Source organism: Trichomycterus rosablanca, chromosome 8 (genome assembly GCF_030014385.1).
Source record: "Trichomycterus rosablanca isolate fTriRos1 chromosome 8, fTriRos1.hap1, whole genome shotgun sequence".
Classification (NCBI taxonomy): Eukaryota; Metazoa; Chordata; class Actinopteri; order Siluriformes; family Trichomycteridae; genus Trichomycterus; species Trichomycterus rosablanca.
Window position 1 is genome coordinate 14,536,128 of NC_085995.1, and position 60,948 is coordinate 14,597,075.

The window sequence follows — 60,948 nt, forward strand, 5'->3', positions numbered from 1 at the left end:
AAGAGAGATAACAATTGAGAGCACACGTGACAGAGAAAGGAGGTAAAATAATAAACTTTTTTTCTGCAAGATAATCTATATGACTAGTGATAAGAGAATTGACAAACAGTTCTTTAGTTCATCAATTTCCAGCTGCACTAGCTTGCACTGTTTTTTGGAAGATGATTTACTGCCATCTAGTGTACAACTCTGAAAATGTACACTAGACTTTAATTACTCCTTTATTCAAATATGGCCGTGCCATCGGGGATTACATGCAATAACACATTAAATCTCAATAACAGCAAATTAGGAAAAGTTGGAACAGTGCAAATAAAATGCAAATAAAAAAGCAGACAGTTTGAACCCAAGATATTTCATGTTTTGTCATCTTCAAATTATTTGTTAATATACAACCCCAAATCAGAAAAAGTTGGGACAGCATGGAAAATGCAAATAATAATAATAAAAAAAACCACAGTTTTTTTTAACATTTATTCTGACTTTGATTTGATGGCAGACAGGATGAACCTGAGATATTTCATTTATTAATAAACATCCATTCCTGCATTTCAGGCCTGCAACACATCCCAAAAAAAAGTTGGGACAGTAAAGCATCTACCACTTTGTAATGTTGCCATTCCTTTTCACCACACTTAAAAGACGTTTTGGCACTGAGGATACCAAGTGATTTAGTGTTTCAAGTTTTATTTTGTCCCATTCTTCCTGCAAACACGTCTTAAGATGTGCAACAGTACGGGGTCGTCATTGTCACATTTTTCATTTCAAAATTCTCCACACATTCTCTATTGGGGACAGGTCAGGACTGCAGGCAGGCCAGTCCAGTACCCGTACCCTCTTCTTCCGCAGCCATGCCTTTGTAATGTGTGCAGCATGTGGTTTTGCATTGTCTTGTCAAAAAAAGCATGGACGTCCCTAGAAAAGATGACGTCTTGAAGGCAGCATATGTTGCTCTAAGATCTCAATGTACTGTACTTTTCTGCATTAATGCTGCCATCACAGAAGTGTAAATGACCTTTGCCAAGGGCACTGACACAGCCAAATACCATGACAGACCCTGGCTTTTGGACTTGTTGCTGATAACAGTCTGGATGGTCCTTTTCGTCTTCGGTCCGAAGCACACGGCGTCCATTTTTTTCCAAAAAAAAAAAGACTAAAAAAGGTGTATTAACAAATGAAATTAAGTTGAGCAGACAAAACAAGAGATATCTCAGGTTCATACAGTCTACAATCACTTTTTCTGATTTGGGGTATATATATATATATATATATATATACCGATCAGCCATAACATTAAAACCACCTCCTTGTTTCTACTCACTATCCATTTTATCAGCTCCACTTACCATATAAAAGCACTTTGTAGTTCTACAATTACTAACTGTAGTCCATCTGTTTCTCTGCATGCTTTGTTATCCCCCTTTCATGCTGTTCTTCAATGGTCAGGACTCTCCCAGGACCACTACAGAGCAGGTATTATTTAGGTGGTGGATCATTCTCAGCACTGCAGTGATACTTGCATGGTGGTGGTGTGTTAGTGTGTGTTGTGTTGGTATGAGTGGATAAGACACAGCAGCGCTGCTGGAGTTTTTAAACACCTCACTGTCACTGCTGGACTGAGAATAGTCCACCACACAAAATATATAGCCAACGGCACCCCGTGAGCAGCGTCCTGTGACCACTGATGAAGGTCTAGAAGATGACCAACTCAAACAGCAGCAATAGATGAGCGATCGTCTCTTTACATCTACAGGGTGGACCAATTAGGTAGAAGTGTCTAATAGAGTGGACAGTGAGTGGACATGGTATTTAAACTTCAGCAGTATGTAAATATATATAGAAACAGGAGGCGGAGACAAGTGGGGTGTGACATGAAAAAAAAAATACAAAGGATTCATGTGCAGAGCCACAAAAGAAAATTATGTTTAAAAACTGTTCCAGAAAGATAGACTGGAAATGATTTGCATATTTTAGCCGTCAGCTGAGACATGACCAGTACCTTTTCATTTTCTGATGGCTGAGATACTGAAGGAAGAGTTTGTTCTGGCAGAAGAAGCCACAAACCCAAAGGTCACTGCCATCAAACAGAGCTGGCCGACTGAGGACAGATTTGAATGAATCTCATGGAACTGAGCTGCTGCAGGGAGACAGTTCGTGGAGTCCTACCAGCATCGTTCATTGACTAGTGCACACCCTTGTTGCAAAATGCTGTGCCAAACATGTTTATGCAGGTAATTTTATTTATCTATCTAATCTAATGCTACGCTAAATGCTATTACAAATGCTAAATACTTGAAGTAAAGGCTAAACTCTTCCCCTTCAACATGACTTAAGCCACAGTTCCAGCCAAAGAAAAACAGACCCAAAGAATAATGCTGCCACCACCATGCTGCACTGTGGGTATGGTGTTCTTTTGTTGATGCACTGTGTTGTTTTGCACCAAGCATACCTTTTGGAATTAAGGCCTAATAGTTCAAGTTTGGTCTCATCAGACCATAACACATATTTCTTTATGCTGTTGGCAGACTTGATGTAGGTTTTGTCTTGTAGCTGGGCTTGGATGTTTTTCTTGCCACTCTTCTCCAGACATATGAAGAAGGATGTAGGTCTCTTGGCAGCTTTCCTCTCCTCCTCCTTGGCTTGTAATTTTCTCCTGACTGATACTTTTCAACATTTTTAAATGCAACTAAGAAAATGTCAGGTAAATCCTACTAGAAGACACTACTATTTAAAATGAGCTTGAACTTGATTGATTAATTCTGAAGACAACCACATCCTCAAATATAAGGGTGTGCACACTAATGCAACCACTTTAGTTTAGTTTTCCCCCATTTAAATGTTAAAAACAGTCTGGTTTTTAATTTAATTGCAAAGGTTATAGGTCACATACAAGGTGAGGTGGAAATAAATCTGAAATGATCTACCCTGTTCTAACTGACCTCATGGTGCAATGGTAGCGCGTCTGACTCCAGATCAGATGGTTGCGTGTTCAAATCACGGCCGGGTCAACCTTTGACTTGTCATAAAGTAAATGCTGTTCTCTAAAGGGCAAGCCATAGCCTAGTGGTTAAGGTACTGGACTAGTGACCAGAAGGTCACTGGTTCAAGCCACACCACTTCCAGGTTGCTGCTGCTGGGCCCTTGAGCAAGGCCCTTAACCCTCAATTGCTCAGACTGTATGCTGTAAATATAATGTAAGTCGCTTTGGATAAAGCCATCTGCTAAATGCAGAAAATGTATATGTAATTGGGGGTTCTTGTACCCTGTTCTTGTGGGGTGTTCCTGGTCTGCAGTGTCTTAGTATCTATCAAAAGTGGTCCAAGGAAGGAACAGTGGTAAACCGGCGACAGGGTCATGGGCGGCCAAGGCTCATCGATGCACGTGGGGAGCAAAAGCTGGCCCGTGTGGTCCAACAGACGAGCCACTGTAGCTCAAATTGCTGAAGAAGTTAATGCTGGTTCTGATAGAAAAGTGTCAGAATTCACAGTGCATAGCCGCAGACAGGTCAGGGTGCCCATGCTGACCCCTGTCCACCGTCGAAAGTGGCAACAATGGACATGTGAGCATCAGAACTGGACCACGGAGCAATGGAAGAAGGTGGCCTGGTCTGATGAATCATGTTTTCTTTTACATCACGTGGATGGCCGGGTGCATGTGCGTCGCTTACCTGGGGAACATATGGCACCAGGATGCACTATGGGAAGAAGGCAAGCCAGCGGAGGCAGTGTGATGCTTTGGGCAGTGAGCTGCTGGGAAACCTTGGGTCCTGCCATCCATGTGGATGTTACTTTGACACGTACCACCTACCTAAGCATTGTTGCAGACCATGTACACCCTTTCATGGAAAACAGTCTTTCAGCAGAATAATGCGCCCTGCCACAAAGCAAAAATGGTTCAGGAATGGTTTGAGGAGCACAATATCGAGTTTGAGGTGTTGACTTGGCCTCCAAATTCCCCAGATCTCAATCCAATCAAGCATCTGTGAAATGTGCTGGACAAACAAGTCCGATCCATGAAGGCCCCACCTCACAACTTACAGGAGTTAAAGGATCTGCTGCTAACATCTTGGTGCCAGATACCACAGCACACCTTCAGGGGTCTAGTGGAGTGACCATGACCTGACCATGCCTCGACGGGTCAGGACTGTTTTGGCAGCAAAAGGGGGACCAACACAATATCAGGAAAGTGGTCGTAATGTTAGGCCTGATTGGTGTATATACGGTATATACGTATATATATATATATATATATATACATATACAGTGTATCACAAAAGTGAGTACACCCCTCACATTTCTGCAGATATTTAAGTATATCTTTTCATGGGACAACACTGACAAAATGACACTTTGACACAATGAAAAGTAGTCTGTGTGCAGCTTATATAACAGTGTAAATTTATTCTTCCCTCAAAATAACTCAATATACAGCCATTAATGTCTAAACCACCGGCAACAAAAGTGAGTACACCCCTTAGTGAAAGTTCCTGAAGTGTCAATATTTTGTGTGGCCACCATTATTTCCCAGAACTGCCTTAACTCTCCTGGGCATGGAGTTTACCAGAGCTTCACAGGTTGCCACTGGAATGCTTTTCCACTCCTCCATGACGACATCACGGAGCTGGCGGATATTCGAGACTTTGCGCTCCTCCGCCTTCCGCTTGAGGATGCCCCAAAAATGTTCTATTGGGTTTAGGTCTGGAGACATGCTTGGCCAGTCCATCACCTTTACCCTCAGCCTCTTCAATAAAGCAGTGGTTGTCTTAGAGGTGTGTTTGGGGTCATTATCATTTTGGAACACTGCCCTGCGACCCAGTTTCCGGAGGGAGGGGATCATGCTCTGCTTCAGTATTTCACAGTACATATTGGAGTTCATGTGTCCCTCAATGAAATGTAACTCCCCAACACCTGCTGCACTCATGCAGCCCCAGACCATGGCATTCCCACCACCATGCTTGACTGTAGGCATGACACACTTATCTTTGTACTCCTCACCTGATTGCCGCCACACATGCTTGAGACCATCTGAACCAAACAAATTAATCTTGGTCTCATCAGACCATAGGACATGGTTCCAGTAATCCATGTCCTTTGTTGACATGTCTTCAGCAATCTGTTTGCGGGCTTTCTTGTGTAGAGACTTCAGAAGAGGCTTCCTTCTGGGGTGACAGCCATGCAGACCAATTTGATGTAGTGTACGGCGTATGGTCTGAGCACTGACAGGCTGACCCCCCACCTTTTCAATCTCTGCAGCAATGCTGACAGCACTCCTGCGCCTATCTTTCAAAGACAGCAGTTGGATGTGACGCTGAGCACGTGCACTCAGCTTCTTTGGACGACCAATGCGAGGTCTGTTCTGAGTGGACCCTGCTCTTTTAAAACGCTGGATGAGCTTGGCCACTGTGCTGCAGCTCAGTTTCAGGGTGTTGGCAATCTTCTTGTAGCCTTGGCCATCTTCATGTAGCGCAACAATTCGTCTTTTAAGATCTTCAGAGAGTTCTTTGCCATGAGGTGCCATGTTGGAACTTCAGTGACCAGTATGAGAGAGTGTGAGAGCTGTACTACTAAATTGAACACACCTGCTCCCTATGCACACCTGAGACCTAGTAACACTAACAAATCACATGACATTTTGGAGGGAAAATGACAAGCAGTGCTCAATTTGGACATTTAGGGGTGTAGTCTCTTAGGGGTGTACTCACTTTTGTTGCCGGTGGTTTAGACATTAATGGCTGTATATTGAGTTATTTTGAGGGAAGAATAAATTTACACTGTTATATAAGCTGCACACAGACTACTTTTCATTGTGTCAAAGTGTCATTTTGTCAGTGTTGTCCCATGAAAAGATATACTTAAATATCTGCAGAAATGTGAGGGGTGTACTCACTTTTGTGATACACTGTATATACAGTATATATATATATATATATACAGGTCCTTCTCAAAAAATTAGCATATTGTGATGAAGTTCATTATTTTCCATAATGTAATGATAAAAATTAAACTTTCATATATTTTAGATTCATTGCACACCAACTGAAATATTTCAGGTCTTTTATTGTTTTAATACTGATGATTTTGGCATACAGCTCATGAAAACCCAAAATTCCTATCTCAAAAAATTAGCATATCATGAAAAGGTTCTCTAAACGAGCTATTAACCTAATCATCTGAATCAACGAATTAACTCTAAACACCTGCAAAAGATTCCTGAGGCTTTTAAAAACTCCCAGCCTGGTTCATTACTCAAAACTGCAATCATGGGTAAGACTGCCGACCTGACTGCTGTCCAGAAGGCCATCATTGACACCCTCAAGCAAGAGGGTAAGACACAGAAAGAAATTTCTGAACGAATAGGCTGTTCCCAGAGTGCTGTATCAAGGCACCTCAGTGGGAAGTCTGTGGGAAGGAAAAAGTGTGGCAGAAAACGCTGCACAACGAGAAGAGGTGACCGGACCCTGAGGAAGATTGTGGAGAAGGGCCGATTCCAGACCTTGGGGGACCTGCGGAAGCAGTGGACTGAGTCTGGAGTAGAAACATCCAGAGCCACCGTGCACAGGCGTGTGCAGGAAATGGGCTACAGGTGCCACATTCCCCAGGTCAAGCCACTTTTGAACCAGAAACAGCGGCAGAAGCGCCTGACCTGGGCTACAGAGAAGCAGCACTGGACTGTTGCTCAGTGGTCCAAAGTACTGTTTTCGGATGAAAGCAAATTTTGCATGTCATTCGGAAATCAAGGTGCCAGAGTCTGGAGGAAGACTAAGTACCCACAGTCAGTGATGGTCTGGGGTGCCATGTCAGCTGCTGGTGTTGGTCCACTGTGTTTTATCAAGGGCAGGGTCAATGCAGCTAGCTATCAGGAGATTTTGGAGCACTTCATGCTTCCATCTGCTGAAAAGCTTTATGGAGATGAAGATTTCATTTTTCAGCACGACCTGGCACCTGCTCACAGTGCCAAAACCACTGGTGAATGGTTTACTGACCATGGTATTACTGTGCTCAATTGGCCTGCCAACTCTCCTGACCTGAACCCCATAGAGAATCTGTGGGATATTGTGAAGAGAAAGTTGAGAGACACAAGACCCAACACTCTGGATGAGCTTAAGGCCGCTATCGAAGCATCCTGGGCCTCCATAACACCTCAGCAGTGCCACAGGCTGATTGCCTCCATGCCACGCCGCATTGAAGCAGTCATTTCTGCAAAAGGATTCCCGACCAAGTATTGAGTGCATAACTGAACATAATTATTTGAAGGTTGACTTTTTTTGTATTAAAAACACTTTTCTTTTATTGGTCGGATGAAATATGCTAATTTTTTGAGATAGGAATTTTGGGTTTTCATGAGCTGTATGCCAAAACCATCAGTATTAAAACAATAAAAGACCTGAAATATTTCAGTTGGTGTGCAATGAATCTAAAATATATGAAAGTTTAATTTTTATCATTACATTATGGAAAATAATGAACTTTATCACAATATGCTAATTTTTTGAGAAGGACCTGTATATATATATATATATATATATATATTAGATATGAGGGTTCTTCAAAAAGTTTCCACACTTTTTTTAACATCTATTTATTAAGAATTTCAAAAACAAATGACTTTTTTACATAATCACCTTTTGATGCATTTTTCCCAGCATCGTACCAACTTTTTAATGCCAAAAATGTTTTTGTTTGAGCGCGTAGCCACTGATGCACTGCTGCTTTCACATCATCATCACATGAAAATCTTTCCCTTAAAACTTCTTTGAGTGAAAATCAGATGCTGCTAAATCTGGACTATAAGCTCTCTTAGTCTCTCAGACACGACCGATTACTCCTCCTTACCGTTTCCAACAAAAATATAAAAGTGCAGAAACTTTTTGACAAGCCCTTTTTTATACATATTTATTTATATATATATTTTTTTTATCATCTGGTCCACAAGGACAGGGCACCAATCCATCGCAGGGCTTCGGCTATGACCCAGACTTAGCCACTCATTTTGTTTAGACGTCCAGCCGGCATCACCGATAAGATTTGTACCCTTCTAACAGCAGCAGTAAATTAATGTAATAAAATGCTGCGCTACCTCAGCGCCAAAAACAAATGATAATACATATATCCCAGTAAAACTGGAAGTCATGAATTATTGCTTAAAGGTTTCAATTGGCTGTGTATCTGTAAGGGAGGGACATTGGTTAAAACAGCAATAATGGTTAAATACAACCTCTGCTGAACCGTCGAGGCGCCTGCGTACTTCACTATCATTGTAACTGAAATGTAAACAGTACTAGTAATGGTTTTCTGTTAGTTGTAAATTGGTATTTCAAAGAAGATTACACATTTTTTTTATCAAAATACTTTTAATACAAAAGCAAAAAATGGTTTAGCAGATAAAGTAAGCAAACATGTAAGCAAACTTACTAACTGCAATCATTTCCTATTTAAGGGGTCCACAGGACCCCACACTCCTCGAGTTGTTTCTCCTTCTTAACACACTTCACTAAACACAGGATGGCCTTGATAATTACCTGCGCTTGAATTTGCTGTTACTGCAGAGCAAACACTTATATAGCAAAAGTGTGAAGCCTCCATATCACCAAAGGAGAACTGTAGTCTATTAAAACTACAGCTGATAAGAGAAAATGTGTAATTATCCACAGCTAAAGTTAAAACATACTGTACATACTAATATACACTGATCAACCAGAACATTAAAACCACCTCCTTTTTTCTACACTCACTGTCCATTTTATCAGCTCCACTTACCATATAGGAGCACTTTGTAGTTCTACAATTACTGATTGTAGTTCATCTGTTTCTCTGCATGCTTTGTTAGCCCCCTTTCAGGCTGTTCTTCAATGGTCAGGACTCTACCAGGACCACTATAGAGTAGGTATTATTTAGGCTGCAGTGACACTGACAAGAGCAGGGTGAAAGTAGGCTAAAAAAAGGTATGTAGAGAAATAGATGGACTACAGTCAGTAATTGTAGAACTTCAAAGTGCTTCTATATGGTAAGTGGAGCTAATAAAATGGACAGTGAGTGTAGAAACCAGGAAGTGGTTTTAATGTTATGGCTGATCGGTGTAGAAATAAACTGGAATACAAATCTGAACAGCAATGATAAAATCAACATTCTAAAACATTTACATTTACAGGGTGTATATAAAAATACAAAACAATAACAAATACAGTAAAAAAAGCTTTTGAACCTAAGCTACAGTAAAGAACAACATGTACAGTCTTATGCAAAATTTGGGACAGCCCTGCTCGAATATGCTTTAATGATCTTTTAGTAGTAAATTAAATACATAAAAACGAGTCAACTACATGTGGCAATTGCAAACGGTATGGCAAAATGAATATTTAAATTGTTATTTAGCCTGGGTGGTGCAGTGGTCTATTACAGTAGTCCACCACCAGGGAAAGCCAGGTTTAAGTCTAGTCAGATGCTCTACAGGCAAAATTGACAACGTCTTATAGAGAAAAGGCCGGGTGGCGTATCAAATCAACAAAGACTACTGCTGTATGATCAAGGAGCCATCACAGGCATCCAGGTGGTGCAGCGCGATATTCCGCTAGCACACCAGCGCCAAGATTCTGAACTCCTCGGTTCGAAACTCTGCGTTGCCCCAGGTTGGCTGGGCTCCATCTGGTGGGCATAATTGGCAGTGCCTGCAGCAAATACTAATTGGCCACTGTATCTGAAGGGTGGGGACCAGCAGCGGAAGACAAATTGAGTGCGCTAAATCGGGAGGAAAATGGGGAGAAAAATGCATAAAAAAAAGGATCATCATGAGTGGTGGAAGAATAATTCACGTTCGTCTGTGTGCTTCTCCAAGAGGGTTGTGGTTCTATGTATGAATCAGCCACTGGCTGGTCAGAAGCAGAGCCTGATGGCTAATTTTTCCTCAAAAATTTATCACAAGGATTTTGACCAGAAAGTCAAAAGTTTTGCCAATGACTGTATTAATAGAAAAGAAACCAGTAGCAAAAGTGTGTGTTCTCATATTAATACTAATGTGCTGGGCTGCATCTATCCAGAGATTTGGGCTGACTTGCTGTGTCAGGCTATAAAGTGCACCAAGCAACTCACAGACACTCAAGGGAGTACAACATTTCCTGAAAGACCTACAGGAACAAAGAAACACAAGTAAAAATTTAGCAAAGTCCAATACATACTTATATCATATATTATACAATGCATTTATACAACATCTAATCAGAAAAAGTTGGGACAGTGTGGAAAATGCAAATTTTGTCTGGTCTTCATTTCATTTGTTACAACAGTCTTTGAGAAGCAAAGACAGACAGAGAATCTCCTGTGAATGTTCCTCAAGGAATGATTGGAAGGGATGAACATATTTCTTCCCTTGCAGTAAACAATTTAAGGAATCTGGAAAGTTTTAGTGTGTACAGGGTAGGGACGCAAGCCTAAGCTGAACACCTGTGATCTCCGATCCCTATGATGGCACTGCATCAAGAACTGTCATTCATCAAGCACTACAATACAGATTCATAGATGTCACTTAAAACTATTTTAATCATGTCCACAAATGGAGTCAAGTTATCTGGGCTCAGAGGCATCTGGGATGAACCACCACAGTGTAGATGTGTATTGTGCAGGGGTGGGTACAGGTAGTGGACTGACCTGCCTCCAGTCCTGACCTGTCCCCAACAGAGAATGTGTGGAGAAGTTTAGTTAAAAATTGAAAATTAAACAAGTAAAAAATGCTACAACAACAATCCTGTACTAATGCACACCTAAGACACAGGAAAAATGGGACAAAATAACACCAGAAACACTTCATTGCTTGGTAACCTCAGTGCCAAAACATATTTTAAGTGTGGTGAAAAGTGGTAAGCGGTAAATGCTTTACCGTCCCAACTTTTTTTTTGGAATGTGTTGCAGGCCTGAAATGTAGAATTAGATGTATATTAACAAATGAAATTAGGTTGACCAGACAAAACATATCTTGTGTTCATACCGTTTGCACTTAAATAAAGGTCAATGTATTATTATTATTTTCATTTGCATTTTCTTTACTCCTCAACTTATTCTAATTGGAGTTGTACAATATATGGTTGAACAACTGATTTCAATTGATTTTAGTTTTTTATTCATACCCTTTGCTAAAAATAAAATTATACACTTCTAAACATTTTGCAAATAGCTTGGAAAGACCCTTTCCAAGTCTCCTGTGCAAAGCCTGGTCTTAACACCTTTGTGACCTTTGAAATCATTTTAATGTTGACATCAGTGGATCTTGTAAAAGTCCACAAAGTGAAGACTGCAAATATGGGACAAGTCCATTTTAATGCTCAGTGCCCATGATGTTAAGGTTGTCCTCATTTCCAGTGAACAAAGCACACATAATCACAGAAGATTGCAACCAGTGCCACCCATCAAGCCTCACATTACCCATAGTGCAGTTGTTTTGGAGAAACAAGTTCTGTTGTCAGTTAACCAAAACACTTGGGTGTACAGTGAGAATTTTTTAATGCACAATATGCGTTTATCTTTCTGTAGTCTTTTATTACTCATCACAGAATGCTGTAGGATTTGAATTTTTGGTTGAAGTATTAGTCTCCTCCCAAGGTGTTTAGAAATCCCAACAGTGCTGCATTACAGTAATACTAGAACACACCAACTAAAATATATAAAACATTTTAAATATATTAATATTTTTATAAATATTAATTTTAGTATATAAATGAATACAATACAGAAAATAATATTTTACTGTTGTATACATTTTGTGTTGCACCAAACACAAAAAGACCAAATTTTTATTTGCTACTACTGTAGCTGTTTAATAAATCATATACTACTCTAGTAAAACTTATGTATGAGCAGTAAAATACAAATGATGTCATTTCAATTATGTCATACTACAGTATTAAGAAAGTAGTGTGCTGCATTTAGTAGACTCAGTGTCTGTTTGCTCTTAAATTTTTTTCTTGCATGTTTTGGCATGCAGAAGACAGCTTTTTAAGCCTCTGCATCTCATAACAAATATTATTCTACTTAAAATGATTTGTTCCCATTATGAAATATGTTTTCCTGGTCATGTCTTTGCCTGCTAATAAACAAAAATTATGATGTATTGAGTGATCATACCTGAGTCAGGGAAATGTATGAAGCGTTTAGTTACTTACTTAGTGGAACTTTAATGCCATAACTGCTTGTAGGCAGATCATCTTATCACTTTGCTAATGACAGGAATTTGAGTACTAACTCTGCTTTAGTGTGTCTGAATAATTCATTAATGGGTGATGTTGTGGTTAGTTGCTTCTTGTGGCTGTAGACAGTGCACTCAGTAGGTGTTTGACTGTGAGTGGGTTTTGGCATGATTCACACTTCTTGGCACCTTCCAACTTATCATAAATAAGGGCTTTACTCGTGTATGCCCAATGCAGCATTTAGTACATATGATCTGGCCCAATCAATTTTCAAGTGTTGGCTTTGTGCAGTTTGGTTGTGATGTGTGTATCACATTCCATTCCTTTTCATTACATAAGAAATCATTGCGGGCTTGCCATCTGTTGGTGGAGTCATAAGTTTATTATTTACAAACTGCAGAATGTATTTGGCAGAACTGTGTTGGTGACACTGCTGATCCTTAAAAGGTACTGAGAGGATACTCCCTTGTGAAACTCCAATCTCCTGAGTTTGCTTACTTGAAAAAGCTTTGTTAATCCTAACCTTAAAAAACCTAAAAAGGGTTTTTATACACCTTACCATGATGAAAGAAGACCACATCATGCTCTTTCTGGGGAAAATCGTTTAGAATAATTTCTATCAGGTGGTTGGTTGTGCTTCTTCCTTTGTGGAACCTGTTTTGTGTTTTATTAGCACTCTGTTGGTCTCTAATTGCACCATGAGGTGATTGTAATTATACTTTCATGGGCTTTACAAAGGCAGTTTGTTAGTGCAATGGGTCTGTAATTGTTAAAATTGCTGTGAAGTTTCCCTGGCTTAGGTAAAGGGATGATCGCTCCACAGAGGTGGAATCCACCCCATTTCCCAGATTAGATTACAAATTTTTGTAAGCAGGGACATGAAGTCCTGCGACAGATGCATTAGAAACTGGTAATGAATTTTATCTGACCCAGTTGCAGTGTCATATAACTTGTTTAGTGAAACTTAAGAGAATTAATTGTACAGTTCTGAGTTATCAAGAAGAAGTTGGACTCTTTTGGATAGCTTGAAATTCGGCTTGCAATGTCTGCTCCACTGGTGGCAAGCCTGCCCTGTTGTTTAATGTACTGGATTTGTGTAATGTCTTCTTTGCCCTTCTTCCAGACTTTTATAGCTAGTGTGTTAGGTGGTAGTCTGTTGAAAAGGCCCATCCATTTTTGCTGGTTGCACTAATCATCCTCTATGCCTGGGCTCGGGTGATCTTAAGAGTCTGGTTAAGTTTTCTGTTGTTGGGTGCTTGATGAAGACCCTCTCCTGTCACTTGCATGTACAGATCTATGTATACTTCTGCTAAGCTACACAGTATTTAAGTAAACTTACTGAGCACTACTACCCAGCATGTTTACTTCATTTCAAAGTGCAGGGTTACTTATAGTTCATAGAAGTTAAACAAATCACAGCAAGGAGAAGAGCATTCTCCTACATAGCCTCACTTTGGAATATTCTTTCTACCTCTGTTCATGATTCATACATGATTCATGCAAAGGATCAATAAAGTATCTTTCCATCCATCCATCCATCCATCCATCCATTTATTTATTTATTTCAGAAAACACACCAGGAATGTGTGGCTTCAATCCATGGGCTCTGGGGTCTGGTGCTCTTATGTTTTTTTTTCTATTTATTTATGTATTTTCTCCCATTTTCTCCCAATTTAGCGTAGCCAATTAGTCTTCCGGGGCTGGTGATCCCAATTGTATTCAAAGAGGGTATATTTGCCTGCTCCATGCCCCCTTGAACACGTGTGCAGTTCTTCAACCCCTTCTTTTTTCACCCAGTTGCACATATGGCTGCTCCACTTCTGCTAACCAGGATCCTTACACAGCGTTTGATGACCCCACCCACTAAGTCCAGTCTTTTCTCACACAGCAGACTCAGAGGTCAATTTTGTCTGCTGCAGGCACTGCCAATTATGCCCACTAGATGGCACCCAGCTGACCATCAGTGCTGGTGTGCTAGCGGAATATACCGGTGCGCCACCTGGGCACCTTGGTGCTCTTATGTTTTGTCACTATTCCATGTAGTGATTTGTTGGTTCATCTTCGAACTGGGACTGCCCATCCCGACTATATACAAAGGAGAGAGCTTGGGGGTTCTAGGTCATAGAGGTCTGTTGTGATAAGGAATGTTGGGTTGTTGTCATTTGGCTCTTGTGCAATAACTCAGGTTTGTTATTGGTGGTGTTGATGGTGGAGTCTCATGCTATTCACTGCACAATTGACATCTTACTAATAATATTTTTTAATATCACATTTTAACTACAGCTTCTGTTTTTTTACCCTGAGGTGGTACTGACTTGAACCTTTTTTACCCACCTGAGGCTGAAGCCGGCAAGTTTGAGCCTGCCATGCCAACTATGAGGTGGTACTGATTTGAACCTCTTGCTGCATATGATGAAAATCTGCCGTGTCGGCACTTACAATGTGTAGAACTCACCATTAGACCTTACCACAGACTGGTCTAAATAATGAAGAACTCAAATTCTTGATGCTTTCACTTCTTATAGCTTTTGTTAAAAACACTTTTATTTTATATGCATGGATTGTTTACTATTCTAATTCTAGGCCATTCAAAGAAGATGGGTCCCTGTTGAGTCTGATTCCTCTCAATGTTTCTTTCTTGTAATTTAAAGGTAGATTTTTCCTTGCCATTTTTACCCTTGGCTTGCTTTTTTGTCCTGAATTCTGTAAACTTGCTTTAAGACAATGTCTATTATAAAAAGCACTATACAAATAAATTTGACTTGACTGGGGGTAATATACTTAAACAACAGATGGAATTATTGCCTGACTGATCCTGAGCTAACGCCTTGTGGGAATCTCAATAGAGATACAACCCAGGGCAAGTCTTGGCCAGCCAACTGGTTGGAGCAGGCCTCACCAATCTGGAGCCAAAGCACTGTGTTGTAGAAATGGCACATTCATTAAAGCATAAGGATCTCTTTATACAGACAGAGGTCACACCTTACAATCAGTAAGGGAATGCTGGGGACCTATTTAATCCTGGGTTCCCACAAGCATGAAGCAATTGGAGTTGGATCAGTTGACGGATGTCAACTGTTTAAATAAATCTTTGTACATGTCTTTCACTAGCTCACTCATGTTTAAGGAGTCAAGAGTCTTATGTTTTTTTTCTTCAATCATATCCTACCACAGAGCAAAAGTCATGTTGCTTCACTGCACCTTGCATTTTCCCACTTTGGCTAGAATTTAGTGATTTGGCTTTTTTTTAGGTTCTTTCAATGTTCAAAGTAATCGCAATGTGACAACCTGTCACCATTTTTAAGAATATTACTCACAAATTCATACTTTAGAAGCAGTATGACTGCACAAGTTAACTGTAAAAACACTTTAGAGAGGCTTACAGTGATATTGTAAGTAGATAAGGTCTTATTTTTGTGAGAAACAAAATAAAAACCCAGCATAAACACAATTAACTTACTCTTTAAATAATCTACTTACTTCAAAGTTTGTGAAGAAGTAAGACAGTGCAATGAAAAGCTTCTTGTCCTGATTGCAGTACCTCCAGCAGTGCAGAGCATGCCCTGTGTGAACACAAACAAAACCCTTTAATAAAATTTAACCTTGCTAGTAGAGTGGATGCCGCACAGCAACACTAAACATTATTTCTAAAGGTCATGCAGTGGTTTTTTACCCCCAAATGTTAGAGGAGCTCTGATGTCCCAGCAGTCATCAGCAGTGGTTTCCATTTAAGCTCTGTCCTTTAAATTTTATTTTTGCTTCATCTCCTACCTATTGTGCAATCATGTTGACTGACCCTGGTTGAGGCTAGAAAAACATTTGCAGTTCTTTTCAAGGGGTGATTTATGAGCTAGCCAGTTGAGTGACCAAGGTGGCAATTACTTTTTCAAAGTAATTTTTTAAATAACATTTTACAGTCAGAAAAGGGCTATCTCTAATTTCCTTTGGGATCAATAAAGTATCTATCTATCTATCTATCTATCTATCTATCTATCTATCTATCTATCTATCTATCTATCTATCTATCACATTTTACACCACAGTATTTTTGATAAAAGTACTGATAAATGACTGATAAATATCTAACTTTTTACACCTAAGTGGATAAATACATACTGTATAATGGACATTTAACTATTTTTGTTACACAAATAGTATTCAAATATAATTTCATATTAAACAGAATTAATGATTAAAAACAACCAAAAAACTGATGATAAATGGGACTGAGGTCCGTTCCCCCCACACCAAACTTATATCTTTTCATCCCTACTTTTAACAAATGTGTTAAAAGTAAGGATGTTGACTGTTAACTGATTAACCAATAACCAACCAGTCATTGTTCAATTAATACTGTCCATTAAAATGTCATTTAAATTCATTTACAGCTGGTGCTCATCTTGAATTAAAAGTGGAACTACAAATCTCTCAGCATTTTAGGGTGCAGGAGTGCTTTGCTGTTCTAACATCACAGGGATACTTTATGCATTCGTATTTAAATGATGAACGATGGAACTTTTATGCAGTAAAATCACAAATGGACACTGCTTTTGACTCTGAGTCTGTCTGCATGTTAAACTCTGCACATTTATTAATAATAAATACAAGAACAGGGAGATTCACTTGAAAGAAGCCCCAAATATTCTGTAATAACTCTTGCTAAGACTAACTAATGTGCTACTCAGTATATGGAGCTTCAAACAAGCCAGGATGGCCCTGTGTCGGCGCGATGAGGTAGATGTAGTCCATCTGTTTCTCTACATGCTTTGTTAGTCCCCTTTCATGCTGTTCTTCAATGGTCAGGACTCTACCAGGACCACCACAGAGCAGGTATTATTTGGGTGGTGGATCATTCTCAGCACTGCAGTGACACTGACATGGTGGTGGTGTGTTAGTGTGTGTTGTGCTGGTATGAGTGGATCAGACACAGCAGCGCTGCTGGAGTTTTTAAATACCGTGTCCACTCACTGTCCACTTTATTAGACACTCCTACCTAGTTGGTTCACCTTGTAGATGTTAAAGTCAGAGACGATCGCTCATCTATTGCTGCTGCTCGAGTTGGTCATCTTCTAGACCTTCATCAGTGGTCACAGGACGCTGCCCACGGGGCGCTGTTGGCTGGATGTTTTTGGTTGGTGGACTTTTCTCAGTCCAGCAGTGACAGTGAGATGTTTAAAAACTCCATCAGCATTGCTGTGTCTTATCCACTCATACCAGCACAACACACTAACACACCACCACCATGTCAGTGTCACTGCAGTGCTGAGAATGACCCACCACCCAAATAATAGCTACTCTGTTGTGGTCATGGGGGAGTCCTGACTAGGGCTGCACGATATTGGAAAAAACTGACATTGCGATTTTTTCTTCCTGCGATATATATTGCGATTTAAAAAAATGCAGGAATTTTCACCACATTATTAATAATATTAATAATGCATGTATCTTACTCTAAATAAGGGGCTCATCTGTAAAAAAAGGGTGGTGCCTACAAGAGATACAAAAGATTATGACAAGCTACATCTTTGTACTCGGTTGAAACTGAGCATTAAACTAAGAAAGCTTCAATATCACATGAGGAAATTAACAAGATTGACAAAATGGGTCATTTAATATTTTATTTCACAATCAAAACCTCTTCAAGGAGTAAACATTATTTAAAAAAAACTATACAAACAAAAGAGCAGCTATAAACCTGTTCGAAATCCGAGATGCCTTACTAAACTCACTACTGAGGCATCTTAATATTTCAATGTTATTTTGACTCAAGAACGAGTGAGAATCGGAAGCGTCCTTAGTGATGAAGGCAATCCCAGAAGTTATTTTCAAATGTAAATAAATAATTATTGATTTTTAACGAGTGTTTTTATTTGCAAGTTTGGGCTTGTCAGCAAATGTAACAGTTTTCTGTACATGAATCGAGATGTTATATTGACATGTTAGCGCTGTCCCACCTCATTCTATTGGTTTTAATGGCAAGATGCTAAATGCTAAAGTAGCGCGTTCGAATAACCTGCCTTATAAGTCAATGACTTATTAGAATCCTCTCTACTGAGGCAGCTGCATATGTAGGTAGTAAGACAGCAAGGCAGGTCACTAGGTTTTCGAACACACTGGTAGATTATGTCATGGAAAAGGAGAACGGTGTGAATTCTCGTTTTGTGTCAAGCAGCAAAAAAGTTGTAGCATGACGTATTTGATTTAATTTGCATTAAGTGACATTGCACGTCCTGCGATGTGACTATTGCGCATGCACACATCGCGATGACGATGCTGAAACGATATATCGTGCAGCCCTAGTCCTGACCATTGAAGAACAGCATGAAAGGGGGCTAACAAAGCATGCAGAGAAACAGATGACTACAGTCAGTGATTGTAGAACTACCAAGTGCTCTTATATGTTAAGTGGAGCTGATAAAATCGAGAGTGTAGAAACAAGGAAATGGTTTTAATGTTATGGCTGATCAGTGTATGTCAAGGTATGCGGCATATATTGCTTCATTCTAACGGGAGTTACAACAGAATATTCGGTGCCTCTTTCAAGTGAATCTCCCTGAAAAACCATCTGAACCCAAAACACTGTCCCTTTTGAAAAGCATGGCTTTGTAATATTATGCCCATTGCAATAAACATATGGACTGCAGTGAGAAGTTTTTGTATTGCCAGATGCTGGTACTTTACCTTGAACTCTTTGCTGGAATCTGCCTGTTTCATCTCCTATGCAGAAGCAGCTTTGCTCAAAAGTGATTTGCTCATATTTTTGCAGGTTGGCCAGCACAGTGCCACACACAGGCATATACAGGGTGCTTCCATTGGGCTTCCAGCTCTCCGAGTAGTACACTCCTCTCTGGCCATCAATCTGTACAAAACTGCCTAGAATGAAATGAGACACAAACAGGTGCTTTGGTGGACGGAGTAAGGTTTGCAATAACTGAAAAACATGGTGGACAATATGGCTATGAACACTTGGCACAACCACATCTAGGGCTGCAACTATCGATTATTCCAGCGATTAATCGAGTAATCGGATAAGAAATACTTTTGCTTTAACAAAGAGCAAAAACAAATACATATTAGATTAAATAAGACATGTTTCTTAAACCAAACTCTACATTTGTATTCCTTGCATACAGGACAGTTTAACATTTTTTAAATGCAAAAATAAATAAATCAAAAATAAATCAATTTACTTTAAAAATGTAAACAGGCAACCTGAAACATCAGGTCATCAAGTCATAAATAATAATAAACAAAAATACATGAACATAAGCCTGTAATTTGTGCAACTTTCAAAACTCAAAGTTTCAGCTACAACTCACACAAAGCTTTAAATCATAAAGCTTTAATATTTTGTTGGGAGGTTTTGTGGTGTTTGTAGGGGGATAAAAATCTGTCAGGATTGTGTCTCTAGATGAGGTAGATCTGGTGTGTGTGTGTGTGTGTATGTATGTGTGTGTTTGCCTAAATCTTCATAAAAGCCTGTGGTGGTTGAAACGAAGTAAAGTCAGTAAACATGAGTAAAGTAAACACGACGCTCTGATGGTGTGGATGTTATACTTACATTTACATTTTCAGCATTTAGCAGACGCTTTTATCCAAAGCGACTTACACAATGAGCAGAACACGATGAGCAATTGAGGGTTAAGGGCCTTGCTCAGGGACCCAACAGTGGCAACTTGGTGGTGGCGGGGCTTGAACCGGCAACCTTCTGTTTACTAATCCAGTACCTTAACCACTGAGCTATCTTGAGAAACGTAAAGTTTTTAATCTGTAAGTTTTAATATAGCATGTAGGCTTTTGACAGTAGTTTCGCACTTCAAGTTTCCTCTTAAAGACAGTTGAACACAGATGACTTGGTCTCTAAGATGTCTTTGATTTCCAGTATGCTGAACCCTCATAATAAACACTTTTGCTTTCTTCTACCATCAAACAGGCATGCAAAGATCTTCAAAAGTTAAACTATGTGATACTGTGTGTGGTATGACAAGAGTAACTAAAAACTCAGCTGAGACTGAGTGCAAAATTTACACATAAGTGTCAGGAAGAAAAAAAATGCTGTTCTGATCTTGTGATGTGAAGTTAATAAATAAGAGACTGTTTTAGTGAATGACTAATAAATGACACAATTCGCAAATAGGTTTTTGCAGATGTTAGTGAATAATCATTAACCAATAACCTGCCAATTAAAAGGTCGTTCAAATTTTTATGCTTTATTTGAACAGAAAGCAAAGATATCTTTTTACACATACAAGAGACAAGAAAGCTGATTTGAGGCTCACCTTTGAATCTGCCTGAACTGAAAACTTCCCAAAAACGAAAACAAGGTGTAATTTCTGTTAGTTGGGTCCAAGAATATAATTAACAAAATGCCTAAATTTGCCACTGACATCGACAACGTCCTGAGAAAGCCTTCATCAACTGTTAGGAACCTTGGAGTACTGTTCGACTCCTCTCTCTCCTTTTAATCCCAGATCAGTTCACTAACTAAATCTACATTCTTTTATCTCTGCAACATCGCACGGCTACAACCTCTACTCTCCACTAGTGATGCCAAAACACTGGTTCATGCTTTCATTTTCTCTTGTATTGATTACTGTAACTCTCTATATTCGTGTCTTCCTCCTAAAAAACTGCAATACATTCAATACTGTAAAGCTAGAGTGCTCACTCAATAAAAAAATCGACCCACATCACCCTTATTGTTAATGAGCTTCATTGGCTTCCAGTAACGTCAAGTATCAAATACAAAATTCTGTTCTTTACATTTAAAGCACCCCCCCCTCCCCATGGTCTGGCCCCAGCCCATCTTGGAGATCCTAATTGCTCTCTAAGGTCCTGGCAGATCTTTTTAAGTGGAGTGAATTGCAGGCATCAAACTCTAAATATGTAACATACACCGATCAGCCATAACATTACAACCACCTCCTGGTTTCTACACACACTGTCCATTTTATCAGCTCCTCTTACCATATAGAAGCACTTTATAGTTCTACAATTATTGACTGTAGTTCATCTGTTTCTCTACATATCTTTTTTGCCTGCTTTCACCCTGTTCTTCAATGGTCAGGACCCCCACAGGACCACGACAGAGCAGGTATTATTTAGGTGGTGGATCATTCTCAGCACTGCAGTGACAATGACATGGTGGTTGTGTGTTAAGACACAGCATTTTTAAATACCGGGTACACTCACTGTCCACTCTATCAGACACTCCTACCTAGTTGATCCACCTTTTAGATGTAAAGTCAGAGACGATCGCTCATATATTGCTGCTGTTTCAGTTGGTCATCTTCTAGACCTTCATCGGTGGTCACAGGACGCTGCCCACGGGGTGCTGTTGGCAGGATGTTTTTGGTTGGTGGACTATTTTCAGTCCAGCAGTGACAGTGAGGTGTTTAAAAACTCCATCAACACTGCTGTGTCTTATCCACTCATACCAGCACCAGCATACTAACACACCACCACCATATGTCAGTGTCACTGCAGTGCTGAGAATGATCCACCACCCAAATAATACCTACTCTGTAGTGGTCCTGGGGGGGTCCTGACCATTGAAGAACAGCATAAAAGCAGGCTAAAAAGTATGTAGAGAAACAGATTGACTACAGTCAGTAATTGTAGAACTACAAAGTGCTTCTATATGGTAAGTGGAGCTGATAAAACGGACAGTGCGTGTAGAAACAAGCCTGATTGGTGTATTTACAAAATAGATTGAAGTTATTCATTAAGATTATTAAAATAGAAATAGAAAACACTGGAAATATGTACACAAAATAAAATAAAAAAACATCAGAATAAAAAGGCTTCTACAGGCAAAAGTGAGAATTTAGTGTGACCTCCCTTGGCCCTAAGCACATCTTTAACTCATTGGGGGAAACTGTCCTGTGGTTTTCTGAGGTAATTTTCTGGTATTTTATATCAGATTTCTTAGCACTTCTCAAGGGTCTTCTTTAGGTTTAAGTTATCTTTTATTTTTTTCCTCTGTTCAGGTGATCCCATACTCCCTCCATAATATTCAAGTCTTGGCTCTGTGGAGGCCAGTCCATGACTGTCAGTGTTTTATTAGCTGTTTTTCTCAAATATAATTTCACTGTATTAGAAGTGTGCTTAGAATCGTTATCATACTGAAAAATAAAACCATTCCCAATTGGGTGCTTTACAGAAAGAAATGGCATGATAAATTAAAACCTGTCTGTAATTTTCAGGATTCATGATCCCATCAATAGGTACATTATCGCCAACACCACTGGCAGAAATGCAGCGCCAAAGCAGGACAGACCCTTCACCATGTTTTACTGAGTGTCGCAAGCATTCATTCTTCTATCCCTCTTAAACTCTTTTCCTCACATACTGTCAACAACTTGAATAAGTCACTTCATAATATTTTTTTTTCACAACACACACTAACACACCACCACCATGTCAGTGTTACTGCCGTGCTGAGAATGTGCCACCACCCAAATACTACCTACTCTGTAGTGGTCCTGGGAGCACTGACCATTGAAGAACAGCATGAAAGGGGGCTAACAAAGCATGCAGAGAAACAGATGGACTACAGTCAGTAATTGTAGAACTACAAAGTGCTTCTATATGGTAAGTGGAGCTGATAAAATAAACAGTGTGTGTAGAAACAAGGAGGTGGTTTTAATGTTATGGCTGATTGATGTATATCTCCATTCTGGCTTTAAGTTGGACTGATGTGCTCCAAGGATCTAGTATGGTTTAAAACACTTGCAGCTGAATGTTTCAAAATGAGTTCAAAAGACAGAGTGGAGTCAAAAATGATTCCCAAATTCTAATCTGGGTTGAGGAAGAGACCACTTAACCAAGAATAGACACCTGACTAAACAATTAGCTAAACAGTTCATCTTTATTAAGGGAGGTAGACTGTGTGATGGTTAAGTATAGCCTATATATTGATATGCGTTGCCTGATGATGTCAGTGGGGGGGGGGGGGGGGGGGGGGTACAGTGTCCTGGGGACCACATCCATAAGGACAGAATTTTTTTTTTAATTTATTTCTAAAAGTGAACTGGCATGATCCTGAGTGGTGACATGACAAAAGAAGATAAAAGCAGCCCATTGATCAGATATGAATAGATCAATGACGTGTATATTAGTGAGACAGATGTCAGTGGACAAACAATGCCCAATATGTGACCCTTGTTATGTGTAGGTCAATCCACATTCTTAGTGATATCAAAACACTAAAGCCAATTTAAAAACAATTGGTGGCAAGTGACAATTACCAGAATTCAACTTGAATATTAAAATCACCCAGCAGCAGCGAGTCAGAGTATGTAAGACTGAGTGAGGTAGCACAGAAAGCTCAGAAATAAATGACAGGGGATATTTTAGGTGAACAATAAACAGGCACAATCAATAAAGGTCTGGCTGCAAAAATAAGCATAGCTATGCATTTGAATCATGTCATAATCTTGGGAACTGAAAAAGTTCTAACTCTAAACTTAGATTGATGCACCACAGCAAGTCCTCCACCTTGGCCAGTTAAGCGTGGTTTTCCACATATTGATAGTGGGCAGGCAGAGTTTGGCAACATTAGCTTGTTGGCAAGTTTCAAACACAGAAAGTCAATGTTATGTTCCAAAATAACATCTGCAATAAACGTTGCCTTGTTATTAATAGAATGAACATTAAACAGAGCACATTTAACATTGAAATCAGTGCTGAGTGGGGACAGAATCATTACTGGAATGTAGTCAAGATTCTGAATGTTGATTTGATTAAAAAAACAGGCATCACAGTGGAAACCTTAGGGTGATGCAGTGACCAAATGTAAGATAATATTGTTAGAATGCTATTGATACACGAGAGTCTGACCTAAACTTTGACAGGAATTTTTAAGTCGCAAAATACCAAGAGGGTGATGCATGCCAGACAATTTCAAAGTAATACACATAGACTTAAAGAAGAGGTAGTCTCAGTAGCAGTAGTTACACAGAACCAGCAGACAAAGAGAACATTTGATCCACTAATGCCAAGTTCACACTACACGACTTTCTGATTTGTCAGGTCGCTGTACAGTTCACACTACACGACTGAATCTTTTGCACTCGGGAGTCTTTCAGTCGGTGCGTATTTCACACTACACGACTGATCGGTGATAGGGGGTTTCACACTACACGATCTATCACCAACTGGAATCGCAGGCGAGATTCTCTGGTCTCCCAAATATCGTTTTGTTATAAAAACAAACGCAAGATGTGACGAAAGGTTTAATGATACCACGTCCTAAAAATACATAAGTAGCGAGCGATCAAAGTTTGTGCACGTAAAAACAAAGAGAAAAAATAAATGAATCTTAGTCGATTTGGCTTGGGTTGTTGTGTAGTGAGTTGGAGGTTAATAAATATTTTTGCAAAGTAACGTTGGTGTTTTGTAGAGAACGATAAGGTCAGAAATACTGTAAAACTTGTGTGTAACACCTGTGTATTATGATATAAACTATATTAAGCCCCTGTACAGCCTTTTACACTCCTCCCCTGCATTTCTTCTCACACTGTATCTTGCGTTCTCATTGGCTGTTCGACATAGCACTCATTGCCAGTCGGGAAACACCCATTCAGATATCTGACATGCTAGATATCTCGATCCGGTCGCTCGAGTTGTTGGGTAGTTCACACGTAGCGATTAAGAGCCGAGTTTTGATCGCTGAGTGAACGCCGAGTTGCTCCCGAGCCGGCAAATCTAGCGCTGACCAGTTGCCGAACGAAAATCAGGGCAAAAATCGTGTAGTGTGAACTAGGCATAACTTGCACTGCGGAAGACACTTCTCAAACATAGTAGCACAGAAAAACCTTCACAGCACAGGAATCGTGCAGTACAAGAGTGAGATGTGTGAGATGAATGGGTGAAAATTCCACAAAGAAGGTGTCAGAAGTGTGTGAACACTTACGCTTACTGAAATTGCTTATAAAAAGTTAACAAGGCAAAAGGATGTTTTACAAGTACTGAGGTTGGGGGTTGATTAGTAGTGCACATTGACATTTTTCAAGTAAACTAGATGTTTTTCAGGTAAACTTGTTAAAACAGCTTGAGGCGAATTGGAGATACAAAATTGTTTAAACTTGCGAACTGATGAATCTTGTGTAACGAGTAATTACCTGTTTCTGTCATGAATGTCACCAAAAGTGTGTAAAACATGACATTAAAATCCAAATAAATACAGTAAGTCATAGAACCTTGATTAAATATTTCTCATTGCAACTGTACACAGCAAAGCAAAACACGCCAACACACCAGAGCTGACATTTCAAACTCGCGGTTCGAAACTCAGCTCTGCCATCCGGAAGGCTGGGTACCTACACGAACAACGATTAGCTGTTGTTTAAAGGGGGTGCCGGACGGGACCTCATAACTGATGCAATTACGACCTCTGCTGGCTGATTGATGGTGCCTGCACAGAAACGAGGGATAATGCGTTGATCAGGGTGTGGCTCTCCGTACACAAAGCTGATTTGCATATGAACTTGCCTCGTGCAGGTGAAAAGATGCAGTCGGCTACTGCACATGTGTCATGCACAGGGGGTGTGTGTTATTCTTGGCTTATCTTAACCAGGGTGGAGTTCAACATCAGTAGAGAGGAAACATAATGCAATCGGGTAATTGGATACTACTAGATTGGAAGAAAAATTGGAAAAAATGCAAAAAAAATAAATAAATAAATAAAAAATCCATTAGCAATGAGTGTGTCCCCAGTACATGAGTTTGTACGATTTTTGTCACACATTTTCATCAAATATGAAATTACAGTGGTACCTTGAAACTCGACATTAATTGGTTCTGAACATTAATTGACTGAGAGACTGAGTTTTTACAACAGGGCCATAGCTCTTTTAAACACAAACATGTGACACATCATGTGTCATTTCAACGGGTCTAGTGCAATTTCATATTTCACTTTTAATGGGCCAATGGGACATGTGCAGTGGGACATGTGCAATAGCTACTGTTTCAGCTTCTGTTTTGTTTGAGTGTTGATTTATTTTTGTATATTTGTATATAGTGCTGTTGTTATTGTTTGCTGTTGTTGTTTGCACCGAGAAGGGGGGTGGGGGTGGGGGTTGTACTTCAATTTCATGTGCAAGTGTACAAGTACAATGTGCAATGACAATAAAGGATTCATTCATTCATTCTGGCAGTGGCATTGAGTTTAAAAGACGTTGAGTTTTAAGATTAATGTGTTCCATGGTACTGTGAAACACATAATTTTTATATTAAAATTCATATACAAATACAAGAAACCTGCACTTTTACAATAAGCATTTTAGACCCCGGAAAGGCTGATTATCATAATTTCTCAAAACCCCGAGCTATAACACAAGTTCAAAAGTGAAACAGTAAGGAAAGTTCAGCTAAACACAGAGTGGATTTGATGTTATTCGTCTCATATTCACACTTTGATGACATTTCACCGCACCGCTCAAGCCGAGCGTTGAACAAAGCGGCTGTTCATTGTAATTTGAAATGAAATAAAAAAATTTGTTTAGATGGCTCAACACATCGAATTTAAAGGAACGTTGAGTTTAAGGGAACAAATTTCTCCCCAAAGTGCGTCGAGTTTTAAATATTTCGAGTTTAGGGGACGTCGAGGTACAAGGTACAAAATATCAAAATAATGCAGCAATTAGAAAAAACATTTTCTTACTTGTATTTTACTAGTTATTTGTCCAAGTACTTTTGCTTTTTATTTATTCATTCTAGTCTCATGTGCAGTATTTAAGTGATTGTTCTTACTTTTTTTACTCTACCCACATTTGATTGTGTGCTGAGATGTGAGAAGTCTGTGCGTGTGTAAACTTTTAACCTCTACTTCTTAATCATAAAGAATGTTTTGTATTTAAATATCACCTACTGTGCTTTTTCTTGGTCTCTTTAGTAGAAAAACAAGCTGCACTGTCACTTATGTCTTCGTTCATGTTATTAAAGTCGAGTTTCAAATATTTCGAGTTCAGGGGACGTCGAGTTACAAGGTACCACTGTATATCGAAATAATGCAGCAGTTAGAAAGACATTTTCTTACTTGTATTTTAGTAGTTATTTGTCCAAGTACTTTTGCTTTTTATTTATTCATTCTAGTCTCGTGCAGTATTTAAGTGATTCCTCGACACAAACAGAGTATCGTAGTGTATGCTGTTAGGTGCCGGGAGGATTGCCGGGAACTGTACATCGGGGAAACTAAACAGCCACTGGCGAAACGGATGGCCCAACATAGAAGATCGACCTCTTCTGGCCAGGACTCTGCGGTTTACACTCACCTGCAAGCCAGCGGCCACTCATTTAATGATGAAGATGTGCAGATCCTTGACAAGGAGGAACGCTGGTTTGAACGTGGAGTCAAAGAGGCCATTTACGTGAAGAGGAAACGACCATCTCTGAACCGGGGAGGGGGCCTGAGAGTACATCTCTCACCATCATACAACGCCGTCATTGGAGCGTTACCCCAATCATGTGTGAAAGACACACATGGCCATTGTAATTAATGGTCATTGTAAATTTCATATAGACCTGATCACCAGTTCCATTGTTATGCAATGATCGGTCGTTATGTAATCAACTGCATATAAGGTTGGGGTATTCAACACCAGCTCAGACTGAAGAAGTCATTCGGATTGAGTGACGAAACGTATCTCTACAACAAACTTGTGTCCAGATGAACTGATTCAACTTTATGGATTTGTGTACCTGGATTATTGAGCATGCATCAACATATTTAAGTGATGGTTCTTACTTTTTTTTACTCTACCCACATTTGATTGTGTGCTGAGACGTGAGAAGTCTGTGTGTGTGTGTGTAGCAGCACTCTATACTCACACCTGCCACCAGGTGAGGGACAGTGGGTGACCATGTCTCATACACACACACACACACACACACAAACTGATTGTTTTACTACCTCATTATTGTAAATATTATAATTTTTATTGTTATTATTTTGCACTGTTTTTATTAATGTTTTATTCTAGTTTATATTTTTTTGCACATGTAACTGTTTTGTATATATTTGTTCTTTCTTATTTTTATTTTTAATATTTCTCTTTAACTTGCTTTGGCAATACGAATGTCCTTATTTGTCATGCCAATAAAGCTTCTTTTGAGTTTGAGTGTAAACTTTTAACCTCTACTTCTTAATCATAAAGAATGTTTTGTATATAAATATCACCTACTGTGCTTTTTCTTGGTCTCTTTAGTAGAAAAACAAGCTGCACTGTCACTTCTGTCTCCGTTCATGTTATTAAAGTCGGTTCGTTTGCGTTTTTGGGCTGATAAACACCCGGTTGTGGATGTAGTGTAATCCCCGTTACTGGAGCAATGTAACCCTCCAAAGTCCATGTTTATACCGATAGATGCAGATCTGATTATCATGTAGTTTTACACACTAACAGATTGGAGCGTGTTAATTATTGTTTATTAAACAATCAAAGTCTTTCAAAATGAAAACTAAACCGCGGTAGGAACACAGAACACTGCTGATGCCTGATTAACTCGTCGACATCTGTTAGTTAACACTAGACACCTTGCCGGTGTTAAAATGCAAAAAACAATAGTACTACTAATACTTAAAAAACATATAAGGTACTGTGCTTCCAGATCTGTATATTTCTGCAAATTGTTATTATTTTAGATCACGCATATAAGTGGAAGTCAATATCAATGGTCCTACTAAGACGCGAAACGAAACGTGTGTTTCGCAAGACTAAGTGCGCATGCGCAGTACAGGTTAAGTAGGTGCCTACGGATTATCCAGCAAAGACGAGGACATTTAGCTCTGATCAGACACATTAATCTGAAATCATGTTTAAACTAGAGGGACTCGGACCTAAACTGGATCCAGAGGAGATGAAGAGAAAGATGCGGGAGGATGTGATATCATCCGTGCGGAATTTTCTCATCTATGTTGCTCTCCTCAGAGTCAGTGAGTATCTAAAGGTTTCATTCAGGTGACTGTAAATGCACAGTAGATGATCAGATCTTGGATATAATACAATAACAACCACACATAAATCTGTTATTTAGTCAAAGCTACTCCAACACGTTTGTCTCAACATCGTCTACAGTCAATACAGTTTTACATCGCCATGCAGCCATTAAAGAATGAATCCACTTCTCCTGCTTTATGTCCATGTGATTAAACTTACATCTAGATCTAAGGTGGCGTGATTAGAGCAGGATTTCTTTCTTGATTGGCAAATTATGTTACAAGGTCATCAGATCTAATCAGACCTATTGGTTTATATAAGACTATTCAGACGATTATTCTTGACCTTGTAAAAAGATCACTGTTCCATGTTCTTCTGAGTAGATACAGTCAAACTAGGCCTGTTTATAAATATAGGTACAGAGGAGCCATCAGGCATATCACATCATAATCACTAACAAGAAAATAGCAGGCAACCAAGATATAACACTACCAATTTATGAATAATGCTGCTGTAATGTGACATTGCTAAAGGTATAAAGATAACAGTTGCCTCATTTAATTTTTTCCCCTTACTAATAATCTGTCACTGTTTTTTTCCCCTTTTCTTAGTATAATAAAAATCATATTAATGATAAGTGTTTTTTTATTCTATTTGCTATGTAGAGATCATAAAAATAGTAACAATAAGAACGTAGCAGGTTTGGTCAAACTGCACAGCCAAAGTGGATTTAGTTTTAGTCAAGCCTTCAGTACCATTAGCTCACAGCCTCAGTCGCGTGTCGTTGTATCAGCATGTTCTATAGCAGTGTTGCTCAAACATTTAGATGTCAATGAAATGCCAAAGACAATAGGCAGATGTGCAAATTTAAGGTTTTTCTTTACCTAAATGCTTTTTTGCTTGAATGATTTATTTATTTTGAAGCAAAGCACCGTATAAATCTGGTATACGACTCACTTTTGTAGCAGGTGAAAGTTTCACCACGAGAGGGAGATGTTAGCACAGTTTTAATTTATTATTATTATTATTATTATTATTATTTAACTTATATAAAAAATAAAAACCTTAACCTCAAGTTACCAGGTAAATAGAAATATTATTATAATAACTATGAGAGGAATGCACAGTGGACCACAATGTTTTGATATTTTTATTAGTTCATCAATTTCTTTGACGGAAATAAGCTGGTCTTTCAGTGCACAGTTATGACAAATAGAAAACACATTTGGTATTATGACTTGTGGCTTCCCAGTCAAGTTTCCCCCCCCCCCACTGACTGTTTAAAAGGTACACAGATGTCGAATTCATACACAGATTGTTGACTGAGAATGTAATCAGATCCAGAATATGCACTGTGACTACTATTTATCTATTTAACATTTTCTTTAAATAATTACCCACATTGTTTAATTAGAGCAATCTTTAATTCAGCGTTGGCTTAATCAGAGTACTCTATTTCAGTTAATGTGTATATGTTCAAGTTCCCTATTCTGATTAAACTATGACTATTCTAAGAATAAACAGATTATAAACCTGTATGGAGACGTAGCTATGTATCAAACTGTTTTCTTTTCACTGGATATGTCATTAAAATACATTTTTCCTCTTGCAGCTCCATATGTGTTGAAGAAGTTGGATAGCATATAAAACACTGACTGTGATTTGGATCAGCAGCTGAACACATGAAAACCTCATCCTACTTTACCTGTACATCCACCCATCCATCCATCAGAGGAGCTGTGGGAACATCAATCATCAATCCTTTTTATTTCTTGGATGTTCTTCTAATTTAAGTTTAAGTTTTGCACTTCTGTTATTGTTTAAGTATACGAGACTGTAGGTCTGTAGGAATATGATGGACTATTGTGACGATTACTTAACATGGACTAAGTAATAAACATCTGATGTTACACAATCAAAAATCTTATTTGTAATAAAATGTCATATTAAGATTTGCTTGCCTTTTTTTTTTAAACGATATTCTAAAATTTGACGATGCAGCTGTACGCATGAGTCAGCTAGGTATTTAGTAGAAGTACCAGATCATAGTCAGAGCTTTGATAGTGGTATTCAATATTAACAAAAAAATTGAATCAGTAGGTTTCACTATTTAACAGTTGTAGTACCCTAATTTCTCCAGTATAATATACAGTGGTATAATTGCAATATTTTAATGACATACATTTGTTTTGCTCATAGTGGCATCGGGACAGTAAGTACATTTATTTAACTAATTAGTCAGTGCCAAAAGAATGTATTTTTTAAATAGATTACTTTTCTGTTATATTTTCTGTTAAAAAGAGAAAACAAAGATGTAAATACAACTACAGTATATTAGTACAAATAACATGAAAAATAAAGAAGGGATAGAACAAGAGCACAAATACAATCATCTTAATATTACAACCCCAAATCAGACAGTATGAAAGATGCTAATGAAATAAATGCAGTGTTTCTTTTATTTACTTTGATCTTTAATCCATTGTGGACAGTATAAACACAAGATATTTCATGTTTTGTCTGGTCAGCTTTATTTCATTTGTTAATAAACATCTATTCCTGCATTTAAGGTCTGCAACACTTTACAAAAAAGTTGGGACATTAAAGCATTTAACATCTTGTGATGTTGCTGCTTTTTCTCAAAACACTTGGGATCGAAGATACCAAACGATTTAGTGTTTCAGATGTTAATTTGTCCCATTGCTCATGCAAACACATCTTGAGGTGCAACAGTAGTGGGTTGTGACATTTTACGCTTTAAATTATCTATTACAGACAGGTCAGGATTGCAGGCAGGCCAGTCCAGTACCTGTACCCTCCTCTACTGCAGCCATGCCTTTTTCAATGTGTGCAGCATGTGGTTTTGGACATAAACATGGGTGTAAACTACTTTTGCCAAGGGCACTGACCCAGCCCCATACTATGACAACCTGGCTTTTGTACTTGTTGCTCTCCGGAGCACACAGTGTTTCTTTCTTCCAAAAAGATCTGAAATGCTGATTTATCTTACCCCAATATACATTTTCACTGTGCGATGGTTCATCCCAGATGCCTTTAAACCCAGAGAACTCAACGCCACTTCTGGACATGGTTAACATAAGGCTTTTTGTACAGTAAAGTTTTAAGTGGCATTTGTGCATGTAACTCTGTATTGTAGTGCTTGACAAAGGTTTGCCAAAGTAATCCCTTGCCTATGTGGGTATATCAGCTGTTGATGAACGATGGTTCTTGGTGCAGTGCAGTGTGATGGATCGGAAATCACTTGTTCAGCTTAGGCTTGTGCCCTTTACCTTTACGCACTGAAATTCCTCCAGATTTCTTGAACTGTTTAATAATATTATTCACTGTAGAGGGAGAAATATGCAAATCCCTTCCAATATTTCTTTAAGCAACATTGTTTTTAAACATTTCAATAATTTTGAAATGTTTTCTAATAATTTAATTTTTTTTAAACATGAAATATCTTGGGTTAATAGTGTGTGCAATGAAATAAAAGTCAATGTAAGAAACTCTTTGTATATTGCATTTAATATTACATAGTTAAAATAGAAACAAATGGGTTTACAGCCACACATTACTGTTTCTGTTCATCCTAAGACATTTGGGGGGAAATGCATTAATATTTCATTTCTGGAAAAAAAAGTGTGATGTTAGAATATTTATTTATCTTTATTTGGTATTCTTGTTTAACCAAGGTCACACACACTTAAGCAGTGTATAGTTAAGTATCCTATTTGCATCTATAACAACCCTAACTCTTCTAGAAGGGCTTTACCCAAACTGGTCATTCATGCCAATTAAATTAAAAGAATATTTAAGAGGTCAGACACTGAAGCTAAATATGAAAGTCTGGCTCACAGTCATTCCATTCCCTCCAAGGGTGTCCATGGGGTTGAGGTTAGGGATCTATGCAGGTGTGCAGTACCTTCACACCGAGTTTAATGCTCTATTGAGTGTGCAGGGGCAGTCAAGCTGAAACAGAGAATAGCTTTCCCCAAACTGTTACCACAAAATTGGCAGCGTTTTATACAACAGCATTTTATAGGCAATGGAGCTGGATGCAACAAAGCTAAACTAAATTTGAAGGGGTGTCCACCACTGGATTTTAAATGTGAGGCTGTATTCCTAAAAATAAAATGTAGATTACAATAAGTAGTTTTACTGACCTAGAAGCTTAAAAACTGGCCATTCAACACAACTTGACATACACAAACTGCACAATTTACGTTATACTATGCAAGTAATATCTGTACTCACTGAGTTTCTCATCTGTGGAGGTGTAGAAATTAAACAAAACCTGATGACATCCTGACAGGTAACCAAACTGACTTGCATGATAAGTCTTTGATCAACATCACTTAAATCTATAGCATAGAAGGCAGTGCAGTAATAAGTAATTGTGCCTTTGTGCACCCCCACCTCCCATTTCCCCACCCATATAATTATTATTCCCCCCCCCCCCCCCCCCCCAAATAATATAATCAATTACCCGATTGCATTTGGCTTCCTCTACTGCTGACCTCCACCACTGACCAAGGACAGTAATGACAAACACGACTCCATCTGACAGGTGTGCAGTAACTGACTGTTTCTTTTTGCCTGCACCAGGCAAGTTTATATGGGCCTCAATATCATGTATGGGGAGGGGGCATGTTGGGTCAAGCTGTCTCCTCACAGCAAGAAGGTCCTGGGTTTAGTTCTAAAGTAGAGCAGGCTGGGTCCATTCCCATCTCGTATCTGTGTTGGTTCCCTTCAGGAGCTCCTGTTTCCTCCTACAACTCAGGTTAATTGGGGCTACTAAAAATGCCTTTAAGGTGTGAATGTGATTGTGTGTGTGTTTGCCCTGTGATTGGCAATGAGGTTGTTTCTTACCTTTTGCCCAGAGAATCGTACCCACTGCGACCCTGAATACTGATCTCCATGATCACCTTCGTCAGTGCAGGAACCATCTATCAGCCAGCAGAGGTCGTTATTGCATCAGTTATCCAATCCAACCCAGCTGACGAGCCAATCATTGACTGTGTAGGTACCCAACTTGCAGAGAGCAGCACTGGGATTCGAACACTGCAGTATTCCACAAATACATTTTAAGTAAAAATGTAATTTAAGGTTTAATTTATTTAAGGTAAACAGGTTATTTATTTACTAGGATTTTATCGTCATGTTTTACACACTTTGGTTACATTCATGGACAGGACAGGTAATCACTCGTTACACAATTCATTTATCAGTTCAGTTTTAATGTCAAACACAGTCATGGGCAATTTCTTGTCTCCAGTTCACCTCACTTGCATGTCTTTGGACTGTGGAAGGAAACCGGAGCTCCCAGAGGAAATGCACACAAACACAGGGAGAACATGCAAACTCCACACAGAAAGGACCCAGACCGCCCCACCTAGGGATCGAACCCAAGACCTTCTTGCTGTGAGGCGACAGTGCTACCCACGGAGCCACCGTGCCACCCTTAGCGAACAAGTTTCTTTTCAAAACTTCATTTTAAACCTTTAACCTTTTAACCTTACCATTAAAGTCAGGTGATCACATTTGAGTTTCTACAAGAACACTGTACAATAATCAAATTAAAATTCAAACTAACTAATAAATGTTTCATTGACTGTAATGAAAACTCTATGCTGAGGTGTTTCCGTGTCAGTTTTTATTCTTTAGCACCAGTTCACGTTTTAATACACATGCCACTTGTTATTATGGTAATTATGTATAATTAGCCATAAATGCACTTTACAAAGATGTGTGTGTACTCTGTATGTCTTACAGTACTCAGCAACATGCATGTACTCTGTAACAAGAGTCATGCTTCAGGGTATCTGAAAATGGGAAGTTAAATGATTTCTGCAATCTTTCTGTTTCTGTCAGTGAATGATTCAATCATAGACTAAAGTAAAATTATTAAAAGCATTTTAACAATATAATTAATTTATTAATATGTTTATTATTAATTTTCTTTAATATAATGGGTCAAAAAATAAATTGAATCTAGTGATGTACAATGTTTACGATATATTTAAGTGATTTCTTGTGTGTCATCATAATCGACTAAAACTGATGACTGCTTGAGGCCAATATTAAAAGGGCTATCTGCCTCATAAAAAAGCAAAACATTAGGGACAATTTTTGCACTGCAGTCTACAAAGCCCATGACAATATAAAGCTTACTTGACTGTGAACAAAGTCACCCAGTTTCAGCAGCTTCTAATTTCAGACAGACATGTTTTTTTTTATTATTATACCTGACCATCCAGTCAAATCAGTTAGGATGGTCATCTCAAAAATACTACTGCTGCATGAACTTTGCTGCTAAACTAGCTCTATTAATATGGGCACAGAGAAGTCACGAGCAATCAGAATCATTCACTGACTAGAAAATTAAATAAAAAGTTATTTGGTTACAAATGAAAACATGATATTCTCAGATTTTTTACAATATTACAACAACAGCTAGACAATTTTATTAATCGTTTATCTGATTTAGTCAGTTATCAAGTAGAGCTATGTTTAATCTACAGTACAGTTCATCACAATTCTTGAGATGCAGGAGTACTGAATGTCCTGTCAAACACCACTGGAAGGCACTAGAGCTTCAGTTCACTGGGCATTGCATCTCCCGTCAGACCAGCAAGCAAATTTCTAGCAGACAGCTCAGCCATAACACCACGCGTAGAGTAGGTGGCACTGCCAATGTGGGGAAGAACCACTAAAAAAAACACAAATGCAGCTAAAGCTTCTAAAAAGCAACAGTTTAATACTCCAAAGGTAAGTTAAAAGAACACAGAAAGGAATTGTAACATTTAAAACTAACACATTTTATATCTAGTAAATTATAATTAATATAGCATGGATTCTTACCACAATTGCTTAGGCGCAGGAGTGGATGGTCAGTGGGCAGGGGCTCTGGTGTCGTAACATCAAGTCCCGCTGCAGCAATCTGACCACTACTGAGGGCTTCAACCAGGTCCTCCTGATTTACCACAGCTCCTCTATTGTAAGGAATAATATTTTAAATAAAATCACAATGACAAAACACAACAAACTGCCCATGTACATATACACTGCCTGGCCAAAAAACAGGTCACCACCTGGATTTAACTAAGCAAATAGGTAAGAGCCTCCCAATGGATAATTACTGCATGGGTGATTATGTTTCAGCTGGCAACAAGTTATTTAACCCTAACTGATGCAGTGAGTAGCTTCTCATTTCTTAAACAACCATGTCGAAAGACACATCCTGTGGTCGTGGAAAAGATGTTATCTGTTTCAGAAGGGTCAAATTATTGGCATGCATCAAGCAGAGAAAACATCTAAGGAGATTGCTGAAACTACTAAAATCAGGTTAAGAACTGTCCAACGCATTATTAAAAAGTGGATGGACAGTGGGAAAACATCTTCGAGGAATGTGGTCGGAAAAAAATCTTGAATGATCGTGATCTGTGATCACATAAACGTTTGGTGAAATCAAATGGTAGAAAAACTACAGTAGAACTCAGGGAATATGTTTAATAGTGAAAGTAAGAGCATTTCCACACGCACAATGCGAAGGGAACTCAGGGGATTGGGACTAAACAGCTGTGTAGCCTTAAGAAAACCACTTGTCAGTGAGGCTAATCGGCAAAAACGGCTTCAATTTGCTAGGGAGCATAAAGATTGGACTCTGGAGCAATGGAAGAAGGTAATGTGGTCTGATGAGTCCAGATTTACCATATTCCAGAGTGATGGGCACATCAGGGTAAGAAGAGAGGTGGATGAAGTGATGCACCCATCATGCCTAGTGCCTACCGTACAAGCCTGTGGGGGCAGTGCTATGATCTGGGGTTGCTGCAGTTGGTCAGGTCTAGGTTCAGCAACGTTATGTGCCCAAAGAATGAGGTCAGCTGACTACCTGAATATACTGAACGAGCAGGTTATTCCATCAATGGATTTTTCTTCCCTGATGGCACGGGCATATTCCAAGATGACAATGCCAGGATTCATCGGGCTCAAATTGTGAAAGAGTGGTTCAGGGAGCATGAGACATCATTTTCACACATGGATTGGCCACCACAGAGTCCAGACCTGAACCCCATTGAGAATCTTTGGGATGTGCTGGAGAAGACTTTGCACAGTGGTCCAAATCTCCCATCATCAATACAAGATCTTGGGGAAAAATTAATGCAACTCTGGACAGAAATAAATGTTGTGACATTGTAGAAGCTTGTGGAAACGATGCCTCAGCGAATGCGTGCCGTAATCAAAGCTAAAGGCGGTCCAACGAAATATTAGAGTGTGTGACCTTTTTTTTGGCCAGGCAGTGTATAAACTAATAAACAGTGATGATTCAGGAAGAACATGCAAACTCCGCACAGAAAGGACCCAGACCGCTCCACCTGGGAATCAAACCCAGGACCTTCTTGCTGTGAGGCGACAGTGCTACCAACTGAGCCACTGTGCCGCCCAATACAAAAAGAGTAATGGGGTCTGTTCGAAAACCTAGTGAGAAAAACCTACCTTGCGGTCTACTGCCTACATAAGCAGCTGCTTAAGTAAATTTTAATAAATCATCTACTTATTAGTCAGGTTATTCGGACGCACTACTTAGACAGTGATTACATCAGTTTTCACTTACTAAGCTAACACAGTTAGCCTCATGCCATTCAAACCAATGGGATGAGGTGGCACAACGCGCTAGCATGTCTTCCTCCTTGTACCAAAAACGGTTAAATTGTCCCTGACGAGCCTAAATTTACAAATAAATTACACGTATACACGTTCATACAAATTAAAAATTAATGATTATTTATTTACATTTCAAAATAACACAGTTAATTGCTCCGCATTCGTCCGCCATTTATATATATATATATATTTTTAAATGCAATGTCTCCCCATTTTCCTCCCGATTTAGTGCACTCAATTTTTGTCTTCCGCTGCTACCAGAGATACCAGATTGCATCCGAGGAGAGCATGTTGCTGTGCACAGCCCTCTTCTTCTCGCCCCTGCATTCTGCACAGGCGTCTCTTCCGCCAATCAGGGTCCTTACACAGTGTATAAAGACCCACCCATACACCCTGCAGATACGGTGGCCAATTAGTATCTGCTGCAGGCACTGCCAATTATGCCCGCTAGATGGCGCCCAGCCGACCGGAGGCAACACTGAGTTTTGAACCGAGGAGTTCAGAAACTCGGTGCTGGTGTGCAAGCGGAATATCCCGCTGCGTCACCTGGGCACCTCGTCCGGCATATTTGTCATTTTTTATGTGAGAAAAATTGTGCCGCACTGAATGCTGGGATTGCCTTCACTGCTAAAAAAGTATCGGATGCTCCCTTGTTATTTAGTCAAAATACCATTCAGATTTAAGGTGCCTTACTAGGCAGCATTTAAGGCATCTAAGATTTCGAACAGCCTACTTCTTGGGAGCGTGCGTAAGATGGCGTAAAATGCTGTCTATGTAGAGAGCTCACTAGGTTTCCGAACACACCCATAGAGTCTGATAACATCATGTTATCTGCCTTACTATGGACTTTTACACCCAAAGATGTCCTGGAATAGAGTTAAACTGAAACTAAAAGCAAATTTTGTCACACCATTGTTGTGAGGATCTTTAAGTAGATGCAACAATGCACCAAACTATAAAATAGGTTGTGCCGTTTTCAAACGGCAATTTATTTTATTCAAGTCCAAACTCTAACCCAACCTAAGTAAGAAAAATACATTTCATTTACAAATACTGAATGAGAATATACTTGGGATGTAACGATACACTCTACCCACAATGCGATAAAATTCACAACACTGGGTTCACGATACGATTTTTTCCCGATTTTTTAAAACAAAATGAAATTGAGGACAAATTATGACGAAGTTTCCTTTTATTATTTCCCTTAAAAAAATAAAATAAAATACTGTATTTGTGCATATCTTTTATTTATCTAAATAATCAATGCCTTTTTATTTCCGAGGTAGGTACAAACTATGCCAAATAATGCTTATCGTGTAAAAAAAACTGAAATTTTAAAACAAATCCAACATTATATAAATAAATGAATAATACAAATAAAGAAAGTATCCTCACATAAATAAATCTGGCTGGAAAATCCCCTTCCTGGCAACTTTGTGAAGTGCCGTCAACCAGGCGAGGTGAATAACGCCAGTGCCCTCTGCTGTTTAAAGTGAATATCGATTCATCTTAAATAAATAACCGATTCGAATCGTGTCACATGTGCACCGATTTTTAACTGTCTTGTAGTGCATTGTTACATCCCTAGAATATACAGATGTTGTTTTTGCCACGACTTACCTGCTGGTGTTAATAAATACCGCTGTTTTTTTCATCTTTTTGAAAAATGCTTCATCACACAATCCTTGTGTGTCAGCGGTCAAAGAGCATGACACCACCACAAAGTCACTCTCACATAGCAGTGTGTCTAAGGGCACTGAGGGCAAGAAAGAGAAATACAGTAATAGCAGTTCTGCACTATATATTACAATCTAGGTTTCAAGCATCAGTTCCTGTTCAGTGAAACAATCACGAACTCAGCCAAATATAATTACTTGTAAATCAATCTCTTCCTCTTTCTCTTACCAAATTCTCCGTCCACCTCTTGAGCATCTGGTTTGGGATGCCGTCCTGAGTAAAGCAGTCGCTTAATCCCGAATGCCTTCAACCTCTGGGCAATGGCCAAACCTACAAAGATACACTGTTAATCTATGCATGTACTGATGCTGTAACGACAAAAAGGAGTTGTGTGAAAGCATGTTCTACTTCTATACTGCAGCATTAACATAACATTCTATTAAGAAATTACAGTGTGTACCTATACGACCTAAGCCGATCACCCCAACTGTACTTCCAGAGAGACCATATCCACAAAGCCATAGGGGCTTCCAGGAGCTCCAACCGCCACTGGCACGAAATTACATATATAATCACATTTATGTAAAAAAAATAAGATTATATTCATTTATTTAAGAAATTAAAATAAAATCAACACATTTTAATGACAAATCTACACCATTGAGCCAAGACATATTTGCTGTCACAGATCTGATTCTGCAACCATTAGGCTAAAATAGCTAATGAGTAAGTTTGTTAACTCCAACGTAGCTCTGTGTATGCCCAAATCACACTCGATGACAAGCATTTAATTAGACTAATTAGGTATGCATATGTAAAGCAAAAAGAAATATAAATGTGTCTTCGAGCCAGAAACCGTAGCACTCACATCTTGATATAGCTGCTAACAAAATTAAAGATAGAATTAATTAATCTGTTTCACATAAAAATATAGTCTGCTATCTTGAGACTTATTTACATAAAATTATATTACATACACTCACTGAGCACATTATTAGGTTTTAGTTTTTATGCTGTAAATGTAGTCCATCTGCTTTGTGGAATCCATGTCTCTGTCTATATTTAACCACTGAGCAGTTTATTATGTATTATGTACATACTAGACTTTAATCAAGGGACACTTTTAATCACAGAACACCACTGCTTTTTACGAGGGTTCATCAAAAAGTTTTTGCACTTTTTAACTATTTATTTAGAATTTCACAAACAAATGACATCACTTTTCTACATAATCACTTTTTTTATATTTAAAAAAAATATATGCCGATCCCCGCTCTAATTGAGGAGAACAAAGCAAACCCACGCCCCCTGCGACACGTGGGCAGCAGCCGTATGCATCTTGTCACCTACACTTTGATAAGTGTTGAAGTACTGTGCACAGAGAGACACACCCTGACAGCACTCTTTTCCCATCTCTGTGCAGACACCATCAATCAGCCAGCAGAGGTCATAATTGCATTAGTTATGAGAGTCCCTATCCAGCTTTTTATATCACACCCCTATCTGAACAACAGGCCAATTGTTGTCCTTGTGGTTGCTCAGCCCAGCCGGCAGGCAGAGCTGAGACTCGATATGATCTATTCGAGGTCATAGCTCTGGTTCCAACGTGTGTTTTTACCGCTGCGCCATCTGAGCGGCCTACATAATCACCTTCTTATGCATTTTCCCAGCGTCGTACCAACTTTTCAATGTCTTCAGCAAAAAAAAAGTTTTTGTTGAGCGTGTAGCCACTGATGCACCACTGCTTTCACATCATCATCACATGAAAATCTTCTTCCACTTAAAGCTTCTTTAAGCAGTCCAAAAAGGTAGAAATTAGATGGTGCTAAATCTAAACTATAAGCTCTCTCAGATGCGACCAATTACTACTCCTCCTGCCCTCACCGTTTCCAACAAAAAGTGCGTAAACTTTTTGAAGATCCCTCGTATTTTTGGTGGGAGCACTATTGCAGCAGTGACATAGATATTGCAGCAGTGACATAGATATTTTTTAAAATCTCAATAACACTGCTGTACCTGACAGTCATATGAGCAAAACACACACTGCCATGTCATTACCATGTAAATTACGTTATTTATCAGACACTTTTGCTCAATGGCTCAACAATGGCAACCTGGCAGTGGTGGGGTTTGAACCAGCAACCTTCTGCTCACTAGTCCAGTACCTTGACTGCTAGGCTACAACTGCCCTATTACGACAATATGGACAGTGTTTCTCGACAATACAACAATATGGACAGTGTTTCTCTAGAACATTTCTTCTGTTTGGGTCTTCAGACTTTTTAATGGCTTATTCATGTTCCACTGTCTGTACCCATGTTGTTGCTCGCTGTCCTTTTCCTCTTTTACCTTTAACTTTTCCAAGCCTGTCTTGAATTAAGTCAGTTAATGAATTCTTCTCATAACGTGTACAAAATAAGAGTGCTTCAGTTTGGTTTTTTGGCCTTCGAGTGAAAGGGGGATTTGGTCACATAATACATACTAAACTGCTCAATGGTTACATATTGACGAATACATGGACTCCACAATACATCTGGAGGAGCCCTGTGTTATCAGGTATTATGACACTGTTGTAAAGTACATTTACTTTTTCATCATTTAGCAGATGCTTTTTATCCAAAGCGACTTACAATTATGACTGAACACAATTTTAAACAATCGAGGGTTAAGGGCCTTGCTCAGCCCAACAGTGGCAACCTGGCGGTGGTGGGGCTTGAACAGGCAACCTTCTGATTACTAGTCCAGTACCTTAACCACTGAGTCATCACTGCCCTAATCCCTAAAGTACTGTAGATCATCCTACAGGAAACAGTATCTGTCAGACCGGATGACCTTCACCCTAACCACAGAGTAAGAATCACTGCTGAGAAAGCAACGAGGTAACATCCCATTCAGCCTTCCCTCCACTGGGCATGGTTAACCGTGTTTGTGAAGCATGCGACCTGGTCTAGGCAGTGGTAGGCTAGTGAGATAGATCACTGTGCCACTCAAATACCTGTTTGCCTCTTTACAAAAAATTATTCACCCAAAACTAAAAATAAGGTTTTAATACATTTTTTACCCTGTACAGTGTTTACAAAAAGCTCAGGTTTTTTTTTTTACCAAAACACTGTTTAAATGAGGATGGGATGCCAAACCCCAGAGGAAAAACGTACGTTTTGAAAGATATCCTTATTTGTGTGTGCAGGACCTCAATCATGTTAGTTTGATCATTTGCTCTCAGTGTAAATTAACACAGATTTATCAGCTGTCAAGTATAGACTGAAAATTGTACATAGTACAGTTATAGAACTGACCTTTTGACCTCCTGTATGCCCTCAGGCAGCCGGCGAGCTGTAGCCAATAACAAAGCGACAGTCAGCTCAGCTGTAGCATCTGTTAACACATCAGGAGTGTAGCCCACCCTTATTCCTCTGAAAGACAGTGCCAGAGATGACAGTAATTGTAACCCTTAGTGACATTCATTCCTTTTTATTCATCCTGGTTAGGGTCCAGGGCCAATTAGAAACACTAAGCACTAGACAGAGACACAACCTGGTAGGGTGCCAATTTACACAGTGTCACATATAATTTAGTTTACCCACATTTGGAGGCATTAAAGAGCAGCCAATCCACCTTCTGTAAGGTGAAATTAAACAAAAATACCAAGGAAAAACCCACAGAAATGCAAGGAGAACATGCCAAACATCAGTCATCGACGATAAGGTTCAAACGCAGAGAAAACATACACAGTATAAATTTTAATGATAAAGAACTCAAATTCTCACCGTTTCCTAATCTCATCTATTGCGAGATGGTCGAATCCTACAGACAGGGTGCTGATCACCTTCAGGTTGGGTCCTGAACACAACACCACACACACAAACTTATACTATAGCATCTCAAAAATTACAATATTGTGAACAAGTTCATGTTTGTTTATAATTTAATTTTAAAAAGTACAACTGTCATATTTTATATTTATCGCACGTAAAGTGACATTTCAAGCCTTTTTATTGCTTTAATGCTGCTATAAGCCATACTAATCAACATAAAAACAAGAAAAAAAAATTTTATTATGAAGAACATTTTTTTCCCACTATATTTATTTAATTTTTTTATGAACTATAATTATTAGTAGTCTTTCACAGAAGACAGGGGACCTGGGCTACTAGAATCAGGGTTTCTTTTTTATTATTATTATTTAGTTTATGCATTTTCTCCCCTTTTTCTCCCGACTTTTAGCGTATCCAGTTACCCAATTGCATTATGCTTCCTTTCTTCTGGTGTTGATCTCCACCCTGGTTGAGGAGAGCGACACGTGAGCAGTAGCTGACTGCATCTTTTCAACTGCATGAGGCGAGTTCATATGTGGATCAGCTTTGTGTACGGAGAGCCACACCCTGATCAATGCATTATCCCTTGTCTCTGTGCAGACGCTATCAATCAGCCAGCAGAGATCATAATTGCTTCAGTTATGATGTCCCGTCCAACTACCACCCTGTATGAACAACAGCCACCCGATGTTCATGTAGGCACCCAGCCTGCTGAATGGTAGAGCTGAGATTCGAAACGACAAGTTCAAAATGTCAGCTCTGGTGTGCTAGCATTTTTTTTTTAACCACTGTGCCACCTGAGAGCCCCCTGTGCCACCTGGGTTTGGGATGCTATGTTCTAGTCAAATACAGCGGGGAAAATAAGTATTGAACGCATCAACATTTTTCTCAGTAAATATATTTCTGATGGGACTATTGTCATGAAATTTTCACCAGATGTTGGAAACAACCTTAGTAATCCACACATACAAAGAAATGTAAACAAATAAGTCCATAAATGAAGTCATGTGTAATAAAGGTGAATGACACAAGGAAAAAGTATTGAACACGCTTACTGAAATGTATTTAATATTTAGTAGAAAAGGCTTTGTTGGTAATGACAGCTTCAAGACGCCTTCTGTATGGAGAAACTAGTCGCATGCATTGTTCAGCTGTGATTTTGGCCCATTCTTCCACACAAACTGTCTTCAAATCTCGAAGGTTCTGGGGGCCTCTTCTATGAACTCTGATCTTCAGTTCTTTCCATAGATTTTCAATTGGATTCAAGTCGGGTGATTGACTGGGCTATTCTAGCAGCTTTATTTTCTTTCTCTGAAACCACTTGAGAGTTTCCTTGGCTGTGTGTTTGGGATCATTGTCTTGCTGAAATGTCCACCCTCGTTTCATCTTCAGCATTCTGGTAGATGGCAGCAGATTCTTATCAAGAATGTCTCGGTACATTTCTCCATTCATCCTTTCTTCAATTACATAAAGTCTGCCAGCACCATATGCTGAGAAACAGCCCCACACCATGATGTTCCCCCCTCCAAACTTCACTGTTGGTATGGTGTTTTTGGGGGATGTGCAGTGCCATTTCTCATTCAAACATGGTGTGTGCTATGACATCCAAAGAGTTCAATTTTGGTCTCATCTGACCAGACTATATTCTCCCAGTATTTTATAGGCTTGTCCAAATGTTGTGCAGCAAACTTTAAACGAGCTTTAACATGCTTTTTTTTCAGCAATGGAGTCTTGCGCGGTGAGCGTGCATAGAGGCCATGGCGGTTGAGTGCATTGTACTTATTGTTTTCTTCGAAACAACTGCACCTGCTAATTCCAGATCTTTCTGAAGCTCTCCGTGGGTGGTCCTTGGCTCTTGGACAACTCTTCTGATATTTCTTTTGACTCCCCTGTCAGAAATCTTGCGAGGAGCACCTGGTCGTGGCCGGTTTATGGTGAAATGATGTTCTTTCCACTTCCGGATAATGGCCCCAACAATGCTCACCGGAACATTTAGAAGTTTAGAAATACGTCTGTAACCAATACCATCAGTATGTTTTGCAACAATAAGGTTGTAAAGATCTTGAGAGAGCTCTTTGCTTTTACCCATCACAAGATGCTTCTTGTGTGACACCTTGGTAATGAGAAACCTTTTTATAGGCCATCAATTAGGACTAAACCAGCTGATATTAATTTGCACTGATAGGGGCAGGATAGCTTTCTAAATACTGACAGATTTCAGCTGGTGTTTTGGCTTTCCATGCCTTTTTGCACCTCCTTTTCTTCATGTGTTCAATACTTTTTCCCTGTGTCATTCCATTTTATTACACATAACTTAATTTATGGACTTATTTGTTTAGATTTCTGTGTATGTGTGGATTACTTGGGTTGTTACTAACATCTTGTGAAAATTTCATGTCAATAGCCCCATCAGAAATATATTTACTGAGAAAAATGTTGATGCCTTCAATACTTATTTTCCCCGCTGTATATCTTACTAATATAATACAATTTTTAGCATTGTATTATTTTTATTCTTACACTGAGTATTCAGTTAGGAGATCTTCTGACACTTTTACCACATGAACGACAACCAAATTAATGGTATGTATTTATTCACATTTTCTTCCGTCGTTGATGGTGGCCGAGTCTATGACCTGAATGTGCACAAATAAGACACACTATATCTCCGTTGACATGTGTAAAGCTATCTGACTCTTCTTTTCAAATATTTCTCAATTGCTCATGCTAATTCCTAAACCAGACAGTAGCATGGCAGATAGATGATATCCTACCTAGGTTTTCCTCCTTCAGAGATAGCCAATTATGTCTACAGAGCACCCGACTGAGTGATAGTTGACTATTGACCAGGATGAAGTTACTGGTGAACAATGATAATGTGTTTTACACAAGTCTTACACTGTAAACTTTTTAGTCACACCTACAGCATAAAAAGACATGTCTGAGACCAGCAGCTTCCTCTGTTTTAACAAGACTATGGTTTCTCTGAACCCGCTGTAAACGCTGATTACTGACAACTGCAGAAACTGGGCATGCAATGAGGAAGTGGGCCTAACATGTTACAGTGCTTTCTGTGAAACTTCCTGTTCTTCAATCCTCAACAAAGGAGGTCAGTTTAGTGTCTGCATGCTGACTGATAAGTTTTCCAGCAGTAATCAGCTTGTACCCATATACACTTCATACAGGAAATATTAAATAAATAATAAAAATAATGGCATGCAAATGTTGACCATGAGCTTGGTTATCACATTCCAAAACCGTGTGCATTAAAATAAAGGGACTTCTTTGAGGCAATAACTGCCTCCAGTGATAGAAAGTGAAATAAAGTTGCTTACTCTATTTGCTGAGAAAACGAGACGTGCATTTACAGTGGGGGAAATAAGTATTTGATCCCCTGCTGATTTTGTAAGTTTACCCCTTTACAAAGACTTGAACAGTCTATAATTTTTATGGAAGGTTTATTTTAACAGAGAGAGACAGAATATCAACAAAAAATCCAGAAAAAAAACATTAAATAAAAGTTATAAATTAATTTGTATTTAATTAAGGGAAATAAGTATTTGATCCCCTACCAACCAGCAAGAATTCTGACCCCCACAGACCGGTTATGTGCACATGAGGCACACAAATTAGTCCTGTCCCTGTATAAAAGACTCCTGTCACAGAATCAGTTTCTTCCGTTCAAATCTCTCAACCACCATAAGCAAGACCAAAGAGCGATCAAAGGACGTCAGGGAAGAATTATTCTGAGAAAGGTGAGGTCAGTCCAGAATTACACAGGAGGAGCTTGTCAATGATCTCAAGGGAGCTGGGAGCAGAGAAATGCTGGATATGACCCCGGCGAGTGAAGTTGATGCCAAAGAGCTCAATTTTGGTCTCATCTGACCATATCACATTCTCCCAAGCTTTCTCTGAATCATTCAGGTGTTCATTGGCAAACTTCAGACGGGCCTGTACATGAGCCTTCTTTAGCAAAGGGACTTTGCGGGCACTGCAGGATCTCAATCCATTACGGCGAAGTGTGTTACTAATGGTTTTCTTGGTGACTGTGCTCCCAGCTCCCTTGAGATCATTGACAAGCTCCTCCCGTGTAATTCTGGACTGACCTCACCTTTCTCAGAATCATTCTTACCCCACCAGGTGAGATCTTGCATGGAGCTCCAGAGTGAGGGTGATTGACTGTGATCTTGTATTTCTTCCATTTTCGAATTATCGCACCAACAGTGGTCTCTTTCTCACCAAGCTTCTTGCTGATGGTCTTGTAGCCCATTCCAGCCTTGTGCAGGTCTACAATCTTGTCCCTGACGTCCTTTGATAGCTCTTTGGTCTTGCCCATGGTGGTCAAGAGATTTGAACGGAAGAAACTGATTCTGTGACAGGAGTCTTTTATACAGGGACAGGACTAATTTGTGTGCCTCATGGGCACACAGAATCTGTGGGGGTCAGAATTCTTGCTGGTTGGTAGGGGATCAAATACTTATTTCCCTTAATTAAATACAAATTAATTTATAACTTTTATTTAATTATATTATTATAATTATAATGTTTTTTTTCTGGATTTTTTGTTGATATTCTGTCTCTCTCTGTTAAAATAAACCTTCCATAAAAATTATAGACTGTTCAAGTCTTTGTAAGGGGGTAAACTTACAAAATCAGCAGGGGATCAAATACTTATTTCCCCACTGTAGAGGCTGCATACCAAACTGCACCTTACCCTACTAAATAGTTTGTATACAATTGTCCACTAGTTACAGAGTTAGTACACACTATGCAGGCTATAACTGCTTCCTGGCTGGCGATTCACAATTAAATTCAAGCCAAATTAGACTTTTATGTGTTTAAAGGCTAAGTCATGCTGGAATAGAAAAGGTATTTGAAAGCATACAAACATTGGAAGCATATTACAGTGGTACCTTGTAACTCAACATCCCCTAAACATAAAATCTTTGAAACTTGGTGCCCTTTGTGAAGATATTTGTACCCTGAAACTCAACAATTCCCTTAAACTCGACATGTATGCAACTGCCGTTTTGTTCAGCGCTCGGCTTGAGCGATGTTGTAAAACGTCATCAAAGTCAGACTATGAGACGAATCTGCATTTGTGTGGAATAACCATCAATTTCACTCTTAAAGCATCCACATGTATCTGTGTTTAGAAGTATTTTCCTCCTGTTTCACTTTTGTTTCACTTGTGCTATAGCTCGGGGTGCTGAGAAATCAGAATCAGCTTTTTTAAGAGTCTAAAACTCTTATCGTTAAAAAAAAACTTAACGTGACTAAAAGAACGACATAGAAACACTAAACGTCTCCAAATTATTACTGCTCATAAGTTGTCTCCACTAATGGAACTCTTCGCATGTTGTTTTAGTATAATAAGTCTCGTTAAGCTTTGTGCATCGACACACTCCATAGAGAATAATGGCGCAGCCAGCGCAAAAGCTGTTTTGCCGCTTCTCATGTGAATGTGCCTTTACAGAATGGTATACAATATTTCAAGATCAAGCATCTCCACGATTAAGAAGCACTGTTGGGTCCTTGAGCAAGGCCCTTAAAACTGTCTGCTACAAGGGCGCCGTACAATGGCTGACCCTGAGCTCTGTTCCCGAGCTCTGACCCCAGCTTCCAAACAAGCTGGGATATGCGAAGAAAGAATTTCATTGTACTGTACACCTGTATATGTACATATGACAAATAAAGTATATCGTAAGGAAACAATAAAGAAGTAAAAGTAAAGTGCAGGTTTTATTGTATTTTTATATTGATTTTAGTTATGCAATTGTGATTCAGTGTTTTTATTTTATACTTGTGTTACTTTCAGTGTATAAGTGTCAAAACAACCCCATTATTTTACATTAGCATAAAATATATGCAGTTCCACAGACCCATGGAACGCATTAACAGGTTTCCCATAAATCCTTATGGGGAAAAATACCTTAAAAATGCCTTTTAAACTCAACGCCATTCCCAGAACCAATTAATTTGTTTGTTAGTAACTGGAGTGTCTGACATGTTTATAAGCAATAATTAAAAGGGGTGTCCATATACTTTTGGCCATATGGTGTATAAACAAACAGAAATAACAAAACCATACCAGCTGCATCAAGCACCTCTGCGTCAATCCGATCTGAGAGCAGACACAGTAGACCGTGAGCTCCTTCTACCTTCTTTAGCAGCTCTGCACGAGGAACAGGCTCATCTGAATCCCACAACAACAGGTCACACCTGGAAATGATACAGTGCATTATGAATGAATACTTAGCATCATGTAAAGAAAACACTACATTGTAAAAGTAATTGCCCTCTTTTTTTTGCTTCTGTTGTTGTTTAATATTAATACTCACATATTTCAGATCATTAAAACATGATTTAACCTAAAAATAGCTTGCAGTCAGGGCGCCCAGGTGGCGCAGCGGGATATTCCGCTTGCACACCAGCACCAAGTTTCTGAACTCCTCGGTTCAAAACTCGGTGTTGCCTCCGGTCGGCTGGGCGCCATCTAGCGGGCATACTTGCGCCATCTATCGGGCATAACTGCAGCAGATACTAATTGGCCACCGTATATGCACAGTGGGGGCTGAACTATGTGTGGGTGGGTGGGTGGGTGGGTGGTACTTCATACACTGTGTAAGGACCCTGATTGGCGGAAGAGACGCCTGTGCAGAATGCAGGGGCGAGAAGAGGAGGGCTGTGTACGTGTCGGAAGAGGCATGTACAGCGACGTGCTCTCCTCGGATGCAATCTGGTATCTCTGGTAGCAGCGGAAGACAGTGGAAATTGAGTGTGCTAAATCGGGAGGAAAATGGGGAGAAAATGCATTAAAAAATAAATAAATAAATAATTTGCAGTCAAGACAAGATGTAACGTTAATGGTTCCACAGAAACACTATGTCATGAGTTTAATAAAATACCAGAAGTGCAGAGCTACAAGTTCTTCAAGTACAGACAAAGCCTTTAAAAGCTTAAGGACTCTGCTGAATGAGGGTAAAATGAGGAAACTTGAGACAATGGTAAATCCACAGGGAAGGGCCACCTGCCAAAATTTCTTCAAGGGCTCAACAAAGAATTGCGAACATAATTAGCCTTAGCTAAAATTCAATGACTGATGTTTAAAGTTGTTAACAGCACAAACACAGCACACCACCAAAAATACATCATATCTACCATTATGCATGGTACCTTCCAGCATGAGAACAACCCCAAACACACCACCAAAAAACTAAGCAGTGGCTTAAGGATAGAAGGCTGAATGTCCTTCAGTGGTCGTCAGAGCCCTTACCTAAATCTGTAGATAAAATTGAAAAGAGCAATACATGAAATTTAACTGAACTCAGACAATTCTGTAAGGAATAATGGGCAAACATTCCCCAAGCTAGGTCCCCCAATCTAGGTGTGGTAGGGACATATTCAAACAGACAGATGGCTGTAAATAAAGCAAAAGGTGGCTCTACAAAGTACTCCATTAAGGTATTATTGTATCTTCTTATAAATTAAGCTTCTTGTAAATAAAGCTAAAGAAAAATTGTATTTGTTTTCATTTTAGGCTGTAAGACAAAAAAGAGACAAAATTTTTTATAGGCACTGTATGATGGAAAGTAAAAAAAAAAGTTGCTCACTCTATCTGCTGACAACATACATTACGATGCTGCTTTCCAAACTACACCTTATGCCTAGTTCACACTACACGATCGAAAATCGGCTCTCGGTTGCTATGTGGGAACTGTTCAATGACTCGATCCAACGATATCTAGCATATCTGTCTGCGACTCATAATCATGTAGTGTGAAAGGTGTTGCGATCAGGTTGTAATTGTTATGAACGCAAAATACAGAAGAGATAACCCTGGGGGAGCATAATGTAGTTTATATCAAAATACATCGGCACACACAAGCTTTACAGTATTTGTGACCTTCACACCAAACCATAAACCAACGTTGCATTGCAAAAAAATATTTATTTGACTTCCACCTCAGAGGCAAATCTGCGTTCACTCTGGGCTCGAAAATCTCTGTGTAAACTGTTCAATGACTCGATCCGAGCGGCTCGCAGAGAGCTCGCAGACTCAAGAAAAATATCTAGCATGTTAAATATCTGGACCTGTCGGCGACTCAAAATCATGTAGTGTGAAAGGAGTTGCCCTCAAGTTGTGATTGTTATGAATGCAAAATACAGAAGGGAAACCCTGGGGGAGAAGTTGTAAATATGTGGAACAGGGGCATAATATAGTTTATATCAAATAACATCGGCACACACAAGCTTTACAGTATTTGTGACTTCCACACCAAAACCAACATTGCATTGCAAAAAAATATTTATTTGACTTCCAACTCAGAGGCAAATCAGCGTTCACTCGGAACTCGAACATCGGCTCTCGATCTCTATGTGTAAACTGTTTAACAACTCGATCCGAGCGGCTCGCTGAGCGCTCGCAGACTCAAGAAAAATATCTAGCATGTTTAATATCTAGACCTGTCGGCTACTCAAAATCATGTAGTGTGAAAGGTGTTGCGATCAGGTTATGATTGTTGTGAATGCAAGATACAGAAGGGAAACCCGGGGGAGGAGTTGTAAATATGTGGAACAGGGCCTACACATAAGCTTTACAGTATTTGTGACTTATCATCCACACCAATCCATAATACCAACATTGCATTGCAAAAATATTTCTTTGACTTCCAACTCGGAGGCAAATCGGCGTTCACTCGAAAATCTCTTTGTGTAAACTGTTCGATGACAGTGTGAATAGTGTGAAAGGTGTTGTGATCAGGTTGTGATTGTTATGAACGCAAAATACAGAAGGGAAAACCTGCTGGAGAAGTTGTAAATATGTGGAACAGGGGCATAATATAGTTTATATTAGGGATGCATCGATACCATTTTTTCCCAACCGAGTACGAGTACAAGTACATGTATTTTTGTACTCGCCGATACCGATACCTATTTAGAATGATGCAATCTGGAGCATTATGGAATAGTGTAGTTTTTAGTGTAAAATAGTGCAGTGGAACAGTTGCTTGGGTTGCCATCACTAATTGTAAAAAAAGAAAAAACACCGCACAGACATCATTGAGAAAGCTTCTGACAAGCTAATGTTAACGTTCATTAATAAACGCACGTAATTAACGTTGTGCACATCATACATGCGATGCGATTCTGCTGATTGAAATATTTACTTTAAAAGAATAATACAGTCCGATCCCATCTGAGCCGATTCTATCAGCACATACATTCGTGGTTCACCTCGGTAAATCGTAAACGACTCTGAGTCGGCTCCCGCTCTGTGGTAATAACCAGTATAATTAAGCCTGAGCTTTATAAGGTAAGCGAGTCACACAAAATGTTCTGTAGTAGTTGGTGTTTATTTACAACCGCATCATTCATTATAAAAGTATACACGGAGAGATGACTGAGGCTGCGCTTAAAATGAGTCGACTCCTGAATCACTTGTATCGACACTGTGAACAGAGTATTAAAGACACACACACGTCCTATAACAGCGGTCGCTGCTTTTGTAACCGGTTATCTTCACTGTTAGCTCTATTTTGAAGGTTTTTTTTTTTTTTCCAAACGGAACTAAATAACATTAAACGTGCGTGTGAGCGTGGTCAGTGAGAATAATTCAATCTGTCTCCCGTGGGTGAAAAATGAATTGCTTTAGTTTTAGAAGAAAAAAAATCTCGCAATGTCACGCCCCCTGGTCAGGCACTGCCGCCCCACAGGTTGAAAATCCCTGCGTTAACGCAGCAACGTGCACTAGGTACAAGGTATCGGATGTTTAGTATCGGAGCCTCGTTTGCGAGTACGAGTACGAGTTAATGAGCGCGGTATCGGGCTAATACCCGATACTAGTATCGGTACTCATGCATCTCTAGTTTATATCAAATAACATCGGCACTCACAAGCTTTACAGTATTTGTGACTTCCACACCAAAACCAACATTGCATTGCAAAAAAAATATTTATTTGACTTTCAACTCTCTCTGCAGAACAAACAATACCTGCTGGCCGTGTAGCCAAACCTACTTCCTCACCCAGATTCATTTATTTTTCCTCCTTGCTTTTACGCTACACATCAGCGCTTTGATCGCTCGCTTCTTGTTGACGTGCATTTTTGGACATGGTATCATCAAACCCCTGTCACTTCTCGCGTGTGTTTTTGTGACAAAACCTAGTTTGAGAGACCAGACAGACTCATCTGAGATTCCACATGTTGATACAGTATATCGTGTGTGACCACCTATCGCCGATCGATCGTGTAGTGTGAAAACCACCACGACTTAAAAGATATCTTATAAGAGATCTAGTTGTGCAGTGTTTTCGTGTAGTGTGAACTTTAGCATTGCACTACTTAATAGTTTGTACCCAATTGTCCATTAGTTATAGTTTTAGTACACATTATGCAGTTAATGTAATTTCCTGGATGTAGTGGAATTATTGACATAAGACAGCTATTATATCAGCCATTATTTATTTAATTTCCACTTTTAAAATATATCTGTTCAAAATGCTGACAGAAAGCTGACAGGCTAACACTATAACACTGTTTCATCAACAAGACATTTTGTTTTATTTACTTATTTATTCAGGTCGGTAGGTGTACCGATTACCATGTTTGTCTAGTTTGGTGTACACATTATGCTCTGAAACAAAGAAGCCACCTGCACCAAAACTGGCCCCTTAAAGCTTGGCTTAAGTCTAGTACTGACTACAAAGGCACAGATAAAGCAGAAGTGTGGTTAAATGCTCATTACTGCAGTGACCCTAGCTCGATGCCAGCCACCAGCATGGTTGGGTGCTCTGTCTGAGTTTAGTTTAGTGTTTAGTTTTTAACGCCATGTCTGCCCTTTGGGCCATGTTCATGGCAGGAAAGGTCGTGATCTGTCTTTTATTTACTTATTTCATTTGACTTAGAGAAGTTATGTCTTTTGTCTATGTATGTTCATTTATACAGTGGGGTCAAAAAGTATTTAGTCAGCCACTGATTGTGCAAGTTCTCCTACTTAGAAAGATGAGAGAGGTCTGTAATTTTCATCATAGGTACACTTCAACTATGAGAGACAAAATGAGAAAAAAAAATGCAGGAAATCACATTGTAGGATTTTTAAGGAATTTATTTGTAAATTATGGTGGAAAATAAGTATTTGTATTAATGGCACCTGTTTGACCTTGTTATCTGTATAAAAGACACCTGTCCACAGCCTCAAACAGTCAGACTCCAAACTCAACCATGGCCAAGACCAAAGAGCTGTCGAAGGACACCAGGAAGAAAATTGTAGACCTGCACCAGGCTGGGAAGAGTGAATCTACAATAGGCAAGCAGGTTGGTGTGAATAAATCAACTGTAGGAGCAATTGTAAGAAAATGGAAGACATACAAGACCGTTGATAATCTCCCTTGGGGTCAAGATCTCATCCCGTGGGGTCAAAATGATCATGAGAACGGTGAGCAAAAATCCCAGAACTACACGGAGGGACCTGATGAATGACCTGCAGAGAGCTGGGACCAAAGTAACAAAGGCTACCATCAGTAACACACTACGCCGAGAGGGACTCAAATCCTGCAGTGCCAGACGTGTCCCCTGCTTAAGCCAGTACATGTCCAGACCCGTCTGAAGTTTGCCAGAGAGCATATGGATGATCCAGAAGAGGATTGGGAGAATATCATGTGGTCAGATGAAACCAAAATGGAACTTTTTGGTAAAAACTCAACTCGTCGTGTTTGGAGGAAGAAGAAGAACCCAAGAACACCATACCTACTGTGAAGCATGGGGGTGGAAACATCATGCTTTGGGGCTGTTTTTCTGCAAAGGGGACAGGACGACTGATCCGTGTTAAGGGAAGAATGAACGGGGCCATGTATCGTGAGATTTTAAGCCAAAACCTCCTTCCATCAGTGAGAGCATTGAAGATGGAACGTGGCTGGGTCTTCCAGCATGACAATGATCCCAAACACACCGCTCGGGCAATGAAGGAGTGGCTCCGTAAAAAGCATTTCAAGGTCCTGGAGTGGCCTAGCCAGTCTCCAGACCTCAACCCCATAGAAAATTTGTGGAGTCCGTGTTGCCCAGCGACAGCCCCAAAACATCACTGCTCTAGAGGAGATCTGCATGGAGGAATGGGCCAAAATACCAGCTACAGTGTGTGCAAACCTGGTGAAGACTTACAGGAAACGTTGGACCTCTGTCATTGCCAACAAAGGTTATGTTACAAAGTATTGAGTTGAACTTTTGTTATTGACCAAATACTTATTTTCCACCATAATTTACAAATAAATTCTTTAAAAAATCCTACAATGTGATTTCCTGGATTTTTTTTTCTCATTTTGTCTCTCATAGTTGAAGTGTACCTATGATGAAAATTACAGACCTCTCTCATCTTTCTAAGTAGGAGAACTTGCACAATCAGTGGCTGACTAAATACTTTTTGACCCCACTGTATGTGTTGCTTCAGTTTTGTTAATGACAGGAATTTTAGGAGTGTTGTTGCTTTTGTCTTGGTAAAGAGTTCCTTTCTGTTGTCTTTCATGGTTATAGATGACACATTCCAGCATTAAATGTTTTATTGTAATCTGAGTTTGGCATGTTGCGCAATATGGGACAGCTTCGCCTTTTATCAGGTACATGTGTGTTAATCTAGTATGTCCAATACGGCATCTTGTGTACGCTGTCTGGTCCCAACGGTTTTCGAGGTAGGTCTTCATTTTTTCCCCAATAGTGGGATTAGCTTCGTACAATTTATTATTCTGGTCTGTGTTCCAGTCGTTTTGCCATTTGTCCTTGATATATGAGTTTATTGTAGGTTTGATGTCCATTGGTGGAATTTGGTACATTGGATCCGGTATGCATGTGGACTTTTTTGCTGCTTGATCCCCAGGAGCCCGCAGTGTCCTGGTATCCAGCATAAGATGATATTGTAACTGTGTTGTTCTAGGCAGTATACTTTCTGCAGAATTTCTGTGATTGTTGGGTGGTTGGTTTCTAGAGCTTGGAGTGCCTGTAGACAGGATTTTGACTCTGTGCATATGAGTGTTCTTCGTTGTTGAATTGATTCTGCATACTCTAATGCTAGGAGTAGTGCTTGGGCTTCTGCTGTGAAAATCGAGCTTTGTTTGGGGAGGGTCATTCCTTTTTGTTGTTGACCAGATACTATTGATGCTGATGTCTGTCTGTCTGTTTTTGAGCCATCTGTGTATATAGGGGTGTATGTAGGAAATCTTTCTCTGATTTCTAGAAATCGCTGTTCATATGTGATTGGGTGGGTCTCTGATTTTTTGCTTTGAGAAATGTCCATGATGATATTTATCTGTTTAAGGTCCCAGGGTGGAATAATGAACAGCTGTGTTTATGCAATGGTGGCTCTGTCTGAGAAAGACAAGGCAGGACAAGGCTCGTCTTGTCTTTATAACAGCAAGTGTCTGGTACAGGTGCAGAGACAAGTGGCAAAGGAATACAGAAGGCATAGCTGTATTATTTTAAGCATGTTAAAGTTCCCTGCAGTAATTTGTGGCAGGCTGGTAATAGAAAAAAGCTGTTTTACACATTTGGGAGATGGCATGTACTAGCCCCAGCCCTCCTCAGCTAGCATTAGTGTTATGTATGTAGTAAATGTTGTTAGTGCATTGGGAAATTGAACTTGTTGATTTGTAGGGGAGAGGCAAAAAACAGCTGTGCTGAGGCTTTTTATTGCACTACAGCCTTTAAACCCATGGCATTGCAGGGCTTGCTTAATTGTGCAAGCACAGTGTTAAGTGTGCTGAACTCAGAGCAGAATTGTTTGTTGGCTGATCTCGGATTGCATTAGGAATGGCCGGTATATCGAAATATTGATATATTTGATATTACTTTTTTTAATGCATTTTCTCCCCATTTTCCTCCCGATTTAGCACACTCAATTTCCGCTGCTATCAGAGATACCAGATTGCATCCGAGGAGAGCACGTCGCTGTACAGGCCTCCTCTGACAGGTGCACAGCCCTCCTCTTCTCACACCTGCTTTCTGCATAGGCGTCTCTTCCGCCAATCAGGGTCCTAACCCTGCAGGTTCGGCTCCCCCCCCCCGCAGATACGGTGGCCAGTTAGTATCTGCTGCAGGCACTGCCAATTATGCCCGCTAGATGGCGCCCAGCCGACCGGAGGCAACACCGAATTTTGAACCGAGGAGTTCAGAAACTCGGTGCTGGTGTGCAAGCGGAATATCCCACTGTGCCACCTGGGCACCTGATATTACTTTTTACACAATATTGAACATGACCATATTCGTTATATCGAGTACGCCTAGGATGCACAGGTTACCATTTGAGAATGTTTAAAACAGAGCACAAAAGCACTGTGCAGCATTTTCTCTTTCACGCATAATAACTAATAAGCCAGGCAACTATGGAGAAAAATGAACTAAATGCCAAAGACTTAATACCAAAAAAGAAAGCACATGGTTCAGTTTTCTAGAAATGGTTTTCAGTTTTCTAGAATTATATCCGTAATGGAACAACACACAGCTATAGATTTGGCCTCATTTTAAAAAAGAGAAGCTCAGGTAAGCAGTGGTTATGATTTTATGCTGCTGTGTGGTTAATCTTGGTCGCAGTGCTGCTGTTTACCATGCACTTTAATTTTGAAATGACAGCATTATCTAATATTTAACTTTATTTTTTTATGCTCATTTATTTGAAGTAAAAAGGACAGCATAAATGTGATTGTGAGATTCTGCTGGTTTGTTTGATACAAATACAGCCTTGTAATAATACAGAATATAAACAGTGTAATTAGTCAGAGATTTAAATCTGACTAATTTAAATTTATCAGAACTATAATGTTTTGTGTTTTTAAGATAACTTAAAAAACTGTACCTTATTTACCAGCAAGGGATATGTTGATGATGTAATACTTACAGATATTAATTATTGTTCATTTCTGTGCCTGAATACAGTACTTTGTAGTAATAAGTTTACATTATATTGCATCTTACACTGATCAGTCATAACATTAAAACCACCTCCTTGTTTCTACACTCACTGTCCATTTTATCAGCTCCACTTACCATATAAAATTGTAGTTCTACAATTACTGACTGTAGTCCATCTTTTTTAGCCTGCTTTCACCCTATTCTAGAATGGTCAGGACCCTACAGAGCAGGTATTATTTGGGTGGTGGATAATTCTCAGCCCTGCAGTGACACTGACATGGTGATGGTGTGTTAGTGTGTGTTGTGCTGGTTTAAGTGGATCAGACACAGCAGCGCTGCTGAAGTTTTTAAATACCGTGTCCACTCACTGTCCACTCTATTAGACCCTCCTACCTAGTTGGTCCACCTTGTAGAAGTCAGAGACGATCGCTCATCTATTGCTGCTGTTTGAGTTGGTCATCTTCTAGACCTTCATCGGTGGTCACAGGACGCTGCCCACGAGGGGCTGTTGGCTGGATATATTTTTGGTTGGTGGACTATTCTCAGTCCAGCAGTGAGAGTGAGGTGTTTAAAAACTCCTTCAGCGCTGCTGTGTCTTATCCACTCATACCAGCACAACACACACTAACACACCACCACCATGTCAGTGTCACTGCAGTGCTGAGAATGATCCACCACCTAAATAATACCTGCTCTGTAGTGGTCCTGGGAGAGTCCTGACCATTGAAGAACAGGGTGAAAAGGGGGCTAACAAAGCATGCAGAGAAACAGATGGACTACAGTCAGTAATTGTAAAACTACAAAGTGCTTCTATATGGTAAGTGGAGCTGATAACATTGACAGTGAGTGTAGAAACAAGGTGGTTTTAATGTTATGGCTGATCAGTGTGTATTGCTACTTCTCAAAAAACATATCGAGATATGATTTTTTTTTTTTTGTCATATCGCCCAGCCCTAGACTGCATCTGATTTCATTTTAGAATGATAAAAGACTGTATTTTTATTGGGTGCAGTAAAACTAGCCTTATCTGTATGGGCACATAGAAATGAACAGCTGAAGTCAATCATTAAGAGGAAAATAAAAAGAAAGGCCACAGACTTAAATGAAACTTTTGGAACTTTCTGCATCACTGAATTAGAAGCTTAGAAAGTTAGAAACTTAAGTTGGTGTGTTTTCGATACAGCAGCATCAACCCCCCCCCCACAAGTAACTATTATAATTAAACTAAAACTAATAATGTTATTCAAACAAATGTGTCCAATACCTTAACAAAACAAATCACTGAAAAATAGGTTGCTTATTATAATCCCAACACTGTCATGCCATACATGACTGTATGTAAACTTTTGACGTGAACTGTACCAGGCCTTGTTCATAATGTTTTTGACCTAAAGGAAGGTCAGTACATAAAACATAAGATATATACAATATTTACTTAAGTTTTCAGGATGGTATAAGAAGGGCATATATTAATTATATATTCCAACCTGTTGTATGTCAGAACATCATAATATTAAAGTATTAGGAGTTACAAATTATTACAGTATGTCTGGTGGTAGTAAACCATGTGTGAACATTCTATTTAACTAAGTTTTGTCAAAATAAAAAGCAACTCATTAAAGCATAAGGAATTAAGTGTGAAAATAGAAGGAAACTTGCGCACATTGCTGCTTTTTGCAGGAGTTTCATTCCCTCCTGTGGGATGCGTCTGGTCACGAACACTTTCATCAGCTGACTCGCGCTCATCTTTTCAACTAAACAACTGTCAAACAAAAAACAGAATATTTTGTACTAACACACATCTACAACATGCTTAAACTGTAAAACAAACGCTTCCAACTCCTGCAAACCCACCCACTGTACTGTAAACTAGCTCCGGTAGCAGGATTGCAGCATGGAGGAACGGAAAACGTCAACTTGGGGTGTGTCTCAAATCGACAGTTGGTAGTGAACGTGGAGCATACAGCTATAGCAAAGAAAAGCTTGGATTGTGTCTCAAATCAAAATTCATTAGGGACTATGGATTTACATTTATCTTTATAAACAGTGTACTTGTGATTGACAGATATGAATTGGCACATAGGTAAATGGGTGATTCTTCAATTGCAGGCTCTTTTTACCATCTTAACTTTTGAAAAATAAAATTAGTAATAATTTAGTTTTAATTATGTCAAGACAATGCTCATATGCTTTAGAGCAAAGACTTAATGATGGCTATAATTGAGCTCATATAGAATTTTAATATTTCATATTTTTTTGCGAAGTGGCATAGCAAAATGACAATTTTTACTTTTTTTTTTAAGAAAAAAACTAGCTAGGCCATGGATTTGCTAAAGCTAGTCAACAGCTAGTACAAGATGCACTTTAAATACATATAAATAATGTGTAAATGTATTTTTTTTTGGTGAAGTACTGCCATATTGATGTAAATGGTAATGACGCTGAATAAATAGACTCTATGATCAGGAGGAATACATGATTAAATTACTCACATTTCCAGACATTAAAATTTCAATCTTCTCTCATGGCTGGCATGTGCTTCCTTGCGAGTCTTTGTTTCCATGGTTACAACATAAACAAGTGTTACCTTCAAATGATTCCCTACAGAAACCATTCACTGTTGCAGTAATGACGATGATGCTGGGGACAGTAATATATTGCTCAAAAATATGCATAGGTTATACAAATATGAAAACAAAAATTACATTTTGTTTCTTTTTAAGTTATTATAAAACTCATATTGTGATTTTTATAATGAATTGATCACTTTTTAGCATT

The 60,948-nt window shown here is 39.2% G+C and overlaps 3 protein-coding genes across 4 annotated transcripts; 1 reads left to right on the forward strand and 2 right to left on the reverse strand.

Moving 5' to 3' along the window:
• Positions 1–9,081: 9,081 nt before the first annotated feature.
• si:dkey-109l4.3 (uncharacterized protein LOC559137 homolog) lies at positions 9,082–27,118 on the reverse strand. Its single transcript, XM_062999871.1, has 4 exons — positions 27,048–27,118; positions 18,854–19,045; positions 15,653–15,735; positions 9,082–10,120 (listed from the first exon to the last, which is right to left on the reverse strand). Exons 1-4 carry the CDS (start codon positions 27,109–27,111, stop codon positions 10,082–10,084), a joined length of 378 nt encoding a protein of 125 aa, XP_062855941.1. The 5' UTR covers positions 27,112–27,118; the 3' UTR covers positions 9,082–10,081.
• Positions 27,119–28,907: 1,789 nt separating this feature from the next.
• Positions 28,908–31,062, forward strand: tomm5 (translocase of outer mitochondrial membrane 5 homolog (yeast)). The gene is made up of 2 exons (XM_062999872.1): positions 28,908–29,108; positions 30,725–31,062. The coding sequence occupies exons 1-2, from the start codon at positions 28,988–28,990 to the stop codon at positions 30,757–30,759; spliced, it is 156 nt and encodes a 51-aa protein (XP_062855942.1). The 5' UTR covers positions 28,908–28,987; the 3' UTR covers positions 30,760–31,062.
• A 3,684-nt stretch (positions 31,063–34,746) lies between these two features.
• On the reverse strand, positions 34,747–60,722 carry grhpra (glyoxylate reductase/hydroxypyruvate reductase a). 2 transcript variants are annotated; one of them, XM_062999873.1, is made up of 10 exons: positions 60,663–60,722; positions 59,834–59,932; positions 49,366–49,496; positions 43,227–43,299; positions 42,756–42,872; positions 39,920–40,008; positions 39,688–39,789; positions 39,403–39,538; positions 35,977–36,107; positions 34,747–35,824 (listed from the first exon to the last, which is right to left on the reverse strand). In XM_062999873.1, the coding sequence occupies exons 2-10, from the start codon at positions 59,914–59,916 to the stop codon at positions 35,703–35,705; spliced, it is 984 nt and encodes a 327-aa protein (XP_062855943.1). In that variant the 5' UTR covers positions 59,917–59,932; positions 60,663–60,722; the 3' UTR covers positions 34,747–35,702. The 2 variants fall into 2 exon arrangements, with proteins under 2 accessions (XP_062855943.1, XP_062855944.1); XM_062999874.1 differs by lacking the exon at positions 60,663–60,722 and adding an exon at positions 60,025–60,075.
• Positions 60,723–60,948: the final 226 nt, after the last annotated feature.

What these genes read in the sequence shown, in the direction of transcription:
- si:dkey-109l4.3 (XM_062999871.1), bottom strand. Translation starts at nt 27,111, where the DNA reads ATGAACGAAGACATAAGTGACAGTGCAGCTTGTTTTTCTACTAAAGAG. An exon ending in AGAGACCAAGAAAAAGCACA is followed by an intron (nt 19,046 to 27,047) that starts GTAGGTGATATT and finishes ATTTCATTCTAG; the next exon opens with GCAGTTTTGTACAGATTGAT. An exon ending in ACTTCTTCACAAACTTTGAA is followed by an intron (nt 10,121 to 15,652) that starts GTAAGTAGATTA and finishes TTGTTCCTGTAG; the next exon opens with GTCTTTCAGGAAATGTTGTA.
- tomm5 (XM_062999872.1), top strand. Translation starts at nt 28,988, where the DNA reads ATGTTTAAACTAGAGGGACTCGGACCTAAACTGGATCCAGAGGAGATG. An exon ending in TGTTGCTCTCCTCAGAGTCA is followed by an intron (nt 29,109 to 30,724) that starts GTGAGTATCTAA and finishes TTCCTCTTGCAG; the next exon opens with CTCCATATGTGTTGAAGAAG.
- grhpra (XM_062999873.1), bottom strand. Translation starts at nt 59,916, where the DNA reads ATGAGCGCGAGTCAGCTGATGAAAGTGTTCGTGACCAGACGCATCCCA. An exon ending in GGCATACAGGAGGTCAAAAG is followed by an intron (nt 40,009 to 42,755) that starts GTCAGTTCTATA and finishes ATTTCGTGCCAG; the next exon opens with TGGCGGTTGGAGCTCCTGGA. An exon ending in CCTGCGCCTAAGCAATTGTG is followed by an intron (nt 35,825 to 35,976) that starts GTAAGAATCCAT and finishes TGTTTTTTTTAG; the next exon opens with TGGTTCTTCCCCACATTGGC.